At 37.3% G+C, this 72,089-nt stretch overlaps 1 protein-coding gene across 1 annotated transcript; it reads left to right on the top strand.

Annotated features, from left to right (window-relative positions):
- The first annotated feature begins 36,727 nt into the window (after window positions 1-36,727).
- LOC149251434 (uncharacterized) lies at window positions 36,728-37,637 on the top strand. Its single transcript, XM_089453881.1, has one exon. The coding sequence runs from the start codon at window positions 36,728-36,730 to the stop codon at window positions 37,481-37,483; it is 756 nt and encodes a 251-aa protein (XP_089310007.1). The 3' UTR covers window positions 37,484-37,637.
- The last annotated feature ends 34,452 nt before the right edge of the window (window positions 37,638-72,089 follow it).

The raw sequence follows: 72,089 nt of genomic DNA, 5'->3' as shown, positions 1-72,089 counted from the left end.
ATTTATTAATTTTATCTACAAAATATTTCATCATTAAACATCAACAAAGAATTTCATATACCAATTTATTGTCTTATTTAATCCTGACTCTAAAATTATATTATTATCGTTATTATATAAAACATAATTAAAAACTTCAAAAAAATATAAATTCGACACCTTAAACATGTCTAAAAATAAAAATCATTATAAGCCTATGTTAATTCTAGATTGATTAAAGTTGGAGAAAGTTTAAATTCTTTAAAATAAATATATTTTCTAAAAAAATCTTAGTTAATTAATTAATTATTAGTAGCAAAATTTATATTTTAGATATAATAATACACTATTAGAATTAGAAAAACTATTCCTATTTAAATTGTCCAGGCAATTAATTAATATTTTTAAAACCTGATAAATCTAAAATTAAATATATTTAGATCAGTATTCTAATCACACGTGTAATCTTAAAGTTAAAGTTTTGCCACCCAGCTTATTCAAACCTAACCTAACCTATATGCCATCCATCTTATAGTACAGCTATCGAAATCCACCTAACCAGCTCTCCCCGAAACTCTTAATAGGCAGAAAGAATCGAACCTCTATTAAATTGTAAATACTGTCGTTTTCTTAATTAGTGATCTAACAGGAGAGACTGCAAAACTAACTCCGTGGGGCACCTTGATAATGAATGATATGTATATTTACGCTAAGCATGATGGCCTTGCTGATTATCGCTTCCATCACTTTTGTGGTTACTTACAGGAAAAAAAATCTTCTTCAGGTTTATATTTATATATTTTTAACTACAGTTTGCATTAAAAACGCTTTTGAACTTGTCAATTAATATGGATAAATAGAGCCAAAGGGCGTGGAGTTGACAGAGGGTGAAGCTTTGAAGGAGTAAAGCGCAGACCATAAAGTTTTATTTGACAAAATATATATATAATTTCTGGATACATGAAGGTGGAAATCAGACGTTATTTTTATTTGACAAAATCACAGTTGTGGGTAACGTCGATATCGATTTTTGTATCTGCGTGTCTATCAATCAATTCAGAACGTTTTTAACCCTATTTTTGGTTTAGATGGAAATTTTAACGAGCGAAACAAACGCTATTCAGTAACGTGCGTGTATGATCATCCAACCAACGTTCACAACAAAGAGCCAGCAGCTTTTTATATATATATATATATATATATATATATATATTATTTATTTATATTTATAATTTTGAGTGATCTTCAATGAGAAGGAATATGATTTACAACCACTTTGGCCATTGAAATGAATAAAATAAAAGCAAGATTTTAAATCAATTATTAATATTAATGTTTTTCTATATTAATAAATTAAGAATATATTAATTCAAAAAGTACCTTTGATTTTAAATACAAATAAAATGTATGATTTTGTTCATAGTAATATTTATTTTGGAATAGAATTTTAAAAAATTTATTTTAATTATAATTATTAAATTAGTGTAGGGATTTGATCTTATAGAATATTTTTAATATTATAGATAAATTAACAATTGCACCATGTTGCAAAAAGAAAATTGTAGCTGAAAAGAGATATGATATGTTATGCAATCTAGATGTTGTCTAATTTGTAACTATTTACTTTGCAATATAATTTATTGTTTTTAACAACACGTAATAAATTAATATAACTTTACAACAAGTTTAATTTAACTAGAGAAATGTCTATTCTTCTCAACAAAAATACATGCTATCAGATGTTTTGTGACTTGCTAAAAGATGTTATGTGATCTATATGTTGGCTTCTCTAAAATTGTTTACTTTGCAGCATAAATTACTTCTTGTAACAAAAAGTAATAAATAAATTTAGATGTATCATTTATTTATATTATTACTCTGAACTAAAAGTTATTCAAAGTTTTAGAGTTGTTCTTCCAAATAATTTTTCAGTCTAACATCATTTGTGAATCTACTTGGAAGTAATCTATGTTGAATGAAACACTTCTCAAAGGCCAATAACAAAAATAAAAGTGAAATTAGGCACAATGCTACATATCCTACTCATAACAAAAAATGCACTTGCTTGTTTGGCTTAAGTTCTTCCCTTGTAAAAGGAATCAAACAAAAAATGAATGGACAAAACCTTGTAGAAAGGATTTGTAAATCCATTCCCCAAATCCAATGTCTTATTATACTCTTCACTGTTCTCAATCCACATATCACTGAATTCATCTGTAAAGTGAAGTTTGTAGGTACTTGTGAGGTTTGAAGAACTTAGTATCCATATTATTCCTGGCAATAAGGGAATTGGCCTCACAGACATGTGGGCTATTTTTGTTTCTATTGCCATCGTTTGTATTTGATCATAGGGGGCTCATTGCTCGACTTGACATCGTAGAAAGATAATATGCGAGTCTGTGTTAGGATATTCCGACACATAGGAAATAGTTAAGTACAACTTGGTCTAGTATAGAGTTAGGTAAAGTGTGTTTCTTTACCGTTGTACATTTTGTAACTTACAATCCGACGGTCACGATATGTAGTGATGCGACGGTTCATTCTCTCCTCGGTATTACCGACACTTGATCTGTGGCTTAACACCTGATTGGTCCATGAATTCTATTTAAAGCGCATGGAGGGTCATTTGTAGGGTAATCTGTGCATGAGAGAAGCTTATGTAAATTTTCATTCTTTGATTAATAAATTGCCTGAAGTGGTCGCGTTGGCTCAGGCCGTGGACTGTTTCCCTCTTTGAGGGTTTTAACCACGTCAAAAATATTGGTGTATTGATCTGTGATCTGATTGTGAGCGGTGTCCTTTTGGTGTTCTTTCTGAGGAACTTACCCTGTAAATTCCTACATGGTATCGGAGCTATTTGAGGGCCGAGTCCGTTGGTGATCCAAATCTGAAGCCGGTAGAACTGCATCCGACTGCCGTTTCCTAGATCTGTTGTTTCTGACCGCTTTCGGGCCGAGAGGACTGCTCTGTTATGTTCGGAGCATGTGTTCCAGTGAGGAACCCCTTTCGTTTCACGTGAAAAGGTTTCCGGTAGCCCTAGCTGTGTCATTTTTAAGATCTGGAGGTATACAGTGTTTATTTGCAGTTTACTGTTATTTTCTCTCTTCTTATTTCGGTTTCGGTTTATTTAGATTTTTTTTAAACCGGATCTATACCTTTCATTTCTGCGTATGCTCTTTTCCCTGCGACTCTGTGTGATCTGGGCAAATCAGAAATAGAAAGGAAAGATTTTTCTCATGCATATGCTCTTTTCCCTGCACCTTAGTATGATCTCGGAAAATTAGAAACATTGAGAAAAATATTTAGTTTTTCGGCTAAAGCTAACTTTGAGCCGCAAGGTTCAATTTTTGAAAATATTTAGTTTTTTGGGTAAAGCTAACTTCGAGCCGTAAGGTTCGTTTTCTTTGCATGTCCGTGTTGGGTTTTGTGTTTTTTGTTTTGTAGGGAAAAAGAGATTTCTCAAAGCAAGCACGCAACCCAAAACCCCCTCCCCCTCTCTCTCTCTCTCTCTCTCAAATTTTTTGTATAAATCAATTGGTTCAAAGCTATTTTAAGAGAGTAGAGGTCTTGGGTTCAAGTCTCCATTTTGTGGGGGCGGACTTTTTCATTTCCGCACATTCCCGCACTTCGTCGGCAACTTCAACAACGTTTTTTCAAAAAGCCATAACTTCTTCATCCGGAAGCCTTTTTCAGAGCCATTTTTTTAAAACCAGACTAATTTTTCGAGATCTATCCATTGGAACACTTACTTTCAGCATCTTCAGCTTCAGTTTCTGTTGAAATGGAGATTCAATACCAAGTTACCCTTGACAGCACCAACTACTTCCAATGGTTGTCCTACATGGAGGATTTACATAGAAGTAAAGGTCTCTACCGAATAGCCACAGGCCAAGAAAAGAAACCGAAAGATGAAGACAAGGCTGCTAAATGGGAAAATAGACAAGATCAAGCACGTGGTTTGATAGGGATGTCTATTTCTCCAGATCTTAGATTCCATATTGCAGAGCTTAAAACTCCTCATGAAGCAATGGAACAAATCAATAAAGTTTTTGGGATTAAAAATGAAATTAGAGCCCATGAACTTGAAAATGAGTTGCTTACATTGGACCCTAATAATTTTTCTTGCATTTAAGATTTCTTGTCTAAGTTCAAGACCCTTAGATATCTTTTGGAAGGTTTTAAGGTTAAGAAAGAAGATAGTAACCTTATTTATTCCATCCTTACTAAGTTGGGACCAGCCTACTCTGTATTTGTTTCCACCTTCCATTCTACAAGAGAAGCCTTCATTTCTCAAGGAAAAGACTACAAGCCCCCTTCCTTTGACTCTTTTTGTGATTCTTTAATAAGAGAACAAGAAAAACTCTTACACCTTAGTCTTCTTAATCTTGGAAACTCTTCCAAGAAAGCGTTAGCCGCCCAGCAGCAACAAAATTCAAAGAATCCTAAGAAATCATATCCTAAAAAGAATGGTCCTAAACCAAACAAGGGTCCTAAGCAATTTCATCCCAAAATGAAAAATCACTTCAACAAAATGATAAGATAAATAAAAACAAAGGGAGGAAGACTGATAGACATTGCAATTTTTGTAATCGAGATGGCCACTTAGAATCAAAATGCTTTAAAAAGATGGAAGCCTTGGAAGCAGCAATGAAGAAGCATAACATCCATTTGGGGCAATCTTCAACTTCAACTTCATCTTCAAGAATGGCACTTTCTGCATGTGGTTGTCAAGCATCTCGGTCTGGCTATGCATTAAATGTATCTTCTTCTTCTCATTCTCATGAGTGGCTCATTGATTCTGGAGCTTGTTATCACATGGCCAAAAACAAAGCCATGTTTTCTTCTTTAAATGATTGTAACACCAAAAATATATATGTTGGTGATGATAGATCTCTTAATGTTGTAGGGACTGGAACTGTTCATCTAGACAATGGTCAGTTTAATGATGTATTATGTGTTCCAACCTTATCCTGCAACCTTCTATCTGTATATCAGATAACTCATTCAGGTGAAGGTAAAATCGTTGAATTTTCACCTCATGATGTTGTAATCAAGGACTTAAAAGATCCTAAACAGATTTTGGCTACTGGCATTGCTGATGATTCTACAAGGTTGTATAAGTTTCACAACTTTGGGTCATCAAATCTTCCCTCAGTATTTGTTGCTCATAACGATGAAGTGAGCAAACTTTGGCATGAGTGATTTGGTCACTTAAACTATCGCTCCCTTCAGCATCTATGTAAAGAAAATATGGTGACAGGTCTTCCTATGGTATCTTGTAGAGATGGTGTTTGTTCCGGATGTGTACTCGGAAAACATCATCGGGACAGTTTTGAAAAACGTGCCTCTTGGCACGCCTCAGCCCCTTTACAACTTGTGCATAGTGATTTATGTGGTCCACTTCCAGTTGTGTCATTCTCTGGTTGAAAGTACTTCTTAACTTTCATTGACGATTTCTCCAGACGCACTTGGGTATACTTCTTAAAACTCAAGAGTGAAGTATTTAACACTTTTTTGGCCTTCAAGGCCTTTGTTGAAAAACAATCTGGACATCAAATTCTTAAGTTAAGATCTGATAATGGTGGAGAATATGTTAAAAACACATTCATCAACTATTGCACTGAGAATGGAATTCAAATGCAACATACTGTTCCATATACTCCACAACAAAATGGTGTAGCTGAAAGGAAGAATCGCACCTTAAAGGAAATGGCTAATTGTATGCCACAATCTAAAGGACTTGGTCTTAGTTTTTGGGCAGAAGCAATTAACTGTGAAAATTACATAATAAATCGCACTCCTACTAAGGCTTTAAAGAATATCACTCTAGAAGAAGCATGGAGCTCAATTAAACCAGATGTAAGTCACTTTTGTGTTTTTGGAAGTGAAGCGTGGGCCCATATTCCAGATGAAAAGCATAAAGCTTTAGAACCTAAGAGTGAAAAATTTACTTTTGTTGGATATTCTGAAGATGTCAAAGGCTATAGACTTATTCCATTTAAGTCCAAAAATGTTATCATTCGAAGAGATGTAAAATTTGATGAAAATATATCGGCCTGCGAGCCTAGTCTGGCGGATGTGCCACCTCTTCCTATCTCTTCTACCTTTGAAAACATTTCTTCTTCAGATGATGAAAGTGAGGATGACAATCCTCCCCCACCATCTCAGGATCCTCCTTCAGCTCCTGAGCTTCCAAAATGGGTTCGTGCTACTCGCGATGCAGCAGGTGATCTTGCCGGTGATCCTACAGATCAACGACGCACACGTTCTCAGTTCTAGAGAGGCTCTTCTTTACTGGCTCAAGCTCCCGTAAATTATGATCCTGACACCTTTGCAGAAGCTTCAGGCCATCCAGATTGGGAAGCAGCTATGAATGAAGAATATCATTCATTATTGGCAAATGATACATGGGATCTTGTTCCTTTACCAAAGGGACGAAAACTTGTTAGATGCAAATGGGTTTACAGAACCAAGTATGGACCAGATGGGAAAGTTGATAAACATAAAGCTTGTCTTGTTGCTAAGGGCTTTTCATAGGTTGAAGGCATTGACTACACTGAAACCTTCTCCCCTGTTGCCAAAATGAACTCTATCCGCCTTGTTCTTTCCCTTGCTGCCTCTTTCAAATGGGAAGTCCATCAGATGGATGTTAAATATGCCTTCTTGCATGGGGACTTGCATGAAGAAATCTATATGGAACAACCCATTGGCTTCATACAAACAGACTCCAGCCTTGTTTGTCGACTTAAGAAATTCCTTTATGGTCTCAAGCAAGCTCCTTGGGCTTGGTATGCCAAAATGGATAGCTTTCTTTTAGAATCTGGCTTTTCTAGGTGTCATTCTGACAATACTGTCTACACCAAGAAAGTGGGCAACTCTCTTATCATCCTTGTTCTTTATGTTGATGATCTTATCCTTACTGGTAGTGATCCCAACCTTATAAACCATGTGATGTCTAGCCTCAAAAGGAAATTTGAAATGACAGACTTAGGACACTTACACTATTTTCTCGGTCTTCAAGTCTTGCAATCCAAGGAGGGTATTTCCCTTTCCCAGTCCAAGTATGCTTGTGATATTCTACGTCATTTTCACATGGAAGACTGCAAGCCAGCCCCTTCTCCCTTTCAGTCTGGAGTCAAACTTTCAGTCACTTGTACTTCTCCTGAAGTTGATGCTACATTATACCGTCAACTTGTAGGAAAACTCTTGTATTTAACCCATACTCGTCCTGACCTTTCCTTTGTTGTTGGCCTTGTTGCTCGGTTCATGCAAAACCCCCGTGAAAGTCATTGGAAAGCAGCTAAAAGAATACTTCGTTATGTTCGAGGTACAGTTCAGTTTGGGATTCATTACAGTGCCGAAGCAGCTCCTCTATTGGTTGGTTTCACTGATTCCGATTGGGCTGGTGACCCTGATGATCGAAAGTCTACTGCCGGTTATGTGTTCACTCTTGGTTCAGGACCTATTACAAGGGCTTGCAAGAAACAGGGTTCCATTTCTCTTTCATCAGCAGAAGCAGAGTATCGTGGTGCCGTAGAAGCTAGTAAGGAAGCCTTGTGGCTTCGTCAGATCCTGTCAGAATTTGGCTTTCAGCAGCAGCATCCGACTACACTTTGGTGTGATAATCAAAGTGCCATTCAGCTATGCAAAGATCCAGTTCAACATCAGCACATCAAACACATTGAACTGCACATGCACTTCATCAGAAAGCTCATTCACGACCATGTTCTTGAAGTGCAATATTGTTCAACAGATGATCAAGTTGCAGACATCTTCACAAAGGCTCTCACAGAGGCGAAGTTCACTAAACTTCGATTTATGGTTGGAGTTCAGGAAGTTGTCACTAAGGGGGGATAGGCTCTAGTGCCTCCTTCCTTCTCCTATTGTGTCATATTTGTAAATCCTTCAATCCTATCCCAAGTTGTTCTTAAGGGGGGATGTTAGGATATTCCGACACATAGGAAATAGTTAAGTACAACTTGGTCTAGTATAGAGTTAGGTATAGAGTTAGGTAAAGTGTGTTTCTTTACCGTTGTACATTTTGTAACTTACAATCCGACGGTCACGATATGTAGTGATCCGACGGTTCATTCTCTCCTCGGTATTACCGACACTTGATCCGTGGCTTGACACCCGATTGGTCCATGAATTCTATTTAAAGCGCATGGAGGGTCATTTGTAGGGTAATCCTTGCATGAGAGAAGCTTATGTAAATTTTCATTCTTTGATTAATAAATTGCCTGAAGTGGCCGCGTTGGCTCAGGCCGTGGACTGTTTCCCTCTTTGAGGGTTTTAACCACGTCAAAAATACTGGTGTATCGATCTGTGATCTGGTTGTTAGCGGCGTCCTTTTGGTGTTCTTTCTGAGGAACTTACCCTGTAAATTCCTACAGTCTTTGGCAGTCAAATTCCAGGAGGATTGAAGACAATAGATGTATGTATTATGATGCTTAGCTAGGCTTCCAAGAGGGAAGGATTTTATAGAATTAAATCATTGAAATCTATGAGAAGCAGGAGCAAAATTTCGTTGTGAGGAAGATGATTTTCTCATTATAACATGAATTTTTCCATCTTCACTCATCTCATCATCAATCTGATGATTTTCTCTTCCATCTAGGGACATAACATTTGATCTATATTTAAAAAACCCAATGGAACTAACAGCCCTGAGGAGCTATTCAACTATGAGTATCTTGGAATTTCTATATTCAAACAAAAACAACAAAGTGTGTACCACATAATACATTACAAGACTACAATTTGGACCATCATAAAATTACGTGCAAGGTTATTCAACGAGTGATTCTGAAAGTAATGAACAATGGTTTTGCATGGAAGCCATTGTAGTAAATTTCAGACAGTTGAGGAATCAACATGTCTCTTTCACCATCAGTTATGCATGTCAATAGACATTTTCCTTTCATTTCAGAATAATTTATGTTCACTCAACCTGCCCTTCCTAGCAACTACTTCCAAACTTGGGTCCTAAGATCTTATCACCACTAATGTCAAAGAATAAGCAAAATCACAACAAAAGTATAATGGCTTTCCCACACTAGTTGGTGGAAGTTTGCATTCCAAAATTTGATTCTCAGTACATTACTCTATGAATTTTGCTTGAAAATGCCTCAAGGAAAATGTTTCAGGATTTTCAATTTGGTTCAAGCACAAACATTGAATTATTTTGGTTAAATTGAAAAGCATCTTTTGCGGAGAGGAAGTAGACAAACGAAATCCTCGACCTACATTAACCTAGAATTTGTGTATTGTTTATGTGGGAAGGAGAGCATTTTATTTCTCACACAAGCATATGGGGAGTTTGTTACTGGGTTGACAATCGTTATATTATTCCTCGGAACAATACAATACAAAGGTGAGTGAGAATACAAGTTCATACAACCAGCTAACAACATCATCAACATGATGGCATGAGACATCATTTTGTCTAGAAACAAGCCATGAGTACTAGGGTCAATACCCGTAGGATCTATCATTGTTCCTCCCCAATTATGTATGTTGTCACAATCACTTGAAGTAACCCTTTATAGGCACAAAAAACGTAGATCAATAGGAAAAGCTTGACAATGCCACAAAACATTATCAATATGAGGACGGGAAGGCATAGACATAAGAAAATACTTTTCAAGTGGATATCTTTGTAAAACATCATTTACATAAATTTACAAGCATAAAGACTCATACACATAAGTATTTCATGGATACCTAGCATATGGGGTGGAAGCTAATTTTATGAATATGAGAAAAAAATTAGCTTGGATTTGGTGTTTTTTTAAATTATTGATAAATCAAAGGCTAAGGTAGATAGAAATTTTTAATATTCATCAAACCTGGTTGAAAGACACATTTTTCTCTTCACGTAACACCAATAAAATATAATGGAAAAAAATAATGAAAAATAAACAGTTTTTGCCCCAACGAAAACAATATGGAGAAAGAAAATAAACATACCATAGAGCAAACCTAACCCGTATAAATAGAGTTTAGAGAGGTATTTGATCATGAAATTGACAATAATGGCATGCTTGTGAGATCTTCTTCAGATGAACTCACAATTTGCATTTGAAAATCTAATCAGATCTAAGAAATCGGGTGTGTTTTCTAGTAGACTGTGAAAAATGTAAGACATGTAGAACCAAAAGTACAACTACTCTTTGCTAATAGTGTTTCACTGTTTAATATCAAGTAATGTTTGAGATTTGGAAGATTTTTTTCTTCAAGAACAACTTTAGTCATGGTATTCAAAGTGATGAGCCATTACACTCTCATCAAATGTAGCTTGATTTATCATCTTCTGGGATTTTCATATTGGTTAGTCAATTTCTGATCTGAAGTAATACTAAGATTATATATTTTATGTCGAACACAAAGCCAATGGGAAAATAATTTCCAAGTATAATTTTGTTGAGAGAAGTGATCTACCAACATCTAACCACATCTAATTTAGTATTTCGCTTTAGAACACAAGGAGTATCTGCATTCTTTTATCTTTAAGTGAACTCATTTCCATTTTTTTTCTTATATCTATGATTCTCTTGTGATTTGGGTTATACACATTAGTTTTAAGTGTGAAATTCTTCAAACAGATATACACATTCCTTATAAATGCAAAAAAAGGATTCACGATGAAATAATAGTAATGATTGCATAGATATCCCATTGGAAATTTCAGTACAATCCAAGGTGAAGGCCAAACCACTTCTAACCTTGAGCATATAACATGACAAAATTATTAAGGAAAAGGTTGGTTTTCATTGCATTCTTCATAAGGAGAAAAAAAGAGAGAGGAATTGTGACCTCCAAATCCAAAAGAATTGGATAAAGAAACTTTAATGTCTAATATCTCCTTTTTTGGTCCAACAATGAATTTCATATCGTGGAAAACAATTTTTCGAAATCATTCAAGTTGTACAAATATATCCATGTTATGAAGGAAGAACCAAAAACTAAGTTATTGGATTAAATTCACACATCAATCTACATTCACTACCCTCATGATTCAATATCAAACATACTAACTCTGTTAAATTACTCCATTAGATTAGGATGAGAGCCTTTGTCACATGCAAGACTTAACAATAACCTTTCTTATTGAATGATTCAGTATGAAAATTTTTCAGTTGTGGGATAATGGAATATGGAAGAAAAGGAATTGGGAACATATACGGTTGAGACCTTCAAGCATAAGGTCCCCTGGTAACTAATTTCTGTGTAATTTGTCCTGGACCCTAGTTAGTTTATTTCAATTTCAAGAATATTGCAAAGAATTGGAGTAGAGTGATCGGTTTGGCTTCAATATTTTGGGTTTGGTTCTCCGCTTCTAGTGAAGGAATTTTGTAAGGGAATTGGAAGAGAGTGGTCTCTCAGCTCTGTTCCTCCAGGGCTTTCCCTTTCTTGCGTGTGTTCCATATGGACTACTTGTTGGAAGGACTTTCTTGATGATTTCATGGTGAAGGGTTTCTTGTCTTGGTTTCTGTCCTGTGTTGATGATTCACAAGGTGTTTGTAGCCTTCTCCTTATTTCTCTTGAAACATGGCTCTCATTCTGGAATTGTATTTTTTAGCATGGTTTGGTTGGAAGAGTTTGGGGCTCTGAGAATAAACATGGAAAATAGAGAGGTATTGGAATTCAATAAGACTCTAAGGAGACACAAGGAATATATTCAGTCTAACATGAGAAAAAAATCAGCTTGAATCTATTTTTTTGTAATTACTTGTAGATCAAAGGCTAGGGTAGATAGAAATTTTTAATGTTCGTCAAACCTCTGTGGAAGACATATTTGTCTCTTCATGTAACACTAATCAAATGTAACGGAAAAAAATAATGAAAAATAAACAGTTGTTTTTCGTCATCGAAAACAATATGGAGAAAGAAAAGAAACATACCATAGAGAAAACCTAGACTGTATGAATAGAGTTTAGAGAGGTCTTTGGTCGTGAACTTGACAAGAATGGCATGCTTGTCAAGTATGCTTCATATGAACTCACAATTTTCATTTGAAATTCTGATCAGATGTAAGAAATCAATTGTGTTTTCTAGTAGACTATGACAAATGTAAGACATGTAGAACCAAGAGTACAACCACTCTTCTTCTTTTCCAATAGTGTTTCACTCTTTAATATCAAGTAATGTTTGGAAATAATTTTCTTCAATCACAACTTCAGTTATCATATTCAGAGTGACGAGCCATTGCACTCTTAGAAAATGTAGCTTGATTTATCATCTTGTGGGATTTTCATATTGGTCAGTCAATTTCCAGTCTGAAGTAATACTCAGATTATATATTCTATGCCCAACAAACAAATCCAAGGGGAAAATAATTTTCAAGTATATTTTTATTGAGAGAAATGATCTACCAACATCTAACCACAACTAATTTAGTATTTCCCTTTAGAACACAAGGAGTATTTTCATTTTGTTATCTTTAAGTGGATTCATTTCAATTTCTTTGCTTATATCTGTGATGCTCTTGTGATTTGACATATACACATTAGTTTTAAGTGTGAAATTCTTCAAACATATATACAAATTCCTTGTAAATGAAAAAAAAATGGATTCACCATGAAATAACAGTGATGATTGTAGAGATATCCCATTGAAAATTTCAGTACAACTCAAGCTTAAGGAAAACCCACTTCCAACCTTGAGCATATAACATGATAAAATTATCAAGGAAAATGTTATTTTTCATTACATTCTTCATAAGGATCAAAAGCAACAGAGGAATTGTGACCTCCATATCCAAAAGAATTAGATAAATCAACTTTAATTCTAATCTCTCCTTTTTTGGTCCAACAATGAATTTCATATCCTAACAAACAATTTTTCTGAATCATTCAGGTTGTAAAAATGTATCCATACTATGAATGAAGAACCAGAAACTAAAGAGAAATTTGAATTAGTTTATACTTAAGTATTTTTCTATATGTTAAAATTCCACATACAACAAAACAAAGAAAATTCTAAGTCTACTTACCACATCTTTTTTTGGATTTTCTAGGTTGATAGTAGGATGAACCCCTCTTGTGTGAATGACCTACAAAATCTAGTTTGGTAGAATAATTATCATACACAAACATACATGCATACGTTAATCACATCGTCAAGAAAAAACTAGGTGTAAAGTTGACCAATTTATTGGCCTTGGAAAGAAATGGTTTCAAGTTTACACTTACGTAATTTATTGAACAATCATGGATACAAAACACCATTTGAATATGGAAAACCGAATGGAATGAAGAAGTAACTTATCTTTTATAATTATGAGAAATAGTAGGAGTTTCTTTGATATTCATTCCAACATTTTACCAGAATGACGTATACATTTAAGATGAACAACCTGTAAATTAAAAAGGCTAGCTTTCAAGAAATTTCCTTTCCACCCAAGTATCATATATAAAAAACGTTTGTACTTGCAATATCTACATGCATCCAGTAAACTTATATTCTATTGGAGTAGACTTCAAACATTCCAATATAATTATCATACTTAAGCACAATAGTCACACAAGTCATGACCCATGCTCACATACGTGGATCAAAGCCCACCCCGTGTCTATTAAAAATAAATGGGGTGGCAGGTGCAAGGGGATACTCTATGATCCCAAATGGAAAAAATAGCATCACATGCTTGGTGCTTTGGGGCACCACTAAAAATTTTGGCATCAACATATTCCCTTTTGAGGGGTCTCCATTTAGCAAAGGAAGCTAACATAAGACCATTTATTGTCTTAGGTGATTCATTAGTGATCATTAGAGCAATGCTTCGGAAAATTTCGCCAGTTGATGGCAAGCATGCTGTAATCATAGCTTGAAATCCTTCAACTAAAAAGGAGGCATGCACATTAAGAAAAGTCTCACTATAGAATGTGAAGTGAGAGCTAAATGTAGAGGTTGATCTTTAGGTCAAAGAGGCCATCAATGTAACCAAAGGTGGGTTTGAAAAAAATTGGGTGCACTCACTATGCATCACCCACTAAAGTATTGGATTAGATTCACACATCAATTTGAATTTACTACTCTCATGATTCAGTATCAAACATACTAAATCCATTAGATTAATCCATTGGATTAGGATGAGAGATTGTGTCACATGCAAGACTTAACAACAACCTTGTTTACTAAATGATTGAATATAAAAATTTGTCGGCTGTGGATAATGGGATATGGAAGAAAAGTAATTGGGAACATATACGATTGAGTCCATCAAGAATCAGCTCCCTTGGTAACTAATTTCTCTATAATTTGTTTAGGACCCTAGTTATTTTATTTCAATTTCGAGAATATTGCAAAGGATTGTAGTAAAGGTCATCACTTTGGATTCAACATTTTGGGTTTCGTTCTTGGTTCTAGTAAAGGCAGTTTGTAAGGGATTTGGAAGAGAGTGGTCTCTCAACTCTATTTCTTCAGGGATTTCTCTTTGTTGTGTGTGTTCCATCCGGACTATGTGTTACAGGGAATTTCTTGAAGATTTCATGGTGAAGGGTCTCTTGTCCTTGTTTTTGTGCGATGTTGAGGATACACAAGGTTTTTATAGCCTTGTCCTTATTTCTATTGAATTTTGGCTCTCATTTTGGAATTATCTTTTTTAACATGGTTTGGTTGGCATAGTTTGGGGTTCTGAGCACAAATAAGGAAAATAGAGATGTATTGGAATTCAACAGAACTTTAAGGAAACACAAGGAATATATTCAGTCTAATAGGAAGCCATCCCTGCACAAAACTAAAAGAAAGAAAACTTAGGTAACTAAAATAGGAGGCTATGACAAGCAAACTGGTCTGATGCTTAGCCTGGAAATTTCTTACTGGTCCATAGCTACGATGACTTCTATGATACTAATTGGCTTTAAATTTTCCCTCTCATTGACCTGGTCTATTTCGTGTCTCATGATAGTATCTCCAAAGGTGTGGCCCTCCACAAGTCCAATAGTCTACTTGTTGATGTGCTTCTTACTAACTCTATATGGTACCTATTGTAGTGGCTACAACCACCCTCCAAAAGTTTTCCTTACCTTCGTTTTGGAGCCTCCCTACCAACTTTTCACAGCAGCTTGCCTTGCTTTGTCAAGTTCACAAGCTTTAGTGTTTTTCTTGCACAAAGGCAGCCTATCGATCACAGCTTGATGCATTCCCCTGACAGGTTGTTCACCCGGACTTGGTCCAACTGCAGGTTGAGAAGCTCCCATAAGAAATTGTGCAATTCTAGAGGGAAACCACCCTTCCCTCCAGAAATTTCACAATCATGAATGGCATCTTGTTAGGCTCCAAAATTGTACAATCATGTCTAGTATCCTACTGGGCTCTAGAACTACAAAATTCTATCAGTCAACCCTCATAGAGAAAATTGTGCAATTTTCCCCAGCAAGGTTGTTCAACCTAGAATTTGCACAAATCTCGGCAGCAATTAGTTGCTCTGCCTAGAAATTGCACAAATCTCCTGGGCATCTAGCCCAACTCCTAGTCGGAAATGCGCATTTTCTCCAAGCAGTCGTACAACCTCTTGCATGTGCAACTAAGATGACCAGTTCCCTTAGGGACCGATCAAAACGGACTTGAATGTATGTGTTGGTTCTCCCAAGGTAGCATGCAAAGGTATCCCTTGATTCATGGATCTACTTTTAGTAGTTGGAGGTTACATTCAAGGATCACGTCAGAAACCTCCCACCAAGTGTCACTTTCCCTAGATTTGTGGCATCCACGTTAGAACTTCAATGTTATCAAAAATCGTCATTTAGACATTGTAGAGCTCATCCCTCACATCAACATTGCAACTCTAATATCCCACATCACATCTAGGAGCTCTCAGTAGATTCGGCTCAGTTGTTTTGGGGTAAGCCCGTTTTCCATGACTTGTGTTGCATTTTTGTCGCTTTTTGTGTTTTCTCTTGTATGAGTATTATTTTCTTGTTTCCTTTGAGTGCTTGCTATTGTTTACATGTATATTAGCTTGTCCTAGGACTATTCCAGTTTTCGTTGTTATCTCATTGTTGTTGCATGCATGAAACTATTTTTCATGAACAGTCATCGATTCGACGACTCGCTTCACCTACATGCATGTTGATCTATTTACTAAATATTTCATTCATGTTTTCATGCATTGTCAATCACTTCTACTTTCACTAATTGTCACGATGCACCCACTGTCATATTTTCTTTCAATTTTCCGTTAGTGAGTCAGACCAACGTTGGTCCAGACTCTGCCTTCACTAGGACAACATTGCACAATATGGGGAAGGAAGGCTCTATCTTCCTCTCCAAGAGTTCTCATTTCTTCCTAGCCATTGTCCTCTAGGACTATTTTGCGCATTTTTGAGAGATAGTGACTGCTGACCCAGAAAACTACATAATACAATCCCTGAGCATACAACCATTCCCAACTGATATTGCATTGTGCAATTCTAGCAGTCAGAAGACAGACTGGACTGTGCATTACACAATTATAGAAGTCATCCAATCTCCAAGCAGCCCATATTATGCCTTTCGTAGTCTTGGCAGTTAGTATCCCGACCTCCCGGTAGAAGTTGCGCAACCTTCATGATCAGTCAGACAGGTATGTTGAAAGTCAGTTATCAAGTTCATTTTGGTTGTTGAATGATAGATTGCTTGCCATGTCTCCAGGTATTGTAGGTGTTCATATGCCTCTTAGCAATGCAAGTACAATGGTTTCCAAAAGGAAAAAGTCAAAGACACCATTCAGAGAACACCTGGAGCTGCAGTCAATCAAATTTCTATGAGCTTGCCTACTCACGAAGATATCAGGTTGTTCTTAGACAAGAACATCAAGATATAACATCGAGCAGCATCATGAACAACAACCAAAGGCAACATACCGAACATAGTGAATTTAGTGAACACAATGAGCACAACAAATGCAAGAGGAACGTTGTTGACAACACAGCGGCGAAACAAAGTTGCAAGATCAAGAAGATCCACTAATGATGAAAGAAACTTTGGAGACTCAGGATATGAGGTGACAGTGCGACATGAAGATCGCATGAAGACAGAGAATGGAACAAAGAAAGAGTTGTATGTCCTAAAGCAGCAACTCAAGGAAGAACATGAAGTTGCACAGACAGACGAATGAGTTACGGCAGGAACCAGAACAATAGTGGCCGCAGCATGAACTCATAGATGAAATTGTGATAGAACAAGTTATAGATCCATCCTATCAGCTGGCATGGAGAAGGCATGGTGACAAGTGTTGTTGATCACATGCAAGGGATTCATGTCATTGTGTGCATGCATGCAATCCAACCCATCCAACACACTCACCAGGGAAAAGACAAGAAGCAATTCCAACTGGAGTTGAACATGTACATCAACAAGTTGATGTGCATGACCACCACCACACACTTGAGGATCAACACAGATACTATGCATCAGTGTGTTGTCAGTTTAGCTACACCCAAGAAGACCATGCACATGTTAGCAGATGAGTTGGATGAAGAAGCTAAATCAATGCATTGGTTGCAATGGAGGCAAGATTTTAGTTCGGCAAGATGTCACAATGGTGTGCATGCACACCATCAAGGATGACCAAGCTTGGCATCATCTCACTACCTTCACCATCACAAGCATGTCAAAGAGTTAGTATCACCAAAAAAGACTGAGTGTCAGTGATGTCTTGCATGGCTTGCTCAAGCCATTTCATCTCACCTAAGCACATGTGCATTGTAATGTAATGTCATTTCAAGTGTCAATAGTTGGATGTAACAATCATAGAGTAGATGAAGAGTCATGAGGGTAGATGAACACTCACAAAGGGGAATGTCAACAGTCACCCCACCCTTTGCTATAAATATAACCTCATAACTCATTGTAAATGATTTTGGTCAACCAATCTTCTGATAAGACTATCTTGGAAAGAGCTTAGATTATATTGTAACACACCTTGGCTTCTCCATTGCACGGAGCTAGTTCATCTCTTTGGAGGAGTAGGTGGATGTGGCTGAAATGTTCCACTGTTGGGGCTAGCATGTTTACATGGGTGTATTATATGATTGGAACTTACACTTCTTTATATAATAAGAGCCATCATGTTTTCATGCATATGTTGTTATTGTGGTTGGACTGTTCCGGTTGTTGTAGCAATGTATTTTCTTTAACTTACATAGCTGTGTATGAACACTTTTATATGCAATTATATGAATACTATTGCAGATTTGTTGTTGGTTTAACCATCACTTTGCATTTCCAGACTAACCTACTATCCAACTTGTGATGCATCTTCGCTCGTGTGTTCCCTTCCCAGCTGAGCACACTTACAGGTTTCCAAGGAGCACACTCATTTCAACCCACCTATGTTAGAAACCTTCGTGGTCAAGGCATTGCTTTACAACCCACTGTTGGGACTCCTACACCAAACGGTCTAAGGTTTAATTGAGACTTCTTACTGGGGAGATGCCCTTGACATGTTGGCAGGTCCAGCACCGTCAACATTTCAGGTGATAGAAGGAGGGTCAGACGAGAAGCTATGTCCTCTCATCCAGTTTTGCACCTTTGCATACCTTTCATGGATTCTTGCACTCTTCTCCCTCCACAGTGTTTTTCGAATCGTGAAGATGTCTCCATCGTGGGGGAGTTTTTTTATCTCTTGTCCACTTTCACGTATGATGGTAAAGGAGAACTAGCCTAGCCTAAGTACTTACATGACTTTCTTTCCATGCTTCATGAGGAAGATGGGTGTTCACACGAATAGGCCAGCTTGTTGCTTGCACACAAACTTCGCAAATCTCCATGTCAATGGGATGATCATCCTACTGGCTAACAATGTGCACTCACTTGAGCACTTATATGATCTCATTGAAGACACTTTCTATCATTTTTATCTAGACCATCTTGACCGAAAATGGTTATAGCAATTGAAGGCTCCACATTAATCAGTTATTGATTTTTGGCAGTGCTTCCATGACTTCCAGTTTCAAGCTCCGAGGAGCCAGATGAAATTTTCCTATCTTTGGGACCGGTTCGAGTATTTCCTTAAGAAATATTCCCATCCCAACAAGAAGCTCGAGATCAAACCTAGCTCAACATTCTTCATTGATGGAGTTGTGCAATCTCATGTGGATGCGGTCACTCTCCTAACTGACTCTTTGCGTTCCTCTCATTCAACAACTCCACCACTACCTAGTGATGTTGAAGATCATGCTCACACACTTGTTCATTTTTCACATTCTTCCAACATCAAATCCCTCAATTTTCATGAAAATTTGGTGGTGAGTCATTCGAGTTCTCATATGCATTATGTTCTACAACCTCCTTTTTCACACTCAGGTGTTCCTCCAGATGATATTGTCTTGTGTTCATCCATTCCAGAGTCGTCACTTGTTGTGAACAAGGAATAACTCATGCACAGAGTTGGTGTTGCACAACCATCTTGTGTTGTCATTCATGAAGAGTATGATTGGGAGCTTGATCATCAACACTCAGCGAAGGAGGACTCCCTTCCATATGATCTCCCTCTGTTCTTTCCTAACATCTTTGGTGAACCTGCCATCCGTGATTTTTCATGTGTGTCTTCATCCATGAATGCACCCATTTTTTATCACTCGCAGGACTCACCGGATATTGTTCCATCATTAGACAACAAAGAGGATAAGTTATTCGTTGAAAATCCACTTGATCTGTCATATATCTTTCTCGAAACATAGAGGATGAGTTTGTTCTCTTTTCATCCACCCCTCTATTTGATTCATTTGATCATGAGGATGCGGATGAAATAATTGATTTTCCTGATCATGGCGGTCATGATCCATTTGTTTTTGTATTTGATCATGATCATGACTTCATCACAGTTGATATTTCAAAGCCACCGGTTTATGATGATCTATCTGATGATGAAGTTGAAACACCAAAGACTATCGAGGCACTTTAGCTCAAGTTGATGGTTATGTTAGGCCCTCACTCTCTTGGGATTAGTCTCACTTCTGATCATGAAACTGCTCAATCACCCAAAGATCCTCATCACTCATCCGTATGCATTGAAGATCCATCTCACACATAGATAACATTTCCTCCACTCGAACTGCATGATCCCATCGCTCATGCATTGGAGGATTCTTACATTGCATGCACATCTGTACAACACAAGTTATCTCTCTTTCTTTTTTTTCTTTCTTTTCTCAATCAAGAGTGTGCTTGTGCTTCAAAGTTGCACGCAGTGGCACACAACACCATGATAAGTCCACAAACTTCTCATCATGCACGTGCACTCATTATGTCCCATGGACATTGTCAAACATGAAGTGTGGTTGTCTTCATTTTTATATCTTTCTTACTTTATGGTTCACACAATTAGGTTGCTCGTGGACTAAGCCTTCACCACCATGCATCAACCAATGCTCTGGTGGCTGCATTGAAACTATCACTTCACGTGATCAGGCCCATGCACCGTTAGTGTAGGAGTAGGAGTAGTGTTTTCTTTCAGTCAGTTTGTTTGCATGCTTGTTTGCTTATTCTCTTTTTTTTCTTGTTTGTCTGCTTGCTTGTATTCTTACTTTCTTTGCTTTCACTTTTTCTTCTACTCTTGCTTTTCTTTTTAGTTTTCATATAGTTCGCTTGTCTCGTTCGTAGGTTAGTTTTGCATGAATTTACCATGTATGACTCTTCAAACGAGTTGGGTGAAGTACAAGAGGGCTCACACAACTATCACTACATGGTTATCTTTCATATTTCCTCTGTATGAAGAGATTTTTACTTTTAGTCTGTGATATGTCGAAGGAAAATATGTATTGTTCGAAGTAAACCTTGGTGAAAACACAACGCTTGCACATTAATTAGTGTTGCCTTCTCTAGTCGGTTGTTTTTGGGTTAACCGTTGTTAGCTCAGTCAAGTAGAGTAAGGTGAGGGGGAGAACCTTAATAGACACGTTAGAGATACAATAAACTACCTCTCTGTTGGAAAAATCTCTTCTGCTCTCAATAAGTTTGGATACCTTTCCACCTATGAAATGAATAAGGGTTATGCACAGTTGAAAAATGAAAAATGAAATAAAAATGAATAGTGAAAAAATTCAAAAAATAAAAATGAATAAGGTGAAAGAAGAGAAAGGTTTCCTGTGTAGAGAGGAAATGCAAGTAACTCCATCAAGGTATTGACCAAGCTCGGTGGTAGCAGAGCCATGCTTGTGTTCCTATGTGACTCCGTCGGGGTACTGTCTAGGCCTACTGGCAGCAGAGAAACACTAGAGATGAAACTATGACTCTGACGACTATACTTCTTGTGCACCCATATACCCCTCAACCCCAATCCAAACAACTGTGTTTCCTTGGCTTGGAATGTGTGTCAATCGACGAAGAGTTTGGAAGATGCTACATCTTACAATCAAGCTAGTGTGAAACCAAGATGAGTTGAGAACTGAACAATACATCCAGAGGACTTAGACATGCTTTTCACAAACAAGGTCCATTCAGAGAGCTGGAGTTCTACAAATGTGTCACCAAGTGTTGTAGTAGCTACAACGATCCTCCAGAATTTTACCTTAGCTTCATTTTGGATTCTCCTTACCAAATTTTCATAGCATCTTGCCTTGCTTCATCAAGTTAACAAGCTTTAGTTTTTTTCTTGCACAAAGGTAGCCTATTGATCACAACTCGATGCATTCCCCTCATAAGCTGTTCACCTGGACTTGTTCCAACAATAGGATGCAAAGCTCCCCCAAAAATTGTGTAATTCTAGAAGGAAACCATCCTTCCCTCCAAAAATTGTGCAATCCTGTCCGGTAGCCTGCTGGACTCTAGAATTATCCAATTCTATTCATCAACCCTCGAAGAGAAAATTGCACAATTTTCCCCAGTAAGGCTACTCAACCCAAAATTTGCACAAATTTGGGCACTAGTCAACTGCTCCACCCATAAGTTGCGAAAATCTCCTAGGAAGCCATCCCAACTCCCATTCAGAAACGTGCATTAGCCATCCCAACTCCCATTCAGAAATGCGCATTTTCTCCCGGTATTCGAACAACCTCTTGCATGTGCAGCTGATTTGACCAGTTCCCTCGGGGACCGAGCAAAATAGACTTGCATGCATAGGCTACTTCTCCCAAGGCAACATGAAAAGGAATCAATTGATGGAGGGATCTACTTTTAGCAGTTGGCGGTTACAATTAAGGATCACTTTAGAAACCTCCCACCATGTGTCACTTTCCCTAGATTTGTGGCATGCATGTCAAAACTTTGATGTTATCAAAACTCATCAGCCGAATGCTACAAAGCACATCCCTCACATCAACCTCGCAGCTCCGACATCCCACATCACATCTAGAAGTTGTCGACGCATTCGGCTCAACTATTTTGGGTTAAGCCCGCTTTCCATGACTTGTGTTGCATTTCTATCGCTTTTTATGCTTTCGCTTGTACAAGTGTTGTTTTCTTGTTTTCTTTGAGTGCTTTTTATCATTTACATGTATGTTAGACTGTCTTAGCATTGTTTCAGTTTCCATTAATATCTCAATGTTGCCGTATGCATGAAATTACTTTTCACGAACAGTTGTTGATTTGGAAACTCGCTTCATCTACATGCATGTTGATCTGTTTACTGAATCTATCATTCATGTTTGCATGCATTGTCAATCACTTCTACTTTCACTAAGTGTCACCATGCATCCATTGTCATATTTTCTTTCAGTTGCCCATCAATGATTCAGACCAGCCTTGGTCCGGACTCTGCCTTCACTGAGATAGCATTGTGCAATCTCGAGAAGGAAGGCTCTGTCTTCCTCTACAGAAATGCACATTTCTGCCCAGGCACTATCCTCCGGGACTCTTTTGCACATTTTTGAGGGACAATGACTATTGGCCTAGAAAATTGTGCAATGCAGTCACTGAGCCTACAACCATTACCAGCTGAGATTTCACATTGCATAATTCCAGCATTCAAAATTTGGACTAGACTATGCATTGTGTAGTTCAAATAGTCACCCAATCTCCCAGCAGCCCAGACTATGCCTTTCGCAGTCTTGGTAGTCAGTCTCCTGACCTCCCGGCTGAAATTGTGCAACCTTCATGATCAGTCACACAGGTATATTGAAAGCTAGTTCTCAAGTTCATTTTGGTTTTTGACTGACAAATTGCTTGCCATGAGTGTTGCCATGTCTTCAGGTATTGAAGGTGTTCATCCCTCTCTCATTAGTTCAAGTACAATAATTTCCAAGAGGGTAGAGTCAAAGACACCATTCAGAGGACTCCTGGATATGCAGTTGATCAAATGTCTATGAGATTGCCTACTCACGAAGATATCAAGTTGTTCATAAACAATAACATCAAGATATCACAACGAGCATCATCATGTATAGTAGATAAAGGCAACATAACGAACACAACGAATGCAGTGAATGGAACAAATGCAGCGAACACAACCAATGCAGTGAATACAACAAATGCACTGAATGCAGCGAATGCAAGAGGAAGGTTGTCGAGAACACAGAAGCGGAACAAAGTTGCAAGATCAAGTAGATCCACTGATGATGAAAGCAACTTTGGAGACTCAGACTATGAGGTGCCGACACGACATAAATATTGTGCAAAGATAGACAATAGAACAAATAAGGAATTTCATTTCCTAAAGCAGCAATTCAAGGAAGAACACGAAGCTACGTAGACAGACGAATGAGTTGCAACAGGAACAGGAACAACAGTGGGCACAACATGCACTCACGGATGAAACTACGCCCATACAAGTTATCGATCTATCCCAACAACTATCATACAGCATACGTGGTGAGTAGTGTTGTTGATCACATGCAAGGGATTCACGTCATTATGCGCACACATGTAATCCAACCCATTCAACACACTCACCAAGGTGAAGACAAGAAGCAAGTCCAATTGGAGTTGAACATGAACTTCGGCAAGTTGATGCGCATGACCACCAGCACACACTTGAAGATCAACACGGACATTATGCATCACTGTGTTGCCAGTTCATCTGCACCCCAGAAGACCATGTGTATGTTAGTAGATGAGTTGGATGAAGGGGCCAAACCAATGCACCAGTTGTAACGGAGGTAAGACTTCGCTTCGGCAAGATGTCACAATCCAGGTGCATGCACACCATCAAGGATGACCAAGCTTGGCATCAGCTCACCACCTTCACCATCACAAGCATGTCAGAGAGTTGGTCTCACCATAACGAACAAAGGGTCAGTGATGTATTACATGGCTTGCTCAAGCCATTTCATCTCACATGAGCACATGTGCATTGTAATGTAACGTCATGTCAACTGGAATTTCAAGTGTCAATAGTTTGATGTAACCGTCATAGAGTAGATGAATAGTCATGAGCTAGATGAATTTTCACAAAGGGGAATGTCAAGGGTCACCCCACCCTTTTCTATAAATACAACCTCATAACTCTTTGTAAAGGCTTTTGGTTAGCCAAGCTTCTGATAAGACTATCTTGGAAAGAGATTGGACAATATTGTAGCGTGCCTTGGCTTCTCCGCTGTATGGAGTTGGTTCATCTCTTTAGAGGATTAGGCGGATGTGGCTGCAATGTTCCACTATTGGGGCTCACACATTTACATGGATGTATTGTATGATTGGAACTTACACCTCTTTATATAATAAGAGCCATCACGTTTTCATGCATATGTCGTTATTGTAGTTGCATTGTTCCGATTGTTGTAGCAATGTATGTTGTTTAACTTACGTAGTTTTGTATGAGCACTTTTGTATGCAATTATATGAATCTTTTTAAGATGTTCTGTTGTTTTAATCATCACTTTGGATTGTTGGACCGACCTTATTTCCATCTTATGATGCATCTTCACTCGTGTGTTCTCTTCCTAGCTAAGTGCACTTACAATTTGCCAAGGCGTGCACTCACCTCAACCCACCTATGTTAGAAACCTCTCATACACCTTCCTTGACTCACTATAGTAGTCACACCCTTGCTACTAATAAAGTTATCTTACTTGCCTTTGTGCGACATCACGGTCAAGGCATTGCTTTACGACCCACTGTTGGGACTCCTACGCCAAATGTTCTAAGGTCTAATTCGGACTTCTTATCGGGGAGATGCCCTTGACATGTTGGGGGGTCCAGTACCGTCAACAGTACCCATAAACTGGCCTCAACCCCTCTGGCCCTGACCTCTACCAAAGGTCCCTCGTGAATGAGTCTTGTTCCCTCAACTAACTACAAATACCACTGAAGCTACACTTAAAACTTGAGAGGATGTTGACAACATTTGGTTAGTTCTGAAACTCCATGCTGGAGGAAGAATGTTCTGACTTGAGCAAAGCTTGACAATAGTGGCTCTTCACAACAGAGCATCAAGGCACCCCTACACAAAATTAGAAGGAAGAAAACCTAGGTAACGAAAATAAGAGGATATGGCAAGGAAACTTGATAAGAAGATTTTGTATATTACCTTAATATTGTTGAAGTGAAGGTTAACCTAGAAGATAAGCCTGGATCCTCAAATTGAAGTTGAAAGCCCTGTCAAAAAAACAATACTACTTGTTGGTTTTCGTCGTCACCAAGACCAGAAAGTCGTGAAGAGAATGTTGTAAAAATGCTGGAGAAAAAGAGAATGAGAACAAAAAATTGAATATTTACCTGTACAGTGCCCAATACAGTGCGATGGGTGTATTGGACAAAGGTGGAAGCCCTAGTTGTATACATTTTTTGCCCATTTTTACCTAGCTATTAGGTTTTTTTTTTTCAAACTATTAATCCAAGGGCCTTAAAATATTCAACTGGCTAACATTTGATCGAATGGTGCAAGCCAGTACATGGTGGCAGCTTGGGGAGTTGTTTTAAGAGGGGGACTCCTTATGATGTAATTAAAGATTGATTTTTATTTCCAAAGTAATTATGTTTTTGTTTTTTGTTTTTTCATTAATTAAAGAAAATGTCATAAGAACAAGTGTCATGTGATATGAGTTATGTTTCTTTTATGATGTGGTATTAATAAGCCATGGTATTGTCCCATGTTATTGTAACAAATTTTTAATTGTAACAAAGTAAGAGAAAATATCCATAGCTAAGAATTTTGTTACTTTTTTTTTCATTAAATGTATAAATGTTTAACTATATAGTAATTCTTTTTATCAATAATAATAATAATTATTATTATTATTATTATTATTAAATACAATTATAATTTAGTTTTGAAGTAAGTGTTTTGATGCTTCTTATCGATTGATGCCTATTAACATTTACCACTCTTTTAATTTATATAGCTTCACTAAGATAAATTTATGTAACATTGAAAAATATTTCAAAACCTTTTAAATATGTGTAAATTTAGTAGAAAATTTTCTTTTCGTTGTTGAATGTGAGAATGTATTATCAAAACCTTATGTTTTAAAAATTTTGATGAAGAATATTAAAGGATATTATTTTTTTGCGAAATTATGTTGAGTTTAGGACAAGGTGAGTTTGTCTATTGGATAGAAGAAAATTCTACCCACTTATCATGTAAAGTTTAAATGTGTTTGAATATCCTTAAAACTCCATTCCAACCTCACAAAATTCAAACCTACAACTTACTGAGACTAAAATATATTGTTTTAGTTTATTATATACTAAAATTTAGGAGAGATATAATATGGAGAAAATAAGAATCTCTTAGGTGAGGCTAGCTCAACTTGAAGAGTGCCTGCACAGGGCACTACCCATCCAATCAATCAGAATGTTCATACATATATAAGATTACGAATTTGTTGAGGAGTTCAAACAACTACCTGATAAATAAGATCCAAGAAGTAAATATGACCCATAATCTCAACAAACAACTAATCTAGAACACCATTTATTTTTCCATTATTCCAAGTCCCCCCCTTAAGGGAGAAATGGATCAAATCATAACATGAATAGCATGCCTACTAGTCTCAATCTCATCTTGGATTACAATGATACATAATAAAACTTGATAGTTGAGCTTTCATTTTTTCCTTCCTCCTAAAGAGTCCATGCTTGTTCATATGCTGTTGCAGTTTCATCTTCACCTTTCTTGCCATAAGATAGTGGTGGAGCTTCTCCATTTTTTTACGTTTTCTGCACCAAAGGTGGAACGTTTGAACTCAGAATATCGTCTTTCTTGATCCTGATTGTGCGCTAACATTCTTTGTACTCATCATTGTTACCGGTTCTTGGGACTTATACTTGTCCTTAATGCTTGCAATTTCTTCAAGTTTTATTGCTTCTTCGTGGCTACCAATATCTGAATACTTAAAAGCAATGTTATATTTATATAAAATATCATAAAAAGAACCATATTTATTCTTTTCATCTTGCTTTTCTGAGAGATATTTCCTTTCTTCATCTTTCTATGTTGTCATAGTTCGTTGTTTCATGTCTTCAACCTCTTGAATCAACTTTATTGTTGCGAACATGTTGTCCTATATTCGATATGTATATGGAGATAGCAATCTCTTCTCATCGGAACAACAACTCATCAATAAGATTATTTTCATGCATTATATTGAACCACTCTTCATGAGATACATAATTTTCATCAAATCTGACTTCATACATCTCTGCATCAGAGAGTATTTCTTCATAAAAATATTCATATTCTACTTCAATGGATGTTCCTTCATCATTAGATGTTTCAATATCAATTACAAGAACACATTCATCATTCATCATTGCAACCTCAATGTTTCCATCTTGAATTTCATAATCAATTATGAGACTGAAAGCACAATGATTTTTTTCAATAAAAATACTTTCATCATCTTTAGCCTCATTCAAAATATACTTCATTTCTAAAATATCCCACAATACTTTTTCATTTTGAATCTCACCGTATTCATGTAGTATAGTGGATAAGTTGTTTTCATTTAATGCAGATGTTATAAGATGTGATGTTAATGCATCTCTACTCATATTGTGGTTTGAATTAATAAAATTCTTTTCAACATAATTCAATAAATCTACCTTCCATAGTATTGTTTTCATTTTAGTTGCCTTCATTTCATAATTTATTCCTGCGAAAGAGGGTAGATCTGACATTAACCTTATTAATATTTCATCTATTTCACCAATTTTTTCACCGTGTTGTTCTAGATATAGGTTCTAATCGACATTAGGTCCTTTAGCTTCAACTAGAAACACTTCATATTCAACTAAAAATAGTACTGGTTTTTCCCTCTCACTCTTCCTCCTGTTATGTTTCAGTTATCTCTAGACATGTTTGACTCTCCTTTGTTTACCCATGACTACTATTGCATGATCCTCATAGCTTCGACAACAGGATAGACTCTCCCGCACCGTCAAACTTCTCAGAACTCACCACAGGCACAAAAAGCAGGCCCTCTACACTTGGAAATTACCAAAAAGTATCTGATGGCAACAAAAATTGTCACCACACAACCTCCAAAAAATAGGTTGAATGTGTTCACCACAACTAACAACGTTTTTAAAGCTATAGTCAGAACCAAAATGAATTCAACAGACTACCTACAACATAGTAATCGCAGTCAAGTCAGTGCTCATATCTCCTCAAATATAGTTTAACACACATGCAGGCTGAACATCAAAATGTGTTTATGGAGAAGCTAGAGTTCCCTTTTCGGCCTCTTCGACTACGACTGCCTTCTTTCCACATAACTCACCGTTCAAACAGGGAAACAAATATGCATGCCAGTGATTTTGTCGTCACTATAGATCAAGACTCTGAAATGACTTTAACCCCTCTAACAGGTGGACCCAAGAAAAATTTTTGAGACCAAATGTATGAAGCAATACTTTAGTTCCTCATGAAAAACAATGATATACTTGGCACAAATTGGCTACTCCATCAAAGGAGGAGATTCTCAAATTTTGTGAGTCTTCTTTCACGCCACACGAATTTTTGGCGTGAAACCATTACAACACAATAATTCTGCTCAGAAATCACAGTAGGTCACAGAGAGCCTTGTGGTCACATTCATAAGAGAAATGGATCAACAACACATCAGTTTCACGCGATTTCTATCAAAGTGCAACGACTTTCGACACACAGAGAAATCGTAGACAATGAATTTCCACACAAAGCAACACCCTGCACTTGCATAGGCTTGATATCAACACTATGCTCACCCCACCATGGGTTTCTTAAAAACAACATTGTTTCAAACGACAACAAGAGGCTCTCAACAAGAACCATAGTCATTCCTCAATGCAACTAGCTCACAGTTAGTCATGACTCATTCGAAACAAATTGGTCTATGTGTTATAAGAAGTCTCCACACTCATCTGACTAATCCACACTGAATGGTACCAATACTCATGTCGTCTAGCACATCAATCATCAAGCCTCTTCTCGTGTAGCTTCACGCTGGTGGTCACAACGTTCACTAGTCAACTCCACAGATCCAGTCGTATGTTTTTGCCACAAGGTTGGGAAAGTACACCACAGTACTCTTTAGGTGTGCACACCTCACTGAACATGATTCTTCAACCTACAGCCACATCACTGCATTTCCAAGTCTGCAATTTTTAGTTTGGCTTGACTTTACTTAGGTGAACTTGGCAACAACTATCCACACACCAGGAAAGTGTTCGCCACGTTACAACCAACATGTTTTCAGGAAACAACCTTCGTTGAAGCTACCACAACTTGTTGATCAATAACTCCAACTCTCCATTCAGATTCACTATAGACAACACATAAAGAATCGAGCTCTCCTTCGCATGATGGATGGAAAATCTCCTTCATAGAAACTCAACGCAAACTCCCTTCACTGCAACTAACCTTCACTTTCCATAGATCAAGCCTCAAATGATCCAACACTTCCATTGACAAATCGACTCTCACCTTGCACTAGATCAAATATTTAACAGAAGACCAATCCACAAAGAAAATTGGTCAAGGATGGTCACTTCAGGATTGAACAACATTCTGATGGATTAGACAATGCTTCCAACTAAGTAACGCTTCCAATCGCACTGGCTTCACAAATATTCTTTCTCCAAAGTCAAGAAATTTTCAGATTTGTAGCCTAATTCTCCATCATCTCCAATACGGAGCATACACAAGCCACTCATTTTTTTCACAAGCTGGTCGACTCCACGCTCACTGCGGCACTTGCAAATTAACACGTCCTTAGCTCTACACAAGCACACTCTACAAAAACAATACAGGCTTTATACCTCCTCCACATAAACTCCATACCTAATTCTTGTTATTGTCCTCAGCACAACAATGGCATGATCCAAACTGTTGGCCGCAGCTCATAGCAGGCATATTGAAGGCAAACAAACAGACTCGCAAAAAATACAACTCCTTCAACATTCAATTTATAACTTGCAATAAATTTGACAACTCTACCATTTAGATCCAATTCCCAACCTCCATGCAACAACTTCAACAATTTCATGAGTGTCACAGGATCAACCACACACCAAATTCAACCATAGACTCCAACTCCTGGCGCTCTGATACCAACTAAAATTTAGGAAAGATAATATGGAGGAAATAATCATCTCTTAGGTGAGCCTAGCTCAACCTAAAGAGTGTCTACATAGGAAACTACTTGTGACAACCCTATCTTGGAGGTAGTCTTTCGACAACACATAGGCAGGTGCGACACCGCTACCTGATTTCTTTTCACCAATACTCTCAAGTATGGACTACACCTAACATTCAATACTTAAAATATTTTTCAACTTCACTAATCATTCATCATTCTTTTACACAGTGGAAACATTCATCTTTATCATCATTCATATAAAAGTAAAATAGTACAATATTTCTTCAAAGGGAGACGAAACTCCCTCGTTAGAGCTTGCCCAACAATATATAATAATCCAATTTTTACAAGTTTATATAGTGGTCAGCCTTTTGCAAGGCAACCCAAAAATTATCTTGGCAAAACTGCCAGAATTCACTTTCCAACTCGGTTGTTCAACCTCATCCCATCTATTGTTCAGTCTTGCCCCTCATTATCATTCAAACTTGTCCTATCCTATCATTCAGGCTCACCCCGACTCGTCGTTCAGGGTGAACCACTCTATCGTGCAACATCATCCTTTCCATCTCGTGTTGCGGGTCAGGTAGCATTGCCCACCGCGTGTTCACTTACCTTGCCAAACCTTCGTTCCACCTACTTGTCACACCCAACTACTTGGTTCACCTTGACTGCAGCTTTGTGTCACACCACCCTAGCTCATGGGTACGACAACCATGCCTTCGTGCAGCCCACCCGCAACTCGGGTCTGGCTTGCCAACCTGCACACGGCCAATGCTCCACTCGCCTAACTTACCTTGGTAGCTCGCTTAAATCGGTCTGCCTATTGTTTAACTCTTCATAATTCTATTTTGCACCTAGTGCTTCGGCTTGCATGTCTGCCTGCACCTCGGTCTACGTCAATGATCCTCCTCCTCGCTTGCCAAGTTCACTTGGTATTGCTTGGATGACTTGTGTTGATACTTGTGTGATTCCTCTATGCATCCTCCACCTATTAATATGGTTCATACATGGATAATGATGGGGTCGGCTTGGCCAGGCTGACCACCAATTCGAACACCAACACGTCGATATGTCCTCTCCTCAAGTCAGCTCACCCAACTCATGGGCTGCTCCATCCAACTATGCAGTTTTCCACCTCTCGTATAAACTCCTCCCTTTGTCGCATTTTCGTCAAACATGACTTGTGCCTTCATCACATTTTGTAGCACACAATTGGTCGCATTTAACCGAGAGATGTGTCCCCAAGCTCGTCGCACATCTCCAATGCCAACTCGTGGGAGTGACATACTCCCTCACTCTAAATGGTTGTCATCCTTGACAACACCATCCTAGCAGTCTCCATTGCCAACACTCAAAGTCCACACAAATATGTGTATCAGTATCTAGATGTGCCCACTCCTGAGCTGCCTCATGCCATCAATATGCCAAAATCTGCAAGAAAATCATGTGTTGGTACCCCTCATGCCAGTGGCTTTTTGGGTAGCTAATCCAACCATACATCACCTCCCTAAGAATGCATGCCCCTACATCATCATGACTCATCATTTCACACTGCTTCCAATCGTGTTCATGTCACCCCAGGTGTCTACTCCAAATGATGGAGACTCACTTCCATGAGTAACTAACAATGAGCCTCATCTCAATGATAGTCTAAGACAATGGGGAGGAAGTGGAGCCTGAAGGCTCTCCCTCTTCCTCACATATCAACTCAATCCATCTATTAGGATCTTCTGCTTCTAATTTTTGCAAGTATGTTTCCTGACTCTCTGTCTGATCATCCCGTCTAGCATCCTCAGCCTTCTCCATTGCCTCTAGTCTTCTTGATAGATCTAAGATACTATCAGACAATGCTCTAATCACCTGTGACTACTCCATAAGTTTTTCCTCTGTAGAAGACAACCTCTAATAGACTTCCTCATCTCACTTGACCTCTTCCACATTCGTCGTTGTCAACTTACGTTCAGTTGTCGTAGCCCCTATGGTTGGTATACCAATGGGTACTTCGTCATGCCCATTGTAAATGTACAACTTCTTCAGGTGTGGAAGTATCATAGCCTCAAATTGCTTCATAAATTCCATGCCTGCTACATCTTCATAGTCATATATCTGCACCACTATGAAATTGATCTTCCCTGTCCATTCACACAGTGTCACATCGACCTTCTCAACCACACAAATCACAAAATCAAGTGGAGAATTCAAATTGTTCTTGAACTGGTATAAATTTCAGCCCAATCTTCCTCATAGTATATTTAGTCATGAAGATATGAGTTGCACCATTATCCACCATAGCGAGAATAGTTCCTTTCCCAATCTTCATCTCCACATATTCCAACTGGTTCCTTTCACGATCTCTTCATTAGATCACTTCCATAGCCACTGCAACTCCCAAAATATGCATAACTCCAACGAAAGTTTCTTCTTTCTTCTTCTTCACATCGGATTTTTCCATCGCTGCCACTTTCGGTCTTGAAGGAAAATTCTTCACTGTATGTGGTTCTTCACATATCCAACACTTCAAGGCTCCTTCATCTTCGTCTTATCATACGATCTCAAAGGCTCTTCTTTCGTAGACTTCTCTTTCGTTTTATCAGTCTTCTTCTTTCTCTCTTTAGTTCCTTCATCATAATGTTCTACCAAGCGATCAAACTGTTGCAAAAGCTTCTTCAAGTGTCTTATTCTTTTGCCTCTTCACCTCATTGCGTGCCCAAGGTTTCAATCCTATGGTGAAATTGAATACATTGTCCCTTACTACCATATCAGGTAGTTTTAAAACTGTAATTGAGAACTCTCATTGATATGCTTGTAGAATCCCTGTTTGCTTTATGTATTTTATCTTTGTCCTTGCATCCCATGTCTCATCTTGTGGACTAAAATGAGCTTACAAAGCTTTCTTCATGTCATCCCATGAAGTGATTTCCACAGCATCACCATTAGCAATCCGGTCCATCTTCCTTCGCCACCACATCTTAGCATCCTTCATCAAGAATTGAGCAGCTACCTTCCCTTTGGCCTCATCATCATACGTAACCAAATGCACGAGGTATTGCTCCATATCCCATAGAAAGTTACCAAGAGTTTTTCAACTTCTTGTCCCATCATAGGAATCAGGTTTGTTGACTTTCAAATGAGCAACTCCACCACCAGAACTTTTCCCAATTTCCTTCTTGAAATCTACTATCTCCTTTCGAGCATCTCCAAGATCTTTCTGCAACTTCAATATTTATGCCAAACCTTGCTCCCTTGTAGCTCCAATATATTTGGCTTCTTTCTCTGTTTGTGTATACAGTCATTCTATATACTCGTATTGGATTTTGAGGTCTTCAAAATATTCCTTCAACTTCATGTAGCTATCCCAAAATTCAACATTCTTGGCCTTCATCAAAGCTACTTCAGAACCTAACTCCTCCATTCATTCTAATACCTTATCCATAAAAATTGTCTCAGCATCCCTCTTAGATTCCCCCGTCATAAATTGAGGTTCCTCTACTTGAATTGCCATCAACTTCCTTTGTGATGTAGTAGTGACCCTATACTTCTGTAAATCTGGTTGAATTGAATAAAGCTCTAATACCAACTCACAAAGTGCAATTCTATCACTTTCTCCAAATACCTTTGATACAAATTGTCACGCCCCTATCCTGGCAGTAGTCTTTCGACCCCACATAGGCAGGTGCGACACCGCTACCCGATTTCTTTTCACCAATACTCTCAAGTATGTACTATGCCTAACATTCAATACTTAGAATATTTTTCAGCTTCACTAAGCATTTATCATTCTTTTACACAACGAAAACATTCATCTTTATCATCATTCATATAAAAATACAACATTACAATATTTCTTCAAAGGGAGGGTCAACTCCCTAGTTAGATCTTGCCCAACAATATATAATAATCGAATTTTTGCAAGTTTATACAATGATCACCCTTCACAAGGAAACCCTAAAATTACCTTGGCAAATCTCCCAAATTTCACTTTCCAACTTGGTTGTTCAACCTCGCCCCAACCATCGTTCAGCCTTGCCACTGGTTATCGTTTGGACTTGCCCTAGCCTATCATTCAAGCTCGCCCCGACTCATTGTTCAGGGCGGCCCACTCTATCGTGTAACCTTGCCCTTTCCAGCTCGTGTCGAAGTTCAAGCAACGACACCCACCGTTTGTTTTCTTATCGCGCCCAACCTCCGCTCCACCCACTCATCATGCCCAACTCCCCAATTCACTATGCTTGCAACTCCGTGTCATACTGCCCCAACTCGTGGGTAGGGCGCCCGCACCTTCATGTAGCCCACCCACAACTCAGGTCCAGCTTGACAACCTGCACACGCCCAATGCTCCGCTTGCCTAGCTATTGTCACTCGAACTGTCCGCTCGACTATTCACCCGTTTGTTATTCTGATCGCTTAACTCACCCATTCAAACTTCGGGTAGGCGCACCCTCGGCATCTCACCCTGTGGCAGTCTGCCTGACTCGCCCAGGCAGCTCGCCCTACAACAGTTCACTTGACTCACCTAGGCAGTGCACCCAACCTAGTCCGCCCATCATTCAACTGTTCAAGCTTTTGTTTTTCACCTAGTGCTTCAGCCTGCTCGTCTGCCTACACATCGGCCTACGTCAATGCTCCTCTTCCTCGCTTGCCAAGTTCGCTTGATCTTGCTTGGATGACTTGCATTGATGCTTCTTTCATTCCTCCATGTGTACTCCACCTATTAATATGATTCCTCCATGGATAACGATGGGGTCAGCCTGCCCAGGCCAACCATACAATTCGGCCACTAATAGGTAAGTTCATCCTCTCCTCAAGTCAGCTCACCCAACTCATGGGTCGGCTCCATCCAACCGTGCAGTTTTTCGTCTCTCATATAAAGTTGTCCCATCGTTGCATTTTCGTCACACACGACTCATCGCACCGTGACTCGTCGCATTTAACCAAGAGTCATGTCCCCCAGCTTGTCGCACATCTCCAACGCTGATTCATGGGTGTGACACATATAAGATTACGAATTTGTTGAAGAATTAGAAAAACTTCATAATAGATAAGATCCAAGAACTAAATATGACCCATAATCTCTACCAACAACTAATCTCTACCAACAACTAATCTAGAACACCTTATATTTCTTTATTATTCCAAATTATATAAAATTAAAAAAAAACCTTTAAATTATAGTATAAATTACTTACAAATTTACAAAATTTATATTCTTAAAAGTGTATTAATATAAAAATATATGGCTCCACTAGTATAAATCTGTGTAACATTAAAAAACTATTTCAAAACTTTTAAATAACTAGTATAAATCTATGTAGCATTGAAAAATATTTAAAATCCTTTTAATTATATAGGTATAATTTCGTAGCAAATTTCCTATATATTTCTTTTAGATAATTAAGTTGAATTTAGCACTAGATGAGTTTCTTTATTAGATAGAAAAAAAAATTCTACCTACAGAGTTATGTAAGGTTTAAATATGTTTGGATGTCCTATGAGACTCCATTCCAAACACATAAAATCAAATCTACAACTTCTTGAGATTAAAAGATATTGTTTAGTTTATTATCTAAAATTAGAAAAACACTTTAAATCATACTATAAATTTATTTAAAATTTTGTTAAATTTATACTTTTGAAAAATATATTAATTTAAAATAAATTATTTTTTAAATTTTTTATTAGTAAAATTGGAGTTGTTTTTAATGTGATTTTTTGGAGATTTTGGTGTGGTGCTGGAATCTAAAAAAGAAAAAAAAGGTGAAATTTTAATTTGTGTTATTTAAACTAGTTTTTTTTACTGTATATATAGATTAAGCGCCTTGAAAAACCCCTAAATTACTTCTATCATGCAAAATTAATCCTCAAACTTGTGATTTCAATAATTTTGTGCCAAATTTTAGAAAAATTAAACCAGAAAAATCCACAAACAAAAACTTAAAAAAAAATACTAAAAACAAGAGCAAAATTATTCAAACAAATTAAAATAAATCCGGCCACCTACCTACGTTGACGACGCAACTGCAAATTACCGAGGTAACATGAAAAAATTCGGTGTTGCTGGTGTCTGCCGAGGAAATGGTAACACTACGTACGTAACGTCGCGCACACATCCCACATTGACCGCAAAAATGACAGTTTTTTTATTCCTCAAGTCAAGCCTTCATTTTATCGCTAACAACGCAACGCCACGCCACTCGATTAGGTCGAATGATAACAACAATGATACTTCATTTTCTGAGACACGTTTTAAATTCCCACATCTCCTCTTTGATTCCCTTGACTGGATTCCATTCCTTGAGTGAAGAATCGACATTAATTTCTGTGTTACAGGCATGAAGCAGGAGGCAGATGAGGTGAACAGCAATGAAAAGATAATGAAAACAGGGCTTCAAGGGCGAAGGCCGGCGGCGCTGAAGATCTGCAACGATTCTCACAAAATTCCAGTTACTCAACGCAGGCCACCTGTGATCATATACACACGCTCTCCCGAGGTGATACACACGCAACCCCAGGACTTCTCGAAATTGGTGCAACGCCTCACAGGCTCCACCACCTCCAACCTCCATGAATCACATCGTTCCAGGATGAAGGCTGCAGTCGTTGAAGGCCGATCATCCCATTCCCAGGTAGTTCTCGAACCCTCGACCTCGTTGCCTGATCAGAGCCACCAGGAATTCAGTTCTGAAGATTTTTTTTCACAGGAGAAAAAAGAATCAATGCCTGCAGAGTACACAAATATTAATGACCCAGTCAATATATGTGTGTCAAGTAATCCAGATATTGCTGCATTTCCCAGAGATCAGGAATATTCGGATAATTTTTTGCAGCAGATTGTGTCACCCTTTGGGCTTCATTCCCCTGAGTTTACCCTTAATCCTTCTCTGTCAACGAATTTCTTCCCTATGTCTCTTTCTCCTCGCTGGATATTGAAGTCATCAGATATTTCTCCCGGTTACACATTCCCATTGGAATATTTTAATTCCCCCACCAATGCACCCTTTAACAATATTTTCACCCCTCCCCATGTCAGGCCTCCTACCAGCAACAGCAACGACTTCCACTCAGACCCCTTCGACGGATTCCCCTAAAACAGACACAAGGTTCAAAATATATGTTCAGCACTTAATCATGTAATTTTTCTTAGCTTCGACAACGGTATTGATTATCTGGGTAACCTGTAATTTTGTTTTGTAGATCATAGATCATCGCAATGGGTCCGTTCATGTCATAGATCGTAGGCAATGGGCCTGTTCATGTGGGTAATTTGTGATTTTTTTTTTTTTTTTTGTAGATCGTAGATCATAGGCAATGGGTCTGTTCAATGTGATGTTGTATTAAGTAGTCCACATTAATTTTTATACCCAGTCCTCTATCACAATCCATTGGACTCTGTTAATTTTCAACACAGATGTATAATATTGGCAATTTGAGAGTCTTCAACATTTTTCCAAATTGTAGCTGCGCTTGTTGATAAATTACGCTGAGCCACGTAAAACACCAATTACAAGCAAACAGAGAACTTCAGTGATTGCATCAACAAAATTCATGAGCTTCATACAATGACTGCGTATAATATTGTATTTAGGTTATTGATCCCTTTATTGAGCAGGAACCTCAAAATCCCTTTTTACATTACTTGCAGCCCAACATAGCTGGAGAGGTCAGCTAGTAGTTATGTATGATCCTGGATCTTCTGACTGACCAAGAGTCTTGGAATAAAATGCATATCTCTTTAACGTATCTTGTTACAATTTTATTTATTTTCATTGGAATATTTTATGAAATGTTATTTTTCAAAATACTACTATATATTAATTTCTCTTAACAAACTTAAGGGGTAGCATTTATATTATAATAGCTGGTTGCAAGGCTACAACCATTTAGAGGTATACCCACAACATCATTTTCTTGCCTCTCTAGCCTTTATGGACTACAATTTTAGATTAATATCTTCCATATATTGTCTAAGAAAATCCCAAAAATAGTACATATTTGCAATACAAAAGAGCATTAATACAGAAGAGCATAAGAAAATTAGGAAAGGTCCCACTTTGCAACAGTTAACCAAATTCCCTTTAGTGTTGCGAGGTGTCTTATCAGGAGCCTTGGATGCCCACTCTCTGTCTCTTGGCTCGGCGTTTGCCTGCTTGACACTGAAATCACCGGTTGACAGGGTGTTATGATTGAATTGGAGCTTTAGGATTAACAACTTAACCTTCGAACCTGCCAATTTTTTTATCTATTTTTATCTGCGCTCATTCAAAGAGTTAAAAACAAGCTTCCTTTTTTTTCCACAAACTCCAATGTTTTGTCAGATATTTCAATCATTCCCATTAATGCCTTATGTTAGTTCCAGTCTTCGCGGGATCAACATGAGCTCTTATTATGTCTGGTTTTGTTAGGTGTCTTGCACATGATGTTCAGTGCAAAACATGTCACAACTGTGTCCATTAGAAGAAGCTCGGAAAAATCTTTTGAATGGTATATCACACACCCATAACCTGCTCTTGCATTAGAAGATATGATCCAAATGAATGAGTTATTCTTGGTTATGCATGTTTTGAGGTCAGTCGCTGCACACAATGACAAGTTTAGTACAAAATCAGTTTCTGAAATAATGGTAAGGAATTTTTCAAAAATGAAAGAGGTTTTTGTTCATCAAATAACAAAAAACAAGAACCTCCTTCAGTTTATGCATAGGTGCTACTATGTGGGATATATACAATGATATTTGGAGCCTACATTAAAACAAAGCAAATTTTTCATATTTTTTACTGTTTTAATCATTTTAGTGCGGGGTCATTTCACGACAGATGGAAAGTAATTTTGCAAAACCCAACGAGGTTTTTGTTAACCACGAGCCATATAACAAAAATTTCTTTCAGTTTCTTCACAGGTATGACAAATTGGGTTATGCGACAAGATCTTTATAGCACATTTTCACAAGTTTAAATTTTTAATGATTTTCTGTTTTAGAGATAATTTTGTGGAACATATTGCGAGCAAATAGAAATGAATTTCCCAAATTTGAGAGAGGTTTTTCTCCACCATGACCTTATCTACAAAAACCTCTTTCAGTTTTGTAATAGGTGCTACGTTTTAGGAGATACGAGTTCATCTTCAGCACCTATTTTCAGAAATTCGGCCCAAGTTTAATGTAACTAATTCTATTTTGTGGAAAATGGTTGAGCTCAATTCCCTTAGTACAAGGATGAAAAAATGTATATATCTTATGAATTTCATAGTGTAGGGGTTGGATTTTGGTTGAAGTTTGGACTTTTGAGAAAACCTTGAGCTTCATTGTACATTCATATCAGCATTTTGGCTAAGGAATTGAGACCATGATTTGCAGCACTCTTTGGGATTCATGTGGAAATTTGTCTTGGTACAATGTTTTCTCTTGTAATTGTGAATTTTCTTATGTGTTATGTATGTCATTGGCTATCTTATTTCTTTTGAACTAAACAAACAAGAGTGTAAGTAGAATCCATTGAAATTGCAGTGCTCTACTTGAAGATTGCTTTAGTTATTTGATGTTTTCAGCTCTTTGGGGAGGATCCATGATTGCTCTTGCCCTGTTCAACACCTCAACTGTCTATTCCTTCCATCTCATTCAAATTTAAGTGCCAAAATGATTGCGTACATTGCCCCATTGAGATCTCTGTAGGACTGAGCCTCAATCCCCGCACCCAAAATTTATCTTTCCATCTGAGCCAACAAATCATCATTTTATTCAATCAAACTCTCTTGCACTTATACCTAGCCTAAGATCAGTAGATATTTCAGTTATCTCAAGCCCTCATTGATCATAATTTGCTAGGATTGACCTGGAGAGAGCCCTCTCTTGATCTGGTAGGGCTAACTACCAGGTTGAGCGTGGTTTGATGTTGGCCCTAGATCCTACCTTTTCAACCCAAGGTAAATCTAGGCACTAAAATAGTGGCGACCATACTGGGGAAGAAATTTTTTGTTTGTTAGTGTTCTTCATTTTATAAACTACAGACGGAGTCTGAAGATTAGCCATGTAGCGTCTGAGACGCTTTTGCTTCGCATTAGCGCAAGTAGATAAAAGCTACTTCAGTCAATCTTCGGTCTAGTCTTATAAACGGAATATCTAACTTGCAAATTTCCCCAGTACAATTTTGTAATCAAGTCTCTATCTTATTGCTGATGGTGGACAGCAGTCAGACACATATGAAGGCTGAAATCATCTACCTGGCGACTCCACTGTTCGAAGTCCCGAGTTTCAAAGTATTGATGGTGGCTCCACTGGCTAAATGAAGGACTTAGATGTTGCTTCTATTTGTTCAAGGTATTCATGTATCGATTTTTCTAATCTTCCTAGTTTTCCTAATCAATTACAAAAGGATGCATACATTTTGAGTAATGGCCCTAAATTCAGTGGGGAAGATCTGACTTTGACTCTAGAACATATAGAAAATTTTAAAATATTTGTGGAAATTCTTAGAGTTAAAAAGGAAGATGTCTTCATCAGATTGTTCTTTGATTTGTTTCAAGGCAAATGTAGAAAATGGATTGAAGGTTTTCCTATCAGATCTATTAATTGCTTCGCAGATTTTTGGCATATCTTTCTTAAAACATGGATGGAAGAAGAGGAAGAATTCAAAATAGAGGTGCCCTCTATTCAAGGTTTTAGAGAATGGGAAGATATGTGCACAAATGATGAGGTAGATGAGAACTTTGCTTTATCTCTTTCTTCTTATCTAAAATCCTGTCGATGCAGCCATGAAGTTAAGCTCAATTTTTTGCAAGAGTTTACCATCAAAACTGAAGGAGATCTAATTGAATTGGAGACCCAAATATAGTCCCAAGATCTGGACTGTCGAGTCCCATTCTTTGGGGATATTTTTCAGCAGAAGGAACAGAAGGTAAGGCTGCTCGTGGATATTTGCATTGATAGTTTGTAGCTGGAAGCATGTATTGAGGACTTGGTGCAGCAAACAGAGTCAGGTTTTTTCAATCCTATTGCAACGTACATGGAATTTTTTTTTCAGTTTGAATGATAGATCAAATTGTCTTTTACACAACCAGACTCATTATGTGCATGTATGGCTGTCAGCATTTACATTTGTGTCCTGGTTGAAGCACTTCCAAGCAGCATCCTTGTCACAGTTACTTGATTGGTTGATATGGCATTACAACATTACTTGATCTATCAATTTTTCATCAAAGTGGGTTAGATTTGTACATAAATAAGCTGCCTGAGGCAGCATCTCAGTTTTCGGAATTTGTTTATGTACATGTTGCAATATGTATATGTTTTTGGATTGGTATGAGTTGTTTTGGGTTTGCAGTTGTTTGACCATCCATGCCCAATGGAAGAGGCACTATCTGCTTTCCAGAGATCTGTATTTATTGGTCCCTCCAAGGAGCTGCCATCCCCAATGGAGCCGATGTTAGTTCCAGTCTTCACAGCCTATCACCAGGGATCAACATGAGCTCTTATTATGTCTGGTTTTGTTAGATGTTTTGCACATGATGTTTAGCACAAAACATGTCACAAGTGTGTCCATCAGAAGAAGCTTAGAAAAATCTTTCCAATGGTATATCACACTCGCGTAACCAGCTCATGGATTAGAAGATATGGTCGAAATGAATGAGTGATTCTTGGTTATGCATGTTTTGAGGTCAGTTGCTGCACACAATGACAAGTTTAGTTCAAAATCAGTTTCTGAAATAATGGTAAAGGATTTTTCAAAAGTGAAAGAGGGTTTTGTTCATCACATACCGGAAAACAAGAACCTCCTTCAGTTTATGCACAGGTACTACTATGTGTTGAAAATGAAACAAGATGTTGGAGCTTAGTGGAAAGGAGTCGCCTTCACTAAGTGGGCCCACAGGCTATTTTTGGCGCAAAGTCTATTTTTAGACTATGTCTATTTTTAGACATATGGATCATGGTCTATGAGTTGTAGGATGTTATTTGTGGATGATTGGTCATGTTGGTAAAAATAGATGGACTTCTATTTTTAGACATATGGGCGGAGTCTATTTTTAGACTGCCAGGCTAAAAATAGAACAGTCGAATATTATTAGCTCATAATAATATTTGGACTATAAACATTATCTTATCCTCTTGGAGCACTTCAGTTTGAGCTACAGATGTGGCACATGCAGTTGTCAGAAGGAAATACGCTTTTCTTGTGGGTCATTTGAGCTATTGCATGATGGACTTTAGTTAGAACTCATGTGGTTGAGTTTGGTGGATTTGATTGAGGAGTTGATGGAGTTGTGTTCAGTTTGACTTGGTTAAACTAGTTGTATTTAGTCTAACTGCAGAATACACTAGTGATGAGTGATGTGAATTAATTGTTAATTAATTCACTAATTATTAACTCATAAATCAAATAAAGAATACATCAGTTAACTCAGTGCATGGACAGTTCAGTGGAGACAAGTGTTAGAGGTGAGTGAAAGGGCAAGACAACTGTTAGTTGTGATTATAGTTGTGCATGAGATTTGCAAAATCAATGGATTGAGTATTGCCAATGAGGATTGCATGGTTCAACTAAGGGAAATACGAGTTTGGATTAGCCATTCTCAATTATTCTCATGCAGAATTGTGTAGTGGAGGCAGGCAGGCAGTGGAGGATATTTGAACCTGTGATTGATTCAGATCAGAGCAAGTTTGTGTGTAACAGGAGGAGATAGTACTGAGTACTTGTGAGGAGTATTGTACTATGTATTGTTACATGTTCTCAATCAATATAATATACAGATAGTGTGGGGTTTTCACCTGTATGCTTTCCTCGGGTTACATACTGTGTTAATGTGTGCATGCGATTGATGTTTCATTGTTTTTAATTCCGCAAAATCGATGATCAACATAGAGGAGGTTATGTATTATGCATGTATTCTACAATAGTGTATAATCGAGATAATCTCTGTGAATAAATGTCATATTATTCATAATTTCTACATGGTATCAGAGCAGATTTGATCATCAGATCTATTATTCAGAAAGTGTTTACATTTTATTTCTTCAGGCAGAGTCTGTAATCGGGCCAGGTAGCCTCTCGATTCATCCTTCCTTGGGAAGGTGAGATATCCAGTAAAAGCCCATACGGTCAATCTCTGTACGAGAAATACTTTGTTCTCACAAATTTTAGATCAGAGGCAGTTGAGTTTTGAGCTGGTGGAATTCGAATTTGTAGCAGTGTTTTCTTAGTGTCGACGTTGCAATGTCTTTCAACGGATTGCGATTGGAGTATGCTCTTGAGGGAAGCTCGAACTATATTGCATGGAAGGACAGGATGGAGGCGGTGTTAGATGATAATGGGTTGAAGGAGTTCATAGAGGCTGAGGTCCCAAAGCCTACTGATACTGCGCAAGTTGATGCTTGGAAAAATAAGACAGCAAAGTGTCGAAGGATTTTGTTGGAGGGCGTGAAGGATCACATTGTGTCCAGCCTGTATGGAAAGGCTTCTCCATACTTGATGTGGAAAGCGTTGACAGATTTATTCCAAAGAAAGAGCGACCAGAGGAAGTTGGCGCCCAAGGATAAACTCAAAAACATTAAGTGTGAGAATGGAGACAGTATGCCCAGGTATCTCACAAATTTCACCCAATGTCGGGATGAGCTGGGAAGTGTGGGGGTGATTGTCGATGATGAGGACTTGGTGAGCTTGGCTCTCCTTGGTCTTCTGAAGGGTTGGCATTCCTATCAGGACTCTATCAATGGTCGGGAGAAGTTGTCAGGATGGGAGAGACTTTGGTCAGATCTTGTGCAAGAGGAGATCAGACGGAGCACCAGAGGCAGTTCTTCATCCATGCATGATGAGGAGAACTGTGCCTTACCGAGTAAGGTGAAGAAGGGGAAGGAGAAGGGTTCTCTTTCCAAATCTAGTTCTTCCAATGATGGGAAGAAGTTTGACAAGTCGAAAGTGACATGCCTTCATTGTCATGAATTGGGCCATTATGCTACTAATTGCCCAAAGAAGAAATCCAAGAAGGGATCCTTGGAAGGATCTGAAGGTGAGGAACTTGCTTCACAGTTCGAGTTGGATTTCACACTCTTCGCATGCATGGTTTCATCCATGGTGGGAAGTGGTTGGTTTCTTGACAATGGAGCTTCTTTCCACATGACCGGTGACAAAAGTTTGTTCAATACTTTGGAGGAGAAAGATCTCCAGATACTCATAACGATGGGTAATGATGAGAAGTATAGTGTCTCAGGTGTAGGCACGATTATTTTTCAAAGGGAGCATGGAGCTCACCTACCAGGACTGAAAAGAAACTTGGTGTCGATCGCGATACTGGAAGACAGAGGCTATGATGTAGTCTTCAGTAAGGGAAAGGTTTTCCTTAGACACATCATCACTAGACAGGTGAAGAAGATTGGTTCACGGGTCAAGAACCTGTATGCTCTTGAGGTTCAAGATGCATGCAAAGCCTTGAGGAACGAGGCAACTGATGGAGACTTGGTGGTTGAGAGGGAGCGTATCTTACCTCTCAACATGCAGAGACAAAAGAAGTCTCAGACGATTATGGAGGAGCGACGATTGGTGGAGCAGCTTCAGGAGGTTGTGGAGCAGCCACAACAAGGGAAGCTGAGAGGAGATAGAGTAGAGACATCTACTCATGCAGAGACCTCCAGTAGGGGAAAACATCGAACCAGGTGGGCTGAGGGATCACGTGCAGCCATACCTCTAGGTAGGAGTTTGGGCGATATAGAGTGATCGTCCCAAGGAGGAGGGGCAGGATCCTTGAGGTACCCAACCTCTTAGATGAGACCTTGCTATGGGAGCTCCGATGTGGAGTAGCATGAACTGACTGATTGGGTAGAGATAGATGCAGATGGAGCAGCAGAGAGAGTGACAGTGTAGGGAATCCCAGGACAGCACATAGCTAGCAGGCTGCAGCAATGCGAGAGGCACAAGTGTTTCGCATAGTGCTAGGTGGCACAGAGAAGTGTGCAATGGTGCAAAATGCATGGAGATGTTGCAGTAGCGTAGATGTTAGAGAGGGATCACTTGTCATCAGTAGGTAGAGCTTCAGCATCAGAGTATGTTCCTAGCCCAACAGAGTGGTTAGTTGGGAGTGTTTTTTGTTCCAAGTGTTGTTGGAGCAAGTGGATCGGGAAAATGTCTTGCATGCAAAACATTCCAGAGGCAGGATAGGGATTGCAGATAATCCATATCTCATTAAGAGGGAGTGTTGAAAGTGCACCAAGATGATGGAGCTTAGTTGAAAGGAGTCGCCTTCACTAAGTGGGCCCGCAGGCTATTTTTGGCGCAAAGTCTATTTTTAGACTATGTCTATTTTTAGACATATGGATCATGGTCTATGAGTTACAGGATGCTATTTGTGGATGATTGGTCATGTTGGTAAAAATAGATGGACTTCTATTTTTAGCCATATGGGCGGAGTCTATTTTTAGACTGCCAAGCTAAAAATAGAACAGTCGAATATTATTAGCTCATAATAATATTTGGACTATAAACATTATCTTATCCTCTTGGAGCACTTTAGTTTGAGCTGCAAATGAGGCACATGCAGCTGTCAGAAGGAAATACACTTTTCTTGTGGTTCAGTTGAGCTATTGCATGGTGGACTTCAATTACAACTCATGTGGTTGAGTTTGGTGGAGTTGTGTTCAGTTTGACTTGGTTAAACTAGTTGTATTTAGTCTAATCGCAGAATACACTGGTGATGAGTGATGTGAATTGATTGTTAATTAATTCACTAATTATTAACTCATAAATCAACTAAAAAATATATCAGTTAACTCAGTGCATGGACAGTTCAGTGGAGACAAGTGTTAGAGGTGAGTGAAAGGGCAAGACAACTGTTAGTTGTGATTATAGTTGCGCATGAGATTTGCACAATCAATGGATTGAGTATTTCCAATGAGGATTGCATGGTTCAGCCAAGAATATGAGTTTGGATCAGCCATTCTCAATTATTCTCATGCAGGATTGTGCAGTGGAGGCAGGAAAGCAACGGAGGAGATTTGAACCTGTGATTGATTCAAATCTAAGCTAGTTTGTGTGTAAGAGGTGGAGATAGTACTGAGTACTTTTGAGGAGTATTGTACTATGTATTGTTACATGTTCTCAATCAATATAATATACAGATAGTGTGGGGTTTTCACTCGTATGCTTTCCCCGGGTTACATATTGTGTTAATGTGCGCATGTGATTGATGTTTCATTGTTTTTAGTTCCGCAAAATTGATGATCAACGTAGAGGAGGTTATGTATTATGCATGTATTCCGCAATAGTATATAATCGGGATAATCTATGTGAATAAGTGTCATATTCTTCAAAATTTCTACACTATGTGGGAGATATACAGTGATATTTGGAGCCTACATTAAAACAAAGCAAATTTCATATTTTTTTACCGTTTTAGTCATTTTAGTGCGGGGTCATTTCACAACAGATGGAAAGTAATTTTGCAAAACCCAAGGAGGGTTTTGTTAACCATGAGACATATAAAAAATCTCTTTTAGTTTCTTCATAGGTGTTACGAATTGAGATATGTGACTAGATCTTTACAGCACATTTTCACAGATATAAATTTTTAATGATTTTGTGTTTTAGAGATCATTTTGTGGAACATATCGCGAGCAAATGGAAACGAATTTCCCAAAGTTGAGAGATTTTTTTCTCCGCCATGACCTCATCTACAAAAAACTATTTCAGTTTTGTAACAGGCGCTATGGTTTAGGAGATACGAGTTCATCTTCAACACCTATTTTTAGAAATTCAGCCTAAGCTTAATGTAACTAATTCTATTTTGAAGAAAATGGTTAAGCTCAATTCCCTTAGTACAAGGGTGAGAAAGTGTATATATTTTATGAATTTCATAGTGTAAGGGTTGGGTTTTGGTTGAAGCTTTGACTTTTGAGAAAGCCTTGAGCTTCATTGTACATTCCTATCAGCATTTTTGCTAAGGAATTGAGACCAGGATTTGCAGCACTCTTTGGGATTCATGTGGAAATTTGTCTTGGTACAGTGCTTTCTTTTGTAATTGTGAATTTTCTTATGTGTTATGTATGCCATTCTCTATATTGTTTCTTCTGAACTAAACAAATAAGAGTGTAATTAGAATCCATTGAAATTGTTGTGCTCTACTTGAAGTTTTCTTTAGTTATTTGATGTTTTTAGTTGTTTGGGAAGGATCCATGATTGCTCTTGCCCTATTCAACACCTCACCTATCTATTCCTTCTATATCATTCAAATTTAAGTGCCAAAATGATTGCCTACCTTACCCCATTTAGATCTCTGTAGGACTCAGCCTCAATCCCCGCACCAAAAATCTATCTTTCCATCTGAGCCAACAAATCATCATTTTATTCAATCAAACTCTCTTGCACTTATACCTAGCCTAAGATCAGTAGATATTCCAGCCATCTCAAGCCCTCATTGATCATAATTTGCTGAGATTGACCTGGAGAGAGCCCTCCCCTTACCTGGTAGGGCTAGCTACCAGGCTGATCTTGGTTTGATGTTGGCCCTGGATCCTACCTTTTTAGCCTGAGGTAAATCTAGGCACTAACACCTTAGACATGTTTTCTATTGATTTTTTCCATTGCTCTAAGTCTTTCTCCATCGCAAACTCCTCAGAGATATCCAATTCCTACCTTTCCATACTCATATTTTAGAACCATAAGGAAAGCCTCAAGGCAGTAGAAAGTTGGGATTCAAAGAGGGAGTTGGGAAAAAAATTAATGAGTGAGGTGATGGATGATAGGATTTCAAGGCTGGTTTAGCTTTTAGCCATATTTTTTATTTAAGATGTTAAGGTGCTTTTAGATATTGAAAGCTTCCTAGATGATCTAAGAGGCTTCTCGAATGATTTGAAGAAAGGAACTAATGATAGGATTTTTTTTTGTCAAAACAAATGATATGTTTGGAATTAAAGGAGTGCTCATTTACGACAAACTTTGATAATCAATGGTGGTTAGTATCAAAAATGTGTTCTTTAAGATGGGTTTTGAAGTGTTGACCTGTTAGACCAATGTAAGAATTTACATAAGAATAAGGAATTTGGTAGATCCTCAAACCTAACATAGGATCAAATTTTTCTTTCACTGACCAGAGTATTTTCATGAGATTTTTGAGAGGTTTGAAAATAGTTTTTATATTTAGTTTAGTTAAAATCTTGGATATGAGATCAATGGGCCCTTTTATATAAGGGATATAGATCATCCCAACATGAGGATATGAATTGCGATGGTTATACTAAAACTTGGTAGTGATTTGAAAGGTTTTAAAATTTAAGAGGAAGAGTAATTGTTGCCTTTAAATGCTTGGATGAGATGTGATTCTTCTTTAGAAATGAACCAAGGAGCATGGACTTTTAGGGTGCATGAAATAAGAATTTTTAAGACAGTTACTTTTGGGAAGGGTGGTGGTCGGAATGGGTGTGATGATATTTGTTGATGTGGGTACCTTTTTTTATAAACGTGATGAATGAGGGGGTAGCAAAGAAAATTTTCAACAATATGAGAAAGTGTGAAATTCTACATTCACTTTGAAATTACAATTATTTATTTCTTATATTTCATATGAAATTTAACTATAACTAAACTAAAAACTATATTTTTTTTAAATATCAAATGTCTCCCAAACTCTCATTATATTGATACTTCAAAATAGTTAAATAATTAAATTAAATTTATAATCAAGAAAATATTTTTTTATTTTAGTTTAATGATATTAAAACAATTTTCATATATATTAATTGAAAATATAATTTTATATATAAATTATCTATTTTATTTATTATTTTTCAACATGTTTACTAAGCTTAAAATACTCCATGAATGGGTACATTTTTAAGGCATTCTTTATGCAATGTTTAAAACTCTATGATTATCTTAACTATCTAAGTCTCAATTAGATATTACAGTGATATAGTAAATATCAATCTTATCTTGTGTAACCTATATATGCAACCTCCTTCCCAATTTCTTAAATTAATAATCATAAAATATTTAAAAAATCAAATAACATTAAAAAAAATGTAAATTCTAACCGAGAAAACTTTATTTATATTAATGTTTTTACCCACATGAATTTTATTTATATTAATTTTACTTATATTAAGTACATTTTACAATTTTATAATTATTTATATTAAGTGAAATGAATAATTTTAAACAAAGTTGATGTTCTTCCATGCATGAGTGTAAATGAACTCACATATGAAACTATTTGATAAGGCATTTAATCTTATGGATTTTTTTAATTTTTTTTTAAATATGTTGCACTAATTAAACATAACTTAAATATGTGTGTTTTCTCTCAAAGAAGAGTTTGTTAACATCAATATATACCCCTAAGCTGAATTTTAGATAACGAAGGAATTTTTGAATCTCTCACAAGGCACACACTTTGCAACCCTTGAAACCATAACCTGGTTGACCCTTTGGGCTCTGCGATGGCAAACCCAGAAAGGGATCCTCCTCCTCTACCTAACGATGCAATGACCTTCCAAACATTGATTGCTTCCTGTCCAACGAAGTAGAGATCAAAGGCAAATCCCTGCAAGGTTGTTAAAATAGTGGAGGAAATTCCATTAGTGGGGATTCCCTTGGTCTTCTGTCAATCAAGATTGGCCTTCTCAGACTGAAATTTGGTTGGGAAATTCAATGGGATGTGGCCTTTAGCCAAATCTATGGAGTCATGGACTAAGAAGAATTTGAAACGTAAAATGAAAGGAAACGTGGGAACTTACGTTGTTGGGAATGCCTTCTTTTCCTTCCTCCTCAAATTCACTGAGGTCAAAGACGTCGTATTACGAAATGACCCCTATTTATTTGGCAACAAGGGAATGTACCTAAATAGGTGGTCCCTCAACTTTGATCATGTAGAAGACACCCCAATGTTTTCCTAGTGTTGGTGAAGCTTCCCCAACTCCCTTTATCCTGCTGGAGTGATTATTCCCTTCATGTCATTGGAAATGGATTTGGCAAGTAGATAGACAAAGCCAAGTCAAAAGGAGCCAAGTTCGTATGCACAAAAAATTGTGTCGAGGTTGATTTGGAGAATGGTATTTCTGCAAATATTTTTCTCACAATGGGAGGTTGGAAAAATTTTCAAATTTTGGATTATGAACAACTCCCTTTCAAGTGTTGGGTTTGCCATGAATATTTGAATTTCACCTCAGATTTCAAGAATGCTCAAGAAAATAGAACTTAGACCACTACGAGGGACTAAGATGAGAAGTGGTAGACCCAAAGGAAAGGATGAAATAAGAGAGGTTCGAAAAATAATAAGAATACAAACTAGAGAAATAATAATCCCTCTTCTTTTGTGAACCCATTTGTGGTGTTGCAGTCCCCACAGGAAAAATAGCTAAAATATCTAACTCAATATACTCAAAAATCACATGTAGGGATGAATAACAAGGATGTTATTGTGGAAGAAGGGGAAATCATTGAATCCTCAAATGAAAACACCCAAAAGATATTCTTTCAGTGTTTAGTTTGAATCTTCCTCTTGTCGAGGGTGGTCCAGTTATATGTTAGTTGGCCCAACCTACTTCCCCTTCCAAAGGAGAAAGAGATCCACAAGAAGGCCCTAGGAAAATAATGATGGGAAATATGAAATTGTTGATAGGAGGTAACGAGGATGAAACTAGCTACGAAACAGGGAGCACAACAACGAGAAAGGGAATGCATTCCAAGAAGGAGATCATAAAAAATGAAGTCAATCAAAATAAGAAGTTGATGAATCAGTTACAAATTTTGGACTTATTAAAGCCTTCGAGAAGCAAACATGTAGCAGGGTCATTAGAGGGAGGTTCCAAAGTAGAATCACCTCCTAAATGAAAGTATTCTCCTAGAATATAATGGGATTGGGAGGTCCCTATAAAGCCCTCTCGGTGAAGGATCTAATCAAGATAGAAAACCATTATATTATTTTTGTGCAAGATATTAAGCTAGAGGAGGAAGAACTAAATAATGCATTTTTTTGGGAAGGATAGTGATGGAGTTGGAGAGACCTGCATGATGCCTCTGGAGGACTCAGTGTTTTTTGGAATAAAACACAATTTTCCTTGATTGAATGCACTCGGTCCTTGAGTTGGATTTCTATTATTTTGAAAAGGAAGGACACTAGGAAAATGATCAAGGTAATAAATGTTTATGCCCCATCCACATATTGGGAAAAAAATAATTTTGGGATAAGCTCGTTATGTTGAAGAACTATCAGTGGAATTAGAACTCCATAATTGGAGGAGATTTCAAAACCACTTTATTTTCATATAAGAGGAAGGGTGGAATCATAGTGTGAGATCCATTTAGAGGAAATTTGGAAGAAATTAGTACAATATAGGAATTTTTGGATGTCAAGTCGGGGAAAGGGAAGATTTCTTGGACCAACAGGAGGAGCAGTCCCAGTCACATTGCAACTCGACTAGACTTATTCTTAATTCATAGTTAGTGGATGCTTATTGTTATGTATCCTTTTTCTTCCATCTTTTCTCTATGTGAGTTAGATCATCGCCCAATATCATTGTTCTTAGAAGTAAAGGAAGACATGGGACCTATTCCATTTAGATTTTAATCCTTGCTAGTTGAAAGAGGAGGGCATTAGGGAACTAATCACACATGCATGGAGCATCAACGTGAAGGGATATCTGACCTATGTATTCGAATATATGATAAATTTGGTGAAATGGGGACTGTGAACATGGAAAAAATAAGTGTATGTTCTTTTGGAGAAAAGAAAAGAGGATTTTCTTAACGAATTGGAGCAACATATAGCTAGAATGGAAAATTATGAAGTGGAAGAATGTCACTACTCCGAATTTATGTAGGAATGAAATGAATTATAGAATTAAACATAAACGCATATCTATGGAAAAAAATGAACTTTTATTTATTAACAAAAAATACTAAAAACTATTTACATGCATAATGGAAACAAACTAGATCGAGCGATGGTAGCCTATCTCTGACAAGAGATGTGATGGGTAAATGCCTTCTAAACTATGTTTCAATGAGGCTCACATTCCTTTTAATTATTAATAAATAAGGGAAAACCCTAAACATGCAAAAACATAACCCTAGGAGATGAAGTGCCAAAAGTTTGTGGGCCCTATTGGGGTTAGTTCATATGTCAACTTCTCGAGGTCGTAAATTTGGCATATGATATTTGTTTGAAATGTATGATACCTCTTAGAAAGCTCTATGTGAGAACAAAAAATTTCGACTACAAGCACCTATCACTACCTACAAATATGCTCGTTTTCTAAAAAAAATGTTGTTTAGGCCTTCAACACGACTCCAAAAGTTCGGGACCCAAAAACACTGCCAAAAATAGTAAAATGTGCTTCAATTAGAGAAAATGAAAGGAAAAGTGGTGGGGGCTCATATTGTTGCAGAAACGTTATAGGATGGTATAATTCAACCTAGTCAAAGTTCTTTCTTTCCTCCAGTAGTATAGGTGGGCAAGAATGATGGATCATGGTGTATGTGTCCAGATGATAGGGAGCTCAACAAGCTCACTATTAAAGATAAATTTATCATTCCTTTCATTGATGAATTGTTAGATGAATTACATGGAACAATTTTCTTCACCAAGATGGATCTTCGTTCATGACATCAAAAAATTAGAATGAATACGAAAGACATTCTGAAAACAACATTCATAACTCATGAGGTTCATTATGAATTTTTGGTCATACCTTTTGGCCTTACTAATGCACCTTCAACGTTTCAAGGTTTGATGAATTCCATTTTCAAACCCTTCCTTAGAATGATTTTTTTAGTATTTTTACGTGATAAATTAATCTCCAACAAGTCTTGGAAGGATCATGTTGAACATGTTGACAGGGTGCTCAAATTATTGGAGGAGAAACAACTATATGCAAAAACTTGCAAATGTTTCTTTGGAGTACATGAACTGGAATATTTGGGTCATATTGTATCTCATGAGGGTGTTAAGGTAGACCCTAATAAAATTAAATCCATTAAAGAATGGAAAATATCCACAACCGTAAATCATCTTTGAGGATTTCTTGGGTTGACTGGGTATTATCTCAAGTTTGTTAAGAATTATGGGAGAATAATAACACTTATAACAACACGACTAAATAAACATGCATTTTCTTCGACTCTTGAAGTGACTAAGGCCTTCGAACATCTTAAAGAGGCAATGTGTAAGTACCAGTCTTAGCTATGCCTGACATCACAAAAACCCTTATTGTTGAATGTGATGCCTCAAGAAATGGAATTGGTGTTTTTTAATGCGAGAAGGAAGACCCATTGCTTTTGAAATTCAACCAATCTAAGGAAAGTATTTACACAAACCTATTTATCAAAAGGAAATGTAAGCAATACTACATGCACTAAAGTAATCGAGACCTTACCTAATGGGAAGACACTTCAAGGTAAAACCAGATCATGATAGTCTTAAATACTTTTTGGAACAAAGATTATCTTCAAAAGAGAAGTAAAAATGGGTCAAAAGATGTTGGGTTATGATTTTGAGATCATCTACAAAAAAAGGAAGCAAAATGTTGTTGCATATGCACTCTCAAGAAATAATTAGCATGTGGAAGCATTGCTTTCTGCCATTTCTATTATCCAACCTGATTGGATAACCAAAGGAAGCGACGAATGGAAGAATGATGAAGAGGAGTGGGAACTCATTAAAAAGTTGTAGCAAGAGCCTAATACATATGATACATTTAGCTGGAGAAATGATTCATTATGTTACACAAATTTCTTATATCTTTGTAAGAATTCCCAAATTAAGAAAAATATTCCTTTCGAATTGCACACCTCCCCCCTTAGGAGGGAACTCAAGATTTTTGAAAACTTACCAGAAGGTCAAGAAGATTTTTTTTGGGATGACCTTAAATTTGATATTCAGAAGTTTCTGGAAAAATGTTTGGTTTGCCAACAAAATAACGTTGAGACAATTAAGACCCCAGGTTTTTTTCCAACCTTTAGCCATTCCAGAAAACATTGGGAGGAGGCCTCAATGGATTTTATCATAGGTTTACCCAAGTTTGAAGGAAAGGGTGCCGTCATGGTAGTAGTTGATAGACTTACCAAGTATGCACATTTTTGTGCATTTTCTCATATTTTTAAAGCCAATACAGTTTCTACTGCATTTATGGAAACAACTCAAAAGTGACATGGAAACCCAAATATTATTGTAAGTGACAAATATCCATTTTTCACTGGAAAATTTTGGATGAAATTATTTTCTTTTCTTGGTACTCAACTAGCTCAAATCTCATCTTATCATCCTCAATATGATGGGAAAGCTAAGATAGTGAACAAATGTTTGGAAGGATATCTTCATTGCTTTCTATCAGATAAAAAACACAATGTGTCAAGTGGTTACATCTAGTTGAATGGTGGTATAACACTTCAGTTTCCAAACTCCAACAAAAATGACCCCATTTATGGCTTTATGGATATCATCCACCATCCATCACATCATCTTGAAGAGAAAATTCTAAGGTTCAAGCAATGGAAGATCACATCGAGCATCAACAACAATTTCTCCAACTCCTAAAGGATAACCTCACTCTGGCACAAAATCGAATGAAACAATAGGAAGATCAACATCACAGCAAAATAAGTTTTGATGTAGGATACTGGGAATTTTTACGGATACAACCATACAAATAAATTTCCCTTAATTAAGTTAAGAAGGATAATAAATTATCACCCAAGTATTATGGTCCTTACAAGGTGTTGTAAAAGATTGGTACTATGGCATACAAATTGGAGTTTCCTGCATCTTGTCGAGTAGACCCAGTTTTCCATGTTTCATCCTTAAAGAAGGTTATCGGTGATAAGCTCCCAGTTCAAAAAATGCTATTAGAACTTGAGAGAGAAGGAAAAATCTTATTTGAGCCTGAAGTAGTTACAGAAATAAGAACTCGATAGCTACATAACTATTTAAATTTAGAATATCTCATTAAGTGGAATAACTTATCCACTGAAGATTCCACGTGGGAGGATGTGAATTATATAGAGAAGCATCCAAAAGTACTCAAGCATTAAGGAGAACACGTTTTAAAGTAGAGTGGCATGTTAGATCCTTATAATACTATTGTATTCCCCTTAGTATTATTAGTGTAGCCCCCTATTGTTATTGTTGTGCCCCATAGAAGCCCACTATTGTTATTGATGTGCTCTTACATTATTATTGTTATATAGGTTTTGATTATTTAATGACCCCTAAAACTCCTATATATACAAAGGAAATATTATCATTTGATTCTTCCAAGAATTGTTCATTTATGTAAAGTAAAGGAGGATTTCCCTCGACGACGATAATTTTTAAGTTGTCAATCTATTTTTTCTGTGAGTTGGTTTCATAACATCAACCCATTGGGTAGAGGTGCTCTGGGAGTTAGATTTACCGCATGCTTGACCTAATAGTGCAAGGGTACCCATGTGGGTGACAAGAATATGTCTATGTATTCCTCGATGACCTTATCCACCTACTTTTGTTGCATGGAGGAACCCTTCCCGGACGCCATGGATATGGCCACAATATTCCACATACTTTGAGAGTGAATTTGAAAGAAAAAAAAAACCCAATTTTGGAGATGATCTTACGGCATTTCTTAGTAGAGATCCAAGAGATGGTGGTAGGTTGGAGTACCTCTGGTATCATGTATAACGTATTACCCCGAAGTAATAGTAATAGTGTTAGACCTAGACTCATACACACCATGAAATTTGCACAAGTAGGGTTGGCCTAATAATACATCACAAACTTCAGGAGGAGAAATTTTGCACAATACCTCATTCGTGAAGGGTTTGATGTTGTAGGGAAGGTGGAACTACTCATTGCTGTGGAGATATTTTCGTTGGTGGAGCCACCCGATGGTGTATGATTGTGGGTGTGGTGTTGTCGACAGGACCAACCACTTAACAAATTATGCTTAGATGAGGCTTTTTTGTCTCTCACTATCGATAATAAACTGCAATGACAACCCCTTCACCCACATTTGTCAGTGGAAGAGATGCTCCCCTTCCATTGGGTCTTCGGGCCAAATCTTATGGACCTTGATGGTGGCAATTGTGGCATTGGTCTCTGCATCAATAATCTACTTCCCTTTGCCATTCCCCTTATTGGGATCTAACTCGGAGTTAGAAAATGCATCTGAATCCAAAACCTTCAAAATGACCACCAATGACTTCTTGGAACGAGACTCACTTGTGTTGTGAGTGGGGCTCTTATGGAACTCACACCACCTTTGTGTGTCCTCTTTCATCTTCATGGTGCTATTATTTTCTTGTAGCCTCCAAGGGTTCTCTTGGGTCATGCCATCTTGGCCTCTTCCTATGTTCTGCAGTTTGGTAGCACCTTTTCCTTGCTTCAAATTCACAAATTTAAATTCTTTCATCTTCTATTTAAATATTCTGCTTGATCTTAAGAGTGTATCACTATGCGGCATTGAGTGAGGACATGTCCAGGAATTTCATCTCATCTTGGATGTATTTGTGTAGATAGTCATGGTACTTGAGTACTAGATGCCACTTAAAATCTTTGATACCCAAATTTGTGCGAAGGGTATGAAAAATATTTGTGAAATCAGACACATCTTGGTCCCTTTCCTACCATAGTGTAGTTCATTTTATGTACTTATATTCGTAGCTCCCAACTAATATTATTCCTCAACGACGTCTTGGAAGGAATTCCATGTCGTTTTGGCTAAAAATAGTGAGGGTTCTTTCTCATTATTCTGCTCACAATAGGTTTCCCACCAGTCCTTTATGTGGGGGGTGCCTTTGGGGAGTACAAAATTAATCTTTTCCCTATCGGAAAAATCATTAACTAGAAATTATTCTTCTAGTAGATTGAACCATTTATCTATGACATATGCATCTACTTAACCTTAAAATATAGGGATGTCAAAGTTAACTTGTTCCTTAAAGGGGCTGGCACCTCTAAAGTGACTGATGGATGAGAATGTGTCACCTTTTGGCATCCGCCTAGGCATTTGGGAAAAGTTTCCCATCATTTCATTCCTTTGCCACTCGTCTGGTTTTTCAAGCAACAATTTTATAGGATCTCCCACGCCCTCATTGATATGATAATCAACCTATGAGTGACCTCAGTAAATATTTATTTAACAGAAGGTATTATAGACTCATGTGATGGTGTGTGTGTTCTATGTTATTGAAACAACGAATCGATGAGATTGCCAATGCACAGACATTTTGAATGGCAAGACAACAGAGAAATGTAGTAAGCAGACACAGATACACAAGCAATTTTTAATAAGAAGTTCACCATATTCTCCAGGGCTACGTCTCTGGTCCAGCTTCATTGGTGGCCTTGTTTTATTATGTTTTTCAGTAGAGAAATTATAATACAGGGACTATGGTCAGCTCGATGATGCCTATGGTCAGCTCGGCCCTCTATCTCCTCTTCTTGGCTTTACTGCTCTCTGTGCTCAGTCCTCCTCTCAGGGTTCATTGTTCATTGTCTCTCTTGGTCACTTGGACACATCGATCTGAATCTCCCTTCTGATCTCTCTTCCATTCGACAGCCTCTGTTCATGGTTTTAGTCATTCGATCCTTGGCCTGTTTGTTTCCTCTTCTTCCTGCGTCGATTCACCTATCGTCTGTGTGCTTGGAATTCCCTGTTCGGCGTCAGCATAACGCTCAGGAAGTTACCACGTGTCTCCATCAGAACTGTGCCAACCCGCTTGTTGATTCATTGCTTTCTCCATCGTGGCGGTCAACAGATAACAAATCCTCTTAAATCGCGGCTTTATCCCCGGTCAATTCCGCTCTGTCTACCAGGTGCAATCTCAGCCATCTGATCTGGGCTCCGCCAGATCCAACGTCATTCGCATGTCGAGCATGGTTGACTTGCTCGACCGATAACACGTGATCACAGCGGTTTTTCTCTCTCCTCCGCTGCCACTCGTCGATCGCTGATTGTGATCGCTTCGCTTTCTCCAAAACCTCATACCATTCAAGGGCATCCTGATCAAACCACAAGTTTCCAGGTTGTGGGTCCCACCGTCGTACGTTGGTGCTTTTTCCTTTTTCCTCCCGCGGTCCTCTGGCTCCCCGATGTGACCTAGTACTTAAGCCCTACCATTTCAGCCCTATTTGCCCAGCGACATGCACGTTAGCGCTAAGCGTAACGTGCATTGAAAACCAGCTCCTTTTCCCATTCCGGGGCTCCTAGGGGCTATTTTGACCTCCTGCGCAGTCTCCATGGGCCTTGGTCAGCGCGCTTTGATCGAGGTCCTCGTCGTTCCACGCCGGCTGCCATGGCCACTGGTTCAGGGTGTTTTCGATTGCTGTTTTGGATTCTTCAAGGATTTTTTCGACCGATTTTAGTCACGGTTATATGACAGTCATTTATGGATCCGATTCAGATCACTGATCTTTCTTTTCTTCCTCCATTATAGGTCGTCGATGTAGGTGAGGATAGTATTGAAAGGGTTCAACCAATTCAGTTCGAACCTCCTTATACCTCGAGCTCGTTGGGAACATGCATAGAAAAATAGAGAAAGATAAGATCACTATGATAACAGTGATATGGATTTATGTAAGAACAAAATGAAATACATAATTAAATAGAAACACAAAGCTACTACAAAAACTGAACTTCAATTAATTAATAACAAATACTAAAAATCTTTACATGCAGAATGGAAGAAAGCTAGCTTGAGCGATGGTAGCATATCTTTGAGAAGAGATGTGATGGCTACATTCCTTTTGAAATATGTTACAATGAGGTTGATAAACCTCTTAATATTGACAAACAATGGTAAAACCTAAATATTCAAAAACCTAATCCTAAGAGATGAAGCGCCAAAAATTTTGGGCTCGGTTGGGGTTAGTTGGTAAACCAACTTCCTGGGGTTGTAACTTTGGCATATGATCTTTGTTTGATTCATATGATGCCTCATTATAAATATCTATTTGAGGACAACAACTTTGGGCTACAAACCTTTACCATAGGCTATGGGGTTTTCCATTTTCCAAATCAAACGTTGTTTAGGGCCTCAAGACAACTTTGAATGTTCTTGACCTAAAAGAGCTACCAAAAATAGTAAATTGTGTTATAATTAAGAGAAGTAGAAGAAATATTGGAGGGAAGCCAACTAGGATAGGTAGGTGGCCACCAATATCTGCTTGGATCAGACACATAGAAAGGGACAAGACCCTAAAATCCCATATCTTCCAGGAAAATTGAAATGAAGAAATGCTCTAGAGGTTAATGTGCATGAGTATATGGTTCAAGGCATGAGATCAAAATACACCATTTTTCCACAAGCATATCAAGGTAAGGGAGATGAGGAATAGGGTGAGGGAAATAAATCCTGAAGCTAATCCAACAAGATCATAATTCCCAAAGATAAAAGATGAAGCTTTTAAATACTTTTAGTTTCTCTTTCCATCATTTGGAGATTTAAATCAAGACAAGGCCAAGGCATTTCTAAGCTCATTCGTCCCAAATATTTCTACAAAATAGAACCGATATCTATTGGAAGATATCATGGAAAAGGAAGTAATTGATGCTATCTGGTCTATGGATCGAGAAAAGGCTCCTGGGCCTAATGGTTCTCCAATTAGTTTTTATAGATTTTTATGGCCATTGATAAAAAAATACCTAATAAGAATGCTTAACTAGACCAAACTCAAGGGTAAGGTAGGAATGGGGACAAATTCAAAATTCTTAGCTCTAATTCCCAAGGATTCTATGCGACCATCTTTAGTATGTTTCGTCCCATATCACTATGTAATGCATCCTATAAGATATTGACAAAAGTTATTGCAAGTTGTATAAAGAAAGTGTTGCCAAGATTGATTTCAAAAAATCAAGGCGGATTTCTCAAGCACAGGCACATTTTGGATAATATCGTTCTAGTGTAGGAGGTGATACACTCGTGCAAAGAAAAAGGAGGTCTGTGGTTTGCAATAAATCTGGACATGGAAAATGCCTTCAAACATGTAAGCCACTCTCTCCTTTTTCTCATTATGGAGAATCTTGGGCTCAAAAAAAAATCATCACTTGGATGAATGATTGTATTGGATCCCGATGGGTTTCCCTTCTAATCAATGTCAGGCCAACCCCGTTCTTTAAAGCCTCTATAGGGCTTCATGAGGGATTCCCACTTTAACGTCACCTGTATATTCTAGTGGCTGAGAGCTTAAGTAGAAATATTGATAGAGCCGGAGAAAGTGGTTTGCTTCCCTGTCTCTCCATAGCTATAAATGTAAAAGATGTGAACCACTCCCCATTTGTGGATGACACCATTCTCTTGGAAGGGGATTAAAAAATCATAGATTCCAAATTCAAAAAGATCCTAGATGTCTAGCTTGAACTATTTGGGGATTTAGTAAACAAAATGAAGAGTCACCTATATAGTTAGAATTGCTTGGAGGTTGTTCTACAGGAAATAAGATCAACTCTAGACTTTTTGGCTCAAATTGGGTGGAAATTTTTCAAATATTTGGGAGTCCAATCGACTTAGGGGTGCCTTTCAAAGAAGACTACAAGTAAATAATTCAAAAATTCAAAAGGAAAATCGAAGGGTGGGGTGCTCATTAGCTTAATCTAGTAGGAAAGATAATCTTAATCAAGTCTATCCTATCAGCATTGTTGACTTATTTGTACTTCAGGATTCTAGCACCAATGGTTATCTAAAATCAAATTAGTGTTATGATAAGAAAATTTCTCTGGATGGGGGTAAAAAGAATGATAAGAAAGTCCACTTGATTAATTGGAATATAGTCTGGCTTTCCCAAGAATGTGAAGGACTAGAGATTAGAGATCCTGTGAAGATGAATCTAGTGTTGGGCACAAAAATCACCTAGAAGTTAATATCAATGTCAAAGGAGTGGTGGAAAGAGGGTTTCTTGAAAAAATTCTTCGATAAGTCACGACTTTTAAGAGCTAATAATGTTAAGTGGATAGGAAATGATTCCAAAACTTGGAAACTATGTAGGGCAACAACACCTTTAATCATAGACAATCTGGGTTGGAAGACTAAGAATGGGGCAAGAATTAATCTATTGAAAGATAAATTCCTCGTAGAAAGAGAATTCTAACTAAATTGATCTTCAACACATCATCGATTGGATGGAGGAAAATGGGTTCGTGAGATTGAAGCATATCTTTGTTTAGGATGATTCATGAATGTGGTTGAGTTGGGAATGTCAGGATCTTCCTTCACATCTTCAGAGAAAATGGAAGTTAATGATCCCCCTATTGAATGGGCTAGCCTCAATAGAAGACAGTGCCAAGGATCACCACATATGGAAGCTTGGTAAAACAACACATTATATAGTCAAGGAAGGGTATAATTTTCTACTTCGAAAGACATTATTCCCTTCTTCCTTGGAGATATGGAAATTAGTCTTGAATAAAAACTCTATTCCAAATGTTAATTCATTTTGTTGGATGTTAATTTATGGAACAACCCTCACAACTAAAATTTTAAGGCGCAAAAACATCCAGGGTCCCTCATGATGCATATTATGTAAGTGTGAGGACTAATCAATTTCACATATATTCCATGAATGCCCCTTTTCCTTATCAATATGGAGATTGGTTCTCGACATGATTTACCATCTTCCCTTTATTCCCTCAATCTAGTAGGAAATGTTCAAAAATTGGCCTTCCATTTGTCTACAAGACTATATTAGATCTCCTGTCACTAAATGTACATTCCTCTGTTGGAAAATATGGTTAGAAAGGAATACATCCATTTCTAGAGATGAAGCTCCTTCAATATCTCATGCAGTCACCAAATCTCTATTGTTTCGCTTTGAGTCGCTCTCGGCGAGAGTACTCAAAACTATTGAGATCGAAGGTCTTTCGTAGCTAGAGAGGAATTGGTTAAATTAAATATAACTTCAAATGATGTTGTAAGCTTCATAGGATGTTTGAATACAGTTAAAGTGCAATGCTTAAGATTGGATAAGGAAGAGTTCCACACGTGGTAATCCACCCAATCCAATGCATTGTTATTTTTTGATAGTGCGACAAAGGGGAACCCAAGGACGGTAGGAGCGAGGTGGGTAATATATTATAACAACATCTTTCAGAAAAAATCACATAGCAGATAATCTCGTCGGCGAGTTTTGAACCAACCAGTGTGGTTCATCTTTAGGACAAGATGATGAATTAGATCGAGGCAATGAAATAAATAGATGAAGAGAGCAGCTAACTAGCCGTTAGAAAAAAACGGGTAGTTTGACTAAAAATATTTATTTATTTTTATTTCTTAGGTTTTGACAGAGATTAAAAAGAATTTTAATTAATATTTTTTGAATTAGGTTATATTTTTTATTTATATAACAAATCAATTTAAGCTATAATGCTATAATAATAATTAGAATTCAATAAAAAAAATTATATATTGGAAAGTTTGAATTTTAAATAACATCAAAGTAAAAAATATCTATATTATAATAAAAATTAATATTACTATGGAGGTACTATTAGTATTTTAATAACTAAATATAAACCGAGTTGTTAAGATGTTAAAAGTTTAATAAAGCGATTAAAAAATTATATATATATATATATATATATATATATATATATGTAAAAACTTTAGGAATTCAAAGCAGGGATCCAACACCTCTTGATACTCTATCCATCGTCTCTATTTAGATTAATAGAAATTTTTCCAATTTCTAAAGCCTCTCTAAATTTACGATGATGAAAATGGTCAACCCTTGGTATGACTCTAGCCTCTTCTATATAGATGTGATGATTGGTCTTTTCTGCATGTTCTACCAAAGCGGATGAGCAAGACCTCCCATGCATGATGTTCGCAGCATGTTCACAGATCCTTTGATTTATTGATCGACCAGTCTCACCAATATAAGGAGTCCCACAGGAACAAGGAATAATATAAACCCACTTCACATCCTTGGGGTTAACGGGATCCTTGGTCGAATGAAGAAAACTTCGAATAGTGTGAAGGAGTCTAAAGAAAGAAGGAATATTATGTTTTTCACGATCCTCCCGATTTTGTCTAGGCACAAACAAGAAGAAATTATATATGCATGGGGTCCAGGCACAAACAAGAAGAAATTATATATGCATGGGGTCCAGGCACAAAAACTAATAAAAACGAGGGTGGAAGGCGACTCACATTTCTTGGGCATTCCATGATAGTAATTAGAATATTATCTGTCTCATACATGCGATGATCCTACACTTCCTCTGGTGATGAGAAGAATAATTCTCCAATTCAAAAAAAAATGTAGAATTTCCCCTCCACCCTGTAATGAGGCATTTAAATGACGTGGCTGATGGTTTGGCTAACCAGGGTGCGGAGTTGGGAATTGGTGCAATTGAATTAAACGGTATTAGCATGGGCCTTACCCTGGTGCCATAATCAAATATGCATATCCATGGATTCAAGTGATACTATGAATGGCAACAGTCCAGATCATCAATCCCGTGTATTAAAGTTTCACATGCATAGTAGGATGGAAGTGAAGTCTAATGAGAGCCCACTTGGAAGCATCATAAGGTACATGACATGTATGGGAGATCAATTCTCCTTCCAAGGCATGATCTGGCCAGGGCTAGGGACAATTGGAAGGAATTTTGGTTCAATGATGTGAGTTCATTCGGAGAGGTATTAATGAAATGGAGCCGAACGTTACTCCTCCCACAAGTCTCCATTAATTCTCTGCAAGGAATGTTGGATGGACTCCTCGACGCCCCTGCTTCATTCCCCTTGGCTTTATTCCCATCTTTGTTTGATTTTAAACTATAGGTCAATGGTTTTAGAAGGAGTTCAGAATATCGAAGTTGAAACAACGAGGTGGAAGAAGGCGATGAATTTCTTCTTTAACATGCTTATGGGATGAATTGATATCCTGTCTCGCAAGATTGAATTAATGGAAAGCGAAAAAGAGGTGAAGGAATCAATGATGGGGCTAAGTTTGAAAGCTTAGAGGCCAAGGTGGAAAGGAAACAGATTAAGGTGGAGATGGAATAGATGTCTCGGAACGCAGAGCTCGTAAGCGACAACTTATTCCTCGAGGATCATGATCTATAGTCTGGGAAATCAATTGTCGATTCCAACGAGCCACGAGATCCTTCTGGCGGAGGTGCAGATGATGAAGGTGCTGACAAACGGAAAACAATTTTCTAGATACATAAGGATGAGGTCGGCATTTTTTATAAGTTTGCATAATCTTTCTGTTAACTTATGTATTGCAAATATTGTATGTTATTGGGTCAATTTTGTCAATATATGGAAGGTATCAGTGCTTTAAATATATTGGAATATGGAAGCTGCAAAAATCAAAGTCAAGTTTTGTAATCTGATGTAAACAGTTCTGGCCATATAATCCACACTAAATAATATATAAGTATCTATTCATTAAAAAATAAAAACATCAGTAGATACTCGCTCGTGAGATATATATACTCTTTTATGAGGTTTATAGTCAAATATTTACATTCATTTCATGAATGGAAAATGGTGTATACGATGTAGTAGTTTAAAGTTTTAATTTAGAGAAAACCCTTTTTAATTTAAATTTTTTTCTTTGGTCAGTGACTTACATAACTGAAAAAAGCATTGTTTTGCGGGTCTTTCTCAAGACTTAGGTTCGCACAACCTATTTGTATGTCAGTGAAAGGTTTGTAGTCTAGTTCCCACAACCTATTTTTATGCTAGCGTAAGCTTTTCTAGTACAGTTTAAAGAAGAGTAATTCCTTTCCCGTTGGATTACTTAATTAGAATTTCACTAAAATTTATGTAACATTCAAAAATATTTCAAAACCTTTTAAATATATATAATTTCAGAGAAATTTTCCTTTTGATTGTTGAAATGTGAGAATATATTATAAAACCTTATGCTTTTAAATTTTAATGAAAAGTATTACTTTTTTAAGGTAATTAAGATGAATTTAGGGTAGACTGAATTTCTTCTATTAAAAAAAGAAAATTCTATCTACAGTAATATGCTATCACCGAAACTATATAAAATTTAAATGTGTTTGGATGTCTTCTGAAACTCCATTCCAACCCCATAAAATTCAAACGCACGACTTAGTGACATAAAAATATATATTGTTTTGGTTTATTATATAAAATTAGAACAAAACTTTAGATAATAGTATAAAATAGCTTAAATTTTTTTTTAAGTATATTAATTTAAAATAAAAGTAACCTAAATTAATTTTTAGAATTTTCATCAGCAAAATTATTCATATTAAAGTTTGTCAGGCCAGCTACCCTCGTTGACGACGCAACTGCAAAGCGAATAATTGATAAAGATTATCGAGGTAACATGGGAGCATGTAAAAGTCGGTGTTGTTGGTGCATGCGGAGGAAAAGGACACAGTCTGTACGTAGCGCTGACATCACTCATCCCGCATTGACTGCAAATATAACATTTTGTTTAATCCTCAAGTCAAGCTTTCATTTCATCGCTACCATTGCCACACCACTCCATTAGGTCGAATGATTACTATATTAATCCTCATTTTCTGAGACACATTTTAAACTCTCAGATTCCATCGTTTAATTTTGTTCTCCGAGTGAAGCCTTGAAGCAGATGAGGCGAAGGAGACGGTGAACAGTAATGCGAAGATGATGAAATTGGTTTTTATATTTTTAAAATTTTAATTTGTAATTTTTAAATTTATTGATTTAATGTTTTGTTAAATGATAATAATAATGATAATGAAATTAATATTAATCAAATTAGTGAATTTAATTTTAAAAGGGTAAAGGAATCACCACAATTTTGTTTAGTTAAATAATTTGAAAATGAAATTGAATCTAATTATATCTATGATATTCTAATAGAAAGTGTTTTTCATCTTCAACTTTCTTAGTGCTACATGTTGAATTTTCTACAATAAACACAGTAGAAACCAATTTTTCTATGTGATAATTACTTTTAATGATCTTCAATTAGTTTATCTTGTGCCACATATATCATTAAGTAATTATACACAAAAAATTTCAATAGTAATAAGGTGAAAATATTATAAACAAATAACATCATAAAGAGACAACCATGCACAATAAAGCAAACGAATTTTACTTGGGAACCCAAACTTGGCAGAAAACACAACAACTCTTCTTCTAAGATAAATTCTTTTTCAACAAAGTTCACAATAAAATATCTGCAAATCTGTGCCAAAACGAAGTCCAAACTTTAGCGATTTCATCCTTCTTTTACTCATATGAGTGTCTTCTATATAAGAGAGATGATGAGTGAGAAACAAATTAAGTGTCACATCATGTGTATGTATATACAAGTTGAATGGGCGCATTGACCTGAAGGAACACACCATTTCATGGTGGGGCCGACTTGTCCCTTTTGAGCCTACATGAAACCAAAAGAAAACTTATTTTATTTTAATTTTCACAGATTTTCTAAGCTACATAAGAAGCCTCTTGGCATGTGAGAATACCACCCGATGCTACACAACACATCAACACTCCCTCTTAGTGAGTGAGTGATCTGAAATGGGGAACTAAGGGCTTCTTGTCAAGCTTACAAGAACCTCTCCCACTCCAAAGCTTATATATTCCCAAGATCTATCTTATGCTTGACAATTTGCGGAATTAAAAGTGCTTGAAAGAGGTGTATGCTTGTGTTTGTCTTTAATTGTTTATTTGCTTAAAACTGAAATGTAGCATATAACAGCGAAACATTGCAACAAATAAACATCATACACATAGCAACAAGATGTAGCAAGTAAACCAACCATAAGACAACAAGCTAAATATGGAGTTCACCCAAACCTCTTGGGCTACATCTCCTTGAGCACTAATTAACTCGATTAGGCTCTTTGGGATTATGGCTTAAATTCTTTTACAAGTTCCAAACTCAACTCCATTGGTTTATAACTGAACCTATGGGTTTAGAATACCTTTTTTATCCCTGGCCGTTTGGCTCTCTGGCTCTCGGCTCTCGGCTCTGGCTCTCGACTACTCTCGCTCTCGGCTCTGGCTCTGGCTTTGACTCTTGGCTTTTGCTCTAACTCTTGGCTCTCACTCTAGCTCTGATCTATGGCTCTTGCTCTAGCTCTTGGCTCTATCAGTTATGCGAAGGGGGAGAGAGTACTATGCGATTCTGTCTCTGACCTAGCTTTGAGCTCCCTTGAGAGAGAACTCACTTCTCTGCTGCTACATTTTTGTGGGCTCCCTGTCAAGCACTCTGATTATTACAATGTGTGAGCTCTCTTTGTCAATCGTGCTCTCTAGCTTTTGTGAGGCATTCTTCCAGCCCTGTGACTTCGTGTCCATTCCTCTGTGTGTAATCATTTATTTGTCTCTTCGATTGGCCCTCTAGCTCACCGGCTCTGTGGCTTTGTGTCTGGCCCTCTGGCGCTCTTGCTCTATGGCTCTGCGTCTGCCCATCTGGCTCTATGGCTCCGTGGCTCTCTGCATATAACGCATTCCTGTTACAATGCTCGCTTATAATGTGGCCAAATGATTCAAGAATAGGGACAGTTTACAAAGGAATTGGAGGGCACTGTCTAGGATGAAATCCAAGAAATAACACATTCCTGTTCGTAACATAAATACATAGGAAAACGCATGAAAACGCATCATGAGCCTTTATCCCAAACTTCAAATAATATGTAGCCACATTTATAAACCATTTGGGTCTGTCCGTCATTGCTCATCGCAAATTTTATTGCCAATGGACAAAAGCCAAATACACCGGAATACACAGAAAATCCGAAATTCCGTACTTCATATTATATTCAATCGCATCCATAAATCTATTGGGTTTACACCTTGATCGCATATCACAATTGCATGTGCATTGGCATGGCCCCTTTGTACCGATCGTCGATTGTCGATCACCGATTGCGTATCGGAATGGCATGTCGCTAGTTACTTGTATTGAGGATTCGTCGATCGCTCTATCGACGCTATCGCTATCGGTCCATTGCATTGGCGTATCGCATATCGCAATCACAACAGAAGTCACAACGGCCCTTATATCGGGGATTCACCAATCACCGATTGTTGACTGCTTTATCGGTGCTATCGCTATCAGCCCATCCAGGGAAAATTTTAAGAACCCCCACTAAATTTACATGTATAATAAATGGGCGAATCTCCATGGTATATGGGAAAAATGGAAGGTGATTTTATCAATAATATCTATGTATATATAATTTTTTGGCGAATCTCTCACCAGGCATGGCGAATATTTTACTCAATTATAAAATCTTGTGTTTTTTGAATACACAAATGAAATCATTGCATTTCTTTAAAATATATTTTGAAATCAGAATACGAAAATTACATATCGATAACCTAGTGGGTGTAGGATTTAATTCATCCATGCCATTCACAGAAAGCATGAGAAAAAACCTAATACTACATATAAAACCAAGAAAAATTCAAATTCATCACTTCTAGGGACCTCGTAACCACCCTGCGATCAATCCATTCCTTTTAGCCCTGGATTTGTTTCAGTTTAAAACAGATGTATACAAATATACTTGTCCAATGTCTATGCTTTAACCATTCACCTTAAGATGTTTTTACAATATAATTTCCTAAGTCTATTTAATATCTTCATTATCATAAAAACCAACCTATATCCATCTTAACTCCACATCCACATCTACCACTCTTAGGGGGATGAAATCTATTTATCCCTCTGAGCACTTGGTAGACCCAGAATTAAGATGGATCTAAGATGATAGAATTTCCCCTTTAAATAGTCTATGCTCACATGAATACCATGGTATTACCATGGGTTATCGTAAACCTGGACCTTAAAAATTACTATTAGTAATTTATAAAAATTAATAAAATTAATAGTTGATTTTTATTTTATTTTTTATTTTAACCAAGCTAAAATGTTTAACATACATTAAATTACAACATCCATTTTTACTCTTTATTGGATCAAATATTTTTTCACTCTATGCTAGTTTGCATATCACGATATTTGATACCTCTCGGGGGTTAGTAGATCCATAGTAAAGATGGATCTATGCTGGTTTAATTCCCCCATTTAAATAGGCTACATTCCAGGTGAATACCATGTGTCAATACCATGTGCCATTTTGGTGAATACCATGGATCAATACCATGTGCTATTTTTATTTTTATTAATACTAATATTAGGGTTAATAATGTTTTTTAGCATGGTATTAATAACAATCTAGTCCATGGTATTTGTCCCATAGTATTTTTCCCATAGGTTTCACCTAAATATAACACATTTTTTGAGTGTTCATAAATATAAGGTGACTTATGGAGTAAATATAAAAAAATGTTTTATTTTTTTACCATACCCCTCGCTTATTTATATTTTATTAATTAACCATACTTCTTTTACAAATATGGTATTTGGCCCATAGGATTCACTTAAATAAAACCTCTTTCTTGAGCCTTCATAAATAGAACGAGGGTTATGGACTAAATATAAAAAGAGGTTTTATTTATTTACCATGTGTCTAGTTTATTTATATTTATATTTATTTACCATACCTCCACTTTACTTATATTTTTATTTGTTTACACCCTTGCATGTATATAAGGTGACTTATGGAGTAAATATAAAAATTGTTTTATTTATTTACCATACCTCTCATTTATTTATGTTTTTATTAATTTACCATACCTCTTTTATAAATATGGTATTTTGGCCTTTGGCCCATAGGATTCACTTGAATAAAACCTATTCTTGAAAATGGGCAAATGGATTCACTTAAATACAAACTATTCTTGAAAATGGGTGAATGGAAGGTTGTAACTCCTAATTTCAAGGGCTAAATTTACCTGTTTTACCCTCTCCCTTAAAATAAAGTGGGCTATTTGAGGTGATTTGTAAAAATGTACTATGATACAAAATACTTGCCCACTACAAATTTAAAACCCCTTAATTTCGCCAAAGGGCGAACATTCGCCCCTAAAATTTTCTATGAGCCCATCGCATCGGCTCTTCGCAATGCTACAGGTCCTTCCCCTTGGGTTATGTGCGATGCGATATTGCGATGCGATAATCGCAATTGCATATCGTTGCATCCTTCAGCCTGTTGTCCACTGCTTTACTTTTCTCCGATGCGATTTCCTTAAGGAATGCATATAAAGCCTTAAGCCCATTTCCATAAGGATTTGCCTCCTTTTCTAAGAATAATGGGCAATCTGCTTTTTGTTATAACTTCTTCATCCGAAGTCCATTTTAGCCCATGCAAATTGTGTTAGATTCAAAATGAAGAGATCTATGTAATGAGATTATTCCCAAGAGCATCCTTTGACTTTTGTTTTTTCTTTGTGAGGAAAATTCATAGACTTAGAAGTCTATGTTAGATCCATTTTGGATCACGCCTTCCCACTAAAAAGGTTTTGGACTCCAAAAGACTGATATACTGATCTGAACAGTAACTGAAATTACCTCACCCTCTTCTTTCAGCCTCCACACAGTTGCCTTGCATAGTGCTTCTGAACCAAAGCCTTTGAACACTCCCTTCCTAGATGTGCTTGTCCTCCTGGGAAGAACTTTCTTCCTCCTGTTAAAATTGTCCTTCTTGATTTCATGCAGAACTCCTGCTGAGAAGGTTTACAGAAGGTGGTTTGAACTTATTTGCCTTGATCATTGATCCAAGGAGGCTCAAACCAATGTGAAGCTACATCTGCTTCACAAAATTTTCATTTGTAAATGTTTGACATACTATCAACAACAACTGTTAACAACAACAGGATTACAGACAAGAACTAGATGGCCTAAACTCTTGCTTCATCAAAAGAAACAAATTTCACATCTTGTGAACACCTCCATGTCTTTACATATGCATACAAATGGTTGACTACATAACAAGCCAACAAACATGCCTTTAAAACAATTGACCCTTCAAGCCAAGCATGTAGAAAAAGGAACAATTGATCCTAAAGTTCATTTTCAAAGATGAAACACTTCATCATCATCTCCATCTTGGAGACCAAATCAACTTTTTCCAAATCAATATTACATTACATGCATGTTTAATAACAAATCAATCAACCCTTCAAGTTAATCACACATACATGTTCAAATATAAGGAAATCATCAACATCCCTGTGTTCATGCACATCATTCTCATGCATGCATTTCATCTTTCAACTTTCGCTTAAGTACACTATACTTTCGAAGCTGAAACGAAATATAGTGTTTCGTCCTTGAAATTTCGCTTAAGTACACTATACTTTTGAAGCTGAGATGAACATAATGTTGCAACAATAAAGTGAGTCTCCTTCTCAACTTTTCCATTCACCTTCTTGGTAGAAACCTGCAACTTGCATTCCATTAACAAAGAAATGCAAATAGATGCATTATATCAAAAAAACATGCAATCTTTAATGGGATAAGAATTCTAACCATTCTTTCCAATCAATTTCAAAGTTGCTATCCTTCTACGCACATTAGCATCAACATGTGAATCATCCTGAAACACATCAATCATGGAATCTTTCGTTCCATTCCTACCATTTTCTCTTTCCACCTTCTTCAAGTTTCGTGGAAGCATTGTTGGATTCAGAGTCCAACGTTTTGCAGCAATATGTCCTTGCTTATGGCAGTAAGTGCAACACATGTGCATCTTCTTGACAGCATGATTTTTCTTGTCTAGTGGACCTTTGGCTTCTTGCTTCTTTTCCTTCAAAAGTTTCCTGTATGTGGCCATCCTCTTCCAACATCTAGAAACATTATGGTTATCCAAACCACAAAAGGAACATGCAATTCTTTTTCCATACTTATATGGAAATTTGT

This window comes from Pinus tabuliformis, chromosome 7, assembly GCF_031772625.1.
Source record: "Pinus tabuliformis cultivar Carrire ecotype Pingquan chromosome 7, CPIR1, whole genome shotgun sequence".
Classification (NCBI taxonomy): Eukaryota; Viridiplantae; Streptophyta; class Pinopsida; order Pinales; family Pinaceae; genus Pinus; species Pinus tabuliformis.
This window is presented reverse-complemented; position numbering and strand designations above follow the sequence as displayed.

Coding starts and splice junctions, on each gene's coding strand:
- LOC149251434 (XM_089453881.1), top strand. CDS start 36,728: ATGAAGCAGGAGGCAGATGAGGTGAACAGCAATGAAAAGATAATGAAA.